Below are 72,089 nucleotides of genomic sequence, written 5' to 3'. Positions count from 1 at the left end.
TTTGCTCATACATTTAAAAAACCCCAAAAAGTTAAAAAAAAAAAAAAAAAGTAATGGAAACATTTCAGAAAATATTCAGCCTATATAACAACAATTTGCTGTGAGAAGAATTTGCTGTGAGAAGATGATTGCATGTTATCTTCCAGAAAATGAGGGAATAATAACATAGTCAGGTCAGAATTTCAGTTCTTAGCTGTGCAGAGTATCATCAAGAAGGTAAGAAGTGGCTTTTATTCCTGTTCTACTCATTTTCTGTAATTCTGTAATTTTACATAGCTCTGGGAATTTATATTTCCAATGAGAAGTCTGTCCAATGTGGAGTATTGGGCTGGTTGGAGATTTGTCTCCAAATAATACTGGGAGAGAGGGAAGTCCTCCCATATTACCCTCTTGTTTAGTTTCATGTGGAGGAAAAAAAAAAAAGTTATAAAAAGTTAAAATAATTGGTTAAACAGGGGATTGATTTTTCTGTAGATATAGAGCTGTTGAGCCCTGGGCTCAATCAAACTAATCTATTCTGTTCCTTTAACTCTTCCTCTGGGCAGTCCCAGGTGATGTGAGAAATGCTGAAGATGAATAGTTACCGTGTAAGCATTCTGAGAAGTTTCTTCCTTATTTCAAACAACTAATTGTTACTATCTTTGTAGGGGGGATGCATATCTTATAAAAGAGATATTTAGATAATGAAATATAACTGCTTCGTGAGAGAGTCACAGGGAAGGAAAAGCAGAAAGGATCTTCTGCAAGAAGACATCTTCCATTCCAGGAAGAGTCTCAGATAAACACTTTAAAAAAAACCTTACTATATTTCATCTTGAAAGTGTTTTCAATATATCATGCCTCCAGCAACTCCTTTTTTTTTTTTTTTTTAAAACTGTTTCTATATCTCCATAGCTGGATGTATTCTTTGAAATTCCAGCCTAAATTTAGTTGGAGCCATACTTCATAATTCTGTCTCATCAAACATCTTTTGCAAGCCCAAACCAAGCCCTCTCTTGTAAAAAGACCTTCCCATTCCCTGGATAATTATAAATATAATTTTTCCCTATAGCTCCCGTTTAAGTGCATCTTTCCTGGCATGAGTGACCAAACTAGTACGTAATATTCTAGAGGTCACGATGCCAGGATCTTGTAAATAACTTGGATGAAACATCCAAAGTTCATACTTTTCTTCTCTCTGTATCACTCTCTTCTTCCTCCTTCCTTCTGCACTACTACCAATTGATTCCTTCAAACTAGAAGAAATTCTTATCAGTCTTAGTGCAAAGACTTCACACAACTAAATCTCATCCTTATTTCTTTTTATTACTTTTACAACCGTTGAATTCTTCTTGTAATCCAGTTGCTGACACCCCAGTGTAAGAGCAGCCATCTATGGGGATCTTAGTCAAGCATCAAATGAATCACACAGTACGTACTTGTATGTGTGCTGAAGTCATGACATGTTTTCTGTGGCGTACTAAAGGCTTTAGTCCTGGCCACGGTGTACTACTAAATCCCAGGTGCTAAGAGTTATACTGGCATAATTTTAACCAAAATGTTGAGTTAAAGTCTGGGTACGTCAGAAGGAACAAGCATTGACTAAAAAGCTTGACTGCAGATGCAGCTTAATCATCTCAGCATAATCCTTCCGGTACTGTTCAGCTTTGTCTGACGTAATGGATATTATAGTGATTTTTAACAAGAAGGTCTATGTATTTAATGTGTATTAACATGTATTAAAGATACTGATAACTGCCAGTCAGTAAGTTTAACATGTCTCAAGGACACTTTGATAAATCAGAGTTGCCACTCTTCCTGTTCTACCCTTTACTCAGCCTAACTGTACAGTAAACGTGATGAAGCCTTAGTGGTCGTTTTATACTTTCCCAGTACTGTGCATGTAATTCTCATTTCTCTGCATTCCATAGTGCATTTTTTCCTTTTAAAATTCTATTTTTCTCTTCAAGATACACTTGTTCAGCCTTTCTGATCTAGGAAAAAGATAAAAATAGCCCAGTTACATGAAAAAGTTAAGCTATGTGCCAGAAGGGGTTGTGCTTGAAAGAAGAACCAACAATTTCCTAGTGTCCTACTTTAAAACTGATTTCCTTTAAAAACATAATAGTATCTTAACTGAATTGCATTTTTTTCCTCTTTTAGCTAATAGCAGAAGTGTTTTATAGTGCAGCTGCTTAAGCACTTTTGTCCAAAATACTCTATCTTTAATACTTACAAAATAACAAATCGCAGCTGAAGGAAAAGAAGAGTTAGAATAGAAATGCAGAAATGACTGGCAGCTACTTTAAAGGTTGTATTTGAACATCATACAACTTCAGTATTCCAAAAGTCTTACTCATTTCTTAGCAGCTACAAGCAAACAAATCAAATTTTGCTTTCATTTACAGCAGAGTAACAAGCACTCTAAATCATGTCTCTTTCCTGAGCCGTTTCCAAGGATGGGCTTGCATTGGAATTCAGATCAAAACTTAGAACAATGATTTTGGTATGTGGACGAAGGGAAGAAAAGACTGTGTGTTTAAGACTGGCAACAGGTTGCTGAAAAGTACAGTGTGATCTTGAATACTTACAATCTTCGTTTGAAACCCAAACATTAAGTCGTTTAACCTTTTTCATGCTGTAAACTGAGGATAACATCGCTATTACTTCACAGCAGGATTTGAAAGCTTGTTTCTTAACGTAAAGGGTTTTAGCATTCTTACAAGAAAAAAGCTCGTCTGTAAAGTACACAATACCGAATTTAAAAGGGACATTTATGGCTCGTAATCTAAACTACTGTTTAATGCAATGAAGAAGTGAATTCACAGATTTTTGGCTAGTTGATCTTGCATTGAACTCACTACTAAAACAGTTACATATACACATATTAATCATATATAAGAAGTATTTATATACACAACTCTGTATATACACTACATAGATATTTATCATTATGCAATGGTGTATGCTGATACCTGTGCTCATGCAATCTATATACCGTTGATTTGATAGATATGTTTTGCGCTATATTGAATGCAAAATAAATTTCCTTTATGTGACATTCACGCTCATCAAATTGCCTGGGCATTTTTTTTAGTCTGGCTAGACATGTCTTACTCTTTATAAAAAACTATGACTGCTCCATTTTGGGTAAGTGTCATTTGATTTGCCAGAATGAAGGGTGCCTTCCCTTCTCCTTTAAAGATTTACGCTGAAAATTCTGTAGCCATGGACATGCTGATTTATCATCACTGTGCTATGAAGTAACTATGCTTTCATTTTTGATGGCTACTACTCTACTTATTGATAACCTGTTTTAGGTAATAACAATGCTAACATGATCTCTGGCAAATTTCAGTTGCCAGATGTCACTGGCACAAATATTAGTTCCAATTCAAGGATTAATGCTTTTTTTCCCTTTTTTCTTTTTCTTCCCTCTCTCTTTGCTCATGCTCCCCTTCCTTTTTTGTTCTTTATTATCGCTATGAAAGCCTCTAAGAAAAGCTGATTGCTCAGCATCCATGATTTAAGCTTCAAATATTTGATTTTAATTCTATCTCTGTGTAAGAGGTTTGTTAAGATTCATGGTTTTGCAATCAGGCAGAAATCAGGGTTGTGAGCTTTCTGGAACAGTGAAAGTAAATATGTGCAGTTGATATAAGCAAAAGTGGATCATATCTGCCCATCACATGGCAGTAGCTAATTCTGTACATCTACAGAATCAAAAGATAATTTTATAAAGAAAACATATCCCAAGTTTGTCCTTTTTTCTCAGTTGGTCAAAAGATTTGTTTGCATATCTTAAAAATAAGGAGTAACTGTTGTGTTTTTTCTAGTATGAGAACTGCCTTTTTTTTGTGAGACAAAAACATAACTTATTTGTGATAATTTTTTTCTATAAACTTTCAGGTATGCAACTTTACCATGGATGTATCTTGTATCCAGATTCTTCTCAAGTTCAGATGTAGCTTTTATTTCTTACATCTCCTTAAATTTTGTGTTTGGCCTGTGTACCATGCTGGTGACTCTCTTACCTCGTTTGTTAGCTATAGTCTCCAAAGTGCAGGTCAGTACAAAACCTTTGCTTTGCTTTACTCATAAATGAGATTTATGCACACACATTCATGCATGTATATGTTTGTGTGTGCGTATATATATAAAAATACATATATATGCATGTTTATACATATGTACAGACAAGATTTTTTTCCAGCAGAAGAACTTATATGTTTTAAACATTCATGATTTTTCTGTCCTGGTGTATACTGTATTGCTTGTTACTGTCTTGAATTTTAACTTGTTTATAACAAAAACAAAACAAAATTTGGGCTGTCATAATGGAAAAACAACGTTAATTGAAACCTTGACATTTTCCAGACCATTAAGTTGTAATTGGCACATAATGGGAGCTGTTCTGGTCCATTGAATAGATTATAGGTGTTGTAAAATGTGTTTGAATAATATTGACATAAGAGATAAGCCACTTATTCCTAGGACCTGTAATGCACTGTATGAATAGTAATATGCATTCTCACTTCATGTATGTCATTTTCATTAGTCATAATGGTAATTAAGCAATATGATGGAGGGTAGATCCAGAAAGTGTATGAATATCTATGCACAAACGAGGTCAAAAACTTCATGTTTGAAGTCGAATCTGGATTACATGTCATTCAACTTTGGAGGCAGATTTGGTGTTGACTTCAGTTCAAGTTGGTGACTTAGAATTAATAACATTCAAATATTAAAATTTTAAGAAAATTGAATGATCACAGAATCACAGAATAAAGAATGGCCACATGTGTTTTATTACTGTCTGTGAACGTCAACTAAAATTTGAGTCTCATGGTCCTAGGCACTCTAAAATACAGTAAGAGATGACCCCTGCCCCAAAATAGTTCCCAATATGCTCTTCTGAAATCAGTTCACCTTGAGTGATATTTGAATTCTGTATCCAGCTTTGTAAGCGTGCTTAATATGCTGTTGGAGAAAACTAATTTTTTTTACCTTTTTTTTTCCTCCCCCCTCTCCCTGTTGCTGAATATTAATACAGAGTTTTCAGAATATCTACAATATCCTCAAATGGGTGTTCATCATATTCCCACAATTCTGCTTAGGCCAGGGTTTAATAGAACTTTCCTACAATCAGATCAAATTTGACCTGACCAGCAACTTTGGAGTAGATTCATATGTGAGCCCCTTTGAGATGAATTTCCTGGGCTGGATTTTTGTGGAAATGGCCCTGCAGGGGACATTACTTCTTCTTTTACGGCTTTCTCTTCATCGGGATCTCCTCTGGAAACCAAGGTGTGTTACCATTTGTACTCTGCCATAGTGAACACTGAATTAATTTTTAAAGAAAGCAAACAGTGACTTCGCTTGAACACCTGAAGATAAATACATCAGATAACATGGTGTGGTGGTTTAACCCCAGCCAGCAACTAAGCCCCACGCAGCCTCTCACTCACTCCCCCTCAATGGGATGGGGGAGAGAATCAGAAGAGTAAAGGTGAGAAAACTCATGGTTTGAGATAAGGACAGTTTAACAGGTAAAGCAAAAGCCACGCACACAAGCAAAGCAAAACAAGGAATCCATTCACCACTCCCCATGGACAGGCAGGAGTTCAGCCATCTCCAGGGAAGCTGGGCTCCGTCACATGTAACGGTTTCTTGTGAAGGCAGATGCCATCACTCTGAATGCGTACCCCCCTCACTTCCTTCTTCGCTCCAACTTTATACAGTGAGCATGACATCATATGGTATGGAATATCACCTTGGCCAGCCTGGGTCAGCTGTCCCGGCTGTGTCCCCCCGCAGCTCCCCGGGCACCCCCAGCCTGCTCGCTGGCCAGCCAGCACGAGAAGCTGGACAGTCCCTGACTGCTTAGTGACAACTCAAAACATCAGTGTGTTATCAATGTTTTCTCATCCCAAATCCAAAACACAGCCTCACACGAGCTTCTGTGAAGAAAATTAACTCTATCCCAGCTGAAACCAGGACACATGGTGTACCTGAATTAGTGGAAACTGCAGAAAAAATACAAGTAGTTGCTGTTTCGCTTGGATTCTGCTGAAATTTGATCACCAGGCTCTAAGGGATTGCAACCAGTGAAATAAAACAGAGCTATCCAGAGTCCAATTTGCCATGTGTCATTTGTTACCATCTTCTGCTTTAGGGGTCAGTGTTCAAATAACAGCATGGTCAGCCCTTCAGAAGATGTTGATGTAGAAATGGAGCGACAGCGACTCTTTGGTGGAAGAACTGGTAATGATGTCCTCCTTCTGTATAACCTCAGGAAGTGTTATGGAGGTTTCAGTAAGAAGAACACAGCTGTAGAAAACATAAGCTTGGGAATACCAAGGGGAGAGGTAAAGAGGTCCTTTTTTCCTTTCAGAAAATAACATTTCATTCTGGGCTGTTGTTCAGACATATTCAGATGTCTACAATCAAAGATCTGTAGATTGCAGCAGAACAAATATCAATTGTAGTAATTTCTCAAAATCAATAACTGGATAATAGCAGTTCAGTGTCTGAAGAGAAAGCAAAGCCCTAGCTCAATTGTAAGCTGTGGACTGAATCCTGAATTTGTCACAAAGGCAAACTTACAGTTCCCATGCTGAAATCATCACAGTATATTTTAATATAGCACATAATATATATTATTTTAATAAACTCAAATTTAGCACTGAATATGGTAATTCTAAAGATTTCAGAACAACATTTATCTGTTTGGGCTTTCTCCCATGTGTTGATGTTTTTGCAAGTTGCAGATATTAATTTCAAAATTACTCATAAGGAAAAGACTTTTTTCGGTTGCTAATAGCAAATAGGAAGATATGAGAAACTAGTGCATGGCAGTGCATGTCCAGTGACATCCTGCCAGTTATAGATCAATTGTTGAGTAACTGGGGGTAACCAACAGGATATTATTGCCGATTAAAGCCTATTATCAATAAGAAAGTTCATGAAACAAGTATTTTAAGAGTAGACTTAATATGAATCCTGTCCTAGTTTAAACATATATTCATTGCAGCCAGGGGCCTGAAATAAGTGTTCAGTCAGTGTGTGTCTTGGCTGTTGGGTGTTCATTTACTTGTGCAGGGCGAAGCAGCTCATGAGGAACTGAGAAGTGTTGACTCTATAGACCGGTAATCAGGGCTCTCAACTAGGACTTGAGATCCTTGGGTTCAAATACAGCAGTTACTAATAATATGGATAAATAATGCATTTAGTTACTGGGCAGCGTTTTAAGTGGAGGGCTAGAGTCCTAAATAAGTAAGTTTTAAGAATTAAGGGGTAATAAAAATATTATTTATATGGTTTATTTGAAAATTTATTTTCCACAGGAAAGAGAATTTGCGCATACAGTATATCCATATACAATATCTTACAGACATGTGACAGAAAATATGAAAAGGGGAGAAACTGTTGCAGAATTAATTACTTGTTTCTTTCAGCATAGCAGATTGATTGCTTTTGCTCCTTTTTTTTGTAATCTCTGTTAGTGTTTCGGACTCCTGGGAACAAATGGAGCTGGGAAAAGCACAACATTTAAGATGCTGACTGGAGATATCATCCCATCTGCAGGACGTGCTGTTATCAGGACTCCTACAGGGTAAATAACACAGGTTTTGATCAGAATAGTACTAATTGATAATGCCAATGATCAAAGACGCAGCACATCTTCAGTCCTTTATGCTGTACTCTAAGAACCTGTTTTGTTCCCTTTAAAATGTCTATTGCTTTATTGGTGTTAAGTCTCTGCAGGAAAGCATTTTAGCATTATTTATTTCTATTTGACAGCTCTGCTAATTGAGAATAAACTTGTCTGGTAGCAAAAGAGTAGGCTCTAGGAAGCCTTAACATACATCCTTTTAAAAGTGTAACAAAAATATTAACATACAGTATGTCCAGATGCATGGACGTATATACCCCATACTAGTGCTGCACTGGAAGGTTTTCAGGCTTAGGTTGATGAGCAGTGCTTCAAGTGGATAATTTTAAAATGTTTTCTGACATTTGTGTCCTCAGAGTCATTAATTAATTACTTGATCAATTTGTATGTAACCCCTAACCCTAATCCCTATCCTAATTAATGTAATTAGGATAAGGAGGTAGCGTTGGTGATATTCATGCTAACTTTGATGGAGTGATGAGTGGATAATGGAATTTTTGGGTTAGTTGTAACCAACATTTAACACTTTTCCCAGGAAAAATTGGAGGGGAAGTAAAGTTATTTCTCAATCAGGCCAAAGTAAAATGGATATGTGTATATATAAATGTATTCTGGACTAGTTAATAATTTTAAAACTTCTCTGTTCCTAAATGATGCCTATTTCAAATTATATGTGTTTTGGAGAAGGACAGATGAAGGTTTTAATTCAGAAAATTTTTAAAAGAAGCATTTTGAATTTCCAAAATGCCATGTTACATTTCTTTGTTTTAGAAATTAAATGTTTTTATATGTGTCTATTTATGCACTTCTTTACAAGTATATAGTGGTCAGCAGATTTAACTTCAAATGTAAGTAGTTTCAATCATTGCAAATTCAGTTTTCTGGAAAGTTAACACTTCTTTTGAAATGGACACTGTCATCGCTACCAAACATGTTTTTATTTGTGTGCTTTGCTTGATTTTTTCATTATCTTTCATAACAACTTTTTTTCCAAGATACTCAGTGTAAAAATAATTTGATAACAAAGAACTGCTAAAATGACCATCAAATAATTGTTAATCAAGAAGAAGGAATGACTAAAGAGATTTTGGAAAAATTATTCTTAAGAGAATAAGAAGTGATATGAGTGAGGCTTTACAATGGTTATAGAGACTTTTAGATGGATGTTTTAATTTATAATTTCCTAGAACGGAAGACAAAAATTCTCAGACATTAAGCAACAATAACAAGAGTAATTTAAAGTGAGGTAAAAATTAACATTTGGTGTTCTTTGGAACTAGCAGAATGCTTTGTGCCAGGTTATCATGGAGGTCAGACGTTTAGCATGAGTCTGAAGATGATTTGAGATTTACAAAAATAAAATATCGTGTAATAATTTTTGATAAGATATTGACCTCAAGACACTATTTAATATCCCAGGTTTTGTTTAGATTATGAGGGGTATTTTTCTACAGGTTTTAATGGGACTTGCCTTTGGTCCCACTATGCATTCATGGATTGTATATGGCTTTCCCTGTACAATGGTGTAGTGGGCATGGTGGTGTTGGGTTGATGGTTGGACTTGATGATCTTAAAGGTCTTTTCCAACCTTAATGATTCTGTGATTCTGTAATGAGGTACCCAATCTGTATTTGGGCAAATGGTTTGATCTGGTGTGACAATTCCAAAATTTTAATATCCACTTGAAAACAAATATAAAGTTGTAAGAATATATTTTGTCACCATGTGCATTAGCACTTACACTATGTTTATTGAATACATGGCTTATTTTATCAGAATCCTTAAAGATAACTTTTCAAAAAATCACAAAACAATTTAACAATGCCTGTCTTCACTTTACTATATGTGTTGTTATGTACCTGTGGCTAAACAGATAAAAATTCTTCTGAGGTCAACATTAGTATGCTGCTGGCATTTAACAATAGGTTAAACACTCTCCCTGCACATCGTGTGTGCTCCTTTCATTTCCCCCACTGTGTTTTATAAATCCAACATGGAAGCATGCTTTAAGATACAATGTTATTTACCATATACTAAAATACAGGTAATGAAATTTGACACATTTAGGAGGCTCGAGAGGAAGCCTTAGAAATTTGCATCTAAATGTTGAAAATATCCTTGGCAACGTTAATTACCACCCTGTATCGCAGTTGTGTCAATACAGGTTATCGATTTTTATGTCTTTGAAGTGGCTGAAGTGAGTGTAAACCCCATACTCCCAAGTTTTCAAAACGTATCACTAACTTGAGAAGGCAGCCTCAAGCAAAAGCCTAACACAGTAGCTAAATTTGGGGAAACAAACAACTTCGAGACTGGGAGAAGAGGTTTACACCATTCCTGATTTTGTTCTTTGCTTCATATTTTGGCAACTCCTGTTAAGCAGATCGTGGCGCGCTGTGTTGCTGTAGTACTGAAAATCACCAGGGGGAAAATTCGTTGACTCTTCTATAGATAAGGTTATAACCTCAACAGGTCTGGAGAACCCTTCCTCAACAGTTGAAGAACAAATGAAGTTAATCATCCCACAGACTTTCAGGTAGATTGATTTGTGTTTACACCTGAGATAAATGGAGGAAAGGTGATACCAAAGTAAGAAGTCTTCTCCTTTTTTTACTCCAGTAGTGTGCTCAAAAGCCTGGTATTCCTGACACAGAGGAAGGAAGGAGAGTCACCTGAAGAAAGCAGTTGCTGGTCAGCAGATCTAGACTTCTTTGTTTAAAATCTATGTCATGAAGCAGCTTTCATAGAGACATTACCTCTGATAGCAATCTCTGATGAATAATTTGGGGAGCAGCTTAGATGTAAATCCCATCTCTGCTGTGTTTGACTCAAAAGAACACAACTTTTTTCCTCTGTGACTCTGAAAGGACAGGATACTATAATCTAATGGATCCTTCATGATACATTCTTCATGATCAAATAATGAAAGAAGTATGCAAAATTATTATTATAAATATCAGAGAACCTAAATGATGTAACTCTATGCAGAAAATCCTTCATTCGTAACAGTTGCTTGAAAGTTCCTGTTCGTTTTTGGGTTTTTTTTTAAAAAGCCCAAACACAAAAAATCCTCAAACAAAACCATATGTGCATTTTCTTGATTGCTATTTTAATATTTTCACTGAAATTAAAATGGAGTCAGAAGTGTCTCTTTGAGGCAGGTGCACTGAAAACAGCCTTGAATTTTACAGGACAGCTTTTGCACCTTTGGACAACACGGGGGACTAGAAATGGAAGGTGACCTGTTTTAAAAGTGCATGTTGGATTGCAACAAAGTAGAATTTTGGGAAGTTCAACCTGAAATGTCTTAGAGAGGTGCATGGGATTATATAGAAAGAGCTTCACACATTGATAATCAAGTTGTATCCAGGGAACTCCTGCTAGATTCTCAAAGAAAATAAGAAATATGTACTTCTGAGTGGCAGCTGTCTTTTTAACAGGGCAGAAGAACAGATTCACAACATCTTCAAGTACTTCTAAAAGATTTGTTGGCCTGTAGATTGTTTGTTTGTTGAATGTTTAATACCGCAAAAAAGGAGCTTATTCCTAGGGAATGGCAGAGAAAATTGTGTCTGTTTTCATAACAAAAGCTTAGTAAAATGCATAAAAGCTAGATGCTATGTAACAGTTTTCAATATCACTGAGATTCATAAGACGGGGTGTTATTAAGCAGGAATGTTTATGAAATACTAGAGCCAACTTCATTTCTTCTGCAAATCGGGGTTTCCTGGCATTCTTCTTGATGGGGGCATTCTTTTGGGGAAAGGAAGGCTTCTGATCTGTTTTTAATAAGTTTTTCTCTTTTTGATCAGATACAAATTAAATAGATATTTTTAAATGCAGTATGTGTCTAAACTTTGTATCTTACCGTTTACGTGGCAAATGCACATTTATAGTATGCAAGCTGAGCAGTCTACCAAAATTCAGTTTTTTAAAATTTTCATATCCTTCTGCAGAAAAAGTTTTTAGGCAACTTCTAATCTTTGCAATCCCTTTCTGGTTGCAATTGTGATGTGATAAAGGTAGTCCAGAACAAGAAATAATAGGAATTTATCACCAACCTCAGACAATTTTGTGAAGATAATAGCAAAACACCATTTACAGGGGATTTTTGCCTTTTTTATTGCTTGTGTACCTCACAAACATTGCCATTATCAGTGATGTACCTGTCCAAATGAAACATAAAAATAATCATCATGTAGAGAGTGTGTCTCCATATTAGGGAAATTTGCAACCCCCGTATTAAAGAGTACCAAAGGAAGAAGTAGCATTGAAACAGTTACTTTGGAAGATGAAGAACTAAAATACGGATATGCCAGTACCAGCAGTCCCTCTCATAAAGGGCAGAAATATTAAAAGCAAAAAGGAAAATTACTAGAAAAGAAAATATGTTAATATAATTTACTTACCTGTAGTTGTAAAGCATGGTGCTATAGGACACTGGGAGACAGTCTGGCTTTTGAACAACATCCATACAAAGGAGTTATCAAGCTTAAATATATGTAATAGTTTTACTGCATGGTCTGCTTAACATTTAGAAATCTTTTTCTTGTGTTCTCTGTAGCACAGCTGTTCATCTCTAAGAGTACAAATGTACTTAAATTAGCTTATGCTTAGCTCTACTGCCATAACGAGATGGCCACCAGTGTACGAGCTGTCTAAATGAAAGCTAGCGTATAAAACTGTAAACATTTTTATAGTTACGTTTTCTGTCAAATAGCTTGAAGTAAGGTCTGTATTAAATATATACTAAGAAAAGCTGACACTTAACAAAGTGATAAAACAAAGGAGAGCAAAATGAGTCCTCATAGTCTTTGAATCTCTGCTGGACTGATGTATCAGCAGATCATTGTACATCTGTTCTTTTTTTTTTTTTTTTTTGAGTGTACATTGGCCATTCTTTGTTTTCTTCCCCTTTCCATACTTATGTCTAAAACGTCTTCAGTGACTGTTATAAAGCCTCCCTCAGCTGAGGAGGGCTAAACACAGCTTGGAAGAGAAAGTGTCAAAATCTTTTTAGTGTCATGTCAAGATCAATGTAAAATAATTAATAATGCGACTAGTGGTTTGTTTGCCTTTTTAGCACTCTCTGTTTTGCAGCCTTTGCCGTTGTAGTCTGCTGAATAGAGTTGAATTTAAGTTCATACTTAGAGAAAAATCTCACTTGTAGTGGGGTGCGAGAGGAAGAAATAGAGAAGCCGGGTGTCATCTTGTTCCTAAATTGCCCCACAGAGGCCTGAAGCATTTGGCAGTCTTCCTCATGTAATTAAGTTCTCTCTCATGAATTTCCATCTTCCGTTTGCACAGAGAGATCCTCCATGACAGCAGCTCCCCATCCTATTTGAATCATGTCACTTGTCTCAGCTGTTGGATTACAAAGTCATAGGACCAAAGAGCTGCTCACCAAAGAAGGGAAAACAAAATATTACTTTATAGCTAGAACTTGGACTCTTTTGATAGCTATGATATTCAGCTTGATAAATAATTAAAAATGTAATTCAAATAGCTTCAGTTGAAAGGCAGAATAAATTTACATCAATACAATGGGTGAGATAGCTGTTGTTACACTGTATATCAGTATAATTAGTTTAATTATAACTAAACTATAGTTACATTAATTATATTTTAACCTTGATTTTTTTATAATGTTAATTGAGCATTAGTATGCACTGAATTAAATGTGCAGTTAAGAGTACAATGGAATGTCTAACTACTTTTGCAATGTGTAAATTTATATTTCATTTTGACTAATTAATGGAATTTATCTCTCTATAGAAGCCATCGTAAGTACCATATCACTGCCTTTACTTTAACCGCATTCAAAAACTGCAGAAAAAGCATACAAAAGCGAAGCAAGGTGTACAGTGGAGTCAAAAGTGAAACAGTTTTCTCAAAAACTGCCATAAGACTGATATCAAAGGTGTTAAGTTGTCTCTGGAACTTGAAACTGAGGTATACCTTTGAATATCAGCACACAGCTACCTATAAACTGTGTTGCTGGTAACCACTGTAACAAATATGAACCAAATCTAGTCTTTGCAATAACCAGCCTAGCCTTTCGGGAACTGCAAGTCCAGTTCAGGCAGCAGGAGGCAACAGGTTTTGTCCAAGATGATTCTTGCTTGTTCCAGTGTTTTGGTTTCTTTTCAGTGCCAGCAAAGGCTTTCTGGAGTGCCCCATGCCACCCCAATGTAACCTTCAGGGCTGGAATCAGATTTCAGGGGGTTCTTTCAATGCACGAAAGAAATGGATTGATGTAAAAGGCCTTAAAATTATCAGTGGAGGAAAAACTCTGAAGCAAAAATTTTATTCACTCAAAGTTTAGTTTATTAACCCCAGTATCTTGCAAAGTTTCTTTCATTGATAATACAAAACTCTAAGATGAGCATTCCAAGCTTATGGAAGACTCCTTGAGTCCTGGATTTTTTTTTCAGAATGATTTGCACCAAAAATATCATAATTCTCACTGTATAAATGGAGACCAAAGCAATTGGAAAGGGATGGAATACAATATCTTCCATGTTTCAAGTGCTAGACTGTGCTATTTTTCTTGAGGATGCCATACATTCTGCTGACCTTTTCCGAAAGTGTAGTAGAAATGTAATTTTGCAACTTTAAATTTGATTTAACGCTGTCGTGGTTTAACCCCAGCCGGCAACTAAGCCACATGCAGCCGCACGCTCACTCCCTCATGGTGGGACGGGGGATTATATATATATATAATAAATATAAATAGTAAGTGGAAGTGTTGACTAAGCATAACAATATAGTCTAAAAATGAAGTCTCCACTGCGAAGACTTGTGTTCCATGTTAGTTCTATGTCTGAACTTGAACAGGATATGTAAGCAAAGTTTCTAACAGAGGTTACAATTACTCAGTGGTTTTTTAATGATGAAGTCCTGCATTAGTGTAAAAGTCTGGTTTCCTGTCTATAGTTTTTAGATATCACACTGGAATTCATTGTTCTATTGTACTACGGACAAAAAGGCTAGGAGGGGTTGGAATTTATACTTTTATGTTCTTTCTCTCTTTATTTATAAAATGAGCTCATTTTTTCCTACCTGTGTGTCCTGTTGTTTATATGAATGACCTAATGAGAAACGCTAGCATGCTGATAATAAAAGGGCAGAAAACGAACATCTGTTTTTCTATAGCTTGAGAAAAAAAAATCAGCATTTTGCTGCGTGCTAATCTGTATTTCAGAAAATATTAAGAAATGAATTTCCAATTTGATTCTGATAACATCATATATGAAGACGTTTGTTAAGGAAGAGGAAGATTATAATTAGTTTAATGAATGGCATCAGAATAAAAAAAAAGGGAAAACATTTACAGTATATAATTTAGTGAAAAGGTTTTCTGGTATCATGCCATCACTACTTGAAATATTCATTTCATTTCGACCCATGAGAATGAAATCTGAGAGATTAACTGAATTTCAAGGAAAATCAATTTCCAGAGATGAGGGCAGTTTTCTGTTGTAAGATATGTACTATAATTAAAAATTACGCTTTCTTTTTCTTTCATCTATTCTTTCAATATTTAGAAAAATCTTAGGACCTGGCTAAACAAAACTGAAGGATGATATTCAGCTTTTTGATTTGTAAATCTACTCCGTGATATTGCTGAGGGAAGAATAGTCGTTGTACTATAATACCAAAAAAGTCTCAATAAAAGACCATAATCCTTATATAGCTTTTTTTTTTCCTTCTGGTCAGATTGTTTTCTTCTTCAACAGATACAGAGATGGAAAAAAATTAGGTCCATGAGTCCTTCAGTGAATACATTAGAATTCCTTTATTAACGGGAACTCTTTAAGTGTTCAAGGTCAGCACTAATGGATAAAGTTACAAGATAAGAACCAAAATGACTAAGAATATTAAATGATTTATTCTCACTGTACTCTTCGTTTATGAAAACTAAATGTCAGTGCGTGGGATATTGTTCATCTAAGGCTGTGTGCTTAATGGGAGGCACAACATGAAAATCACATCTGTACAATTAGCACTGGGGACACTGATGTGTTTTTATTTCCCGATGCAAACTGAGTAACTATTGTCTTATATAGTTCTAGCTAAAGAACATTGTATGTCTGTTATTTTTTGCAGCTATGTATACTTATTTTTTCTTCTTCGTGGTATGGACCCATTCCAGGCTAAATGTATCTGTCCAGCTTCAGGGTTTGTGCTGAGTAAATGTCCCTGAAATTACCCCGAGTGTGATTTGTTTTCTTGTGGCTGAACGTGGCGTATTGCCAAAAGCCCAGTCTCTTGTTCCTCCAAAGACAGCAGCTGCACCGAAAGGGAACCTTGGTAGCGTGCCTGAATCCTAGTAAAACAAACCTCAGACACATCTCTCTGCGTTCAGCAGCATCTAGATAGGATTTCACTGTGGACAGTGTTTCACTATGTTAGAATTCATTAAATAAAGAATCAACTGCTTCTGACAGGTTATGCAAAAAGATCAGCATCAATCAATCCATATCTTATGGTAAAGAGGACCTTAAAAATGATTTAATTTGATTTAAGTATGGCTGGAAACTGAGCTGGTAAAATTTCTGTATATACTTCATTTAAAATAACCTATACGTGGATAAAAATTAGTGAGGAAGTACACTTCTGGTATCTTCTTTCTGTTATCATACCTTTTCTTTTTTGATAAGTCTTTGTCTACAGAGATGTCTACAGGCAGTTAACTTCTTTGGCACCATCCAAACCTGCAAAGATACTAAAATATTATATCTTGGCCATTGAGAGCAAAGTACCATTCTAATTAGTCCCCAGCAAGGTTTGTCATAATCATGATAATTTATCTTCTGATAGCATTAAAATATATTTTGATGCTGTAGTTCATTATGTAAAATGCAGAATTTGTGTTTTCTTTTTCTCCCCAGACTCCTAAATGCTGTTAACAGGAGATACATATTTATAATTTCACAAGTGCTGGTATTTGTAGATCCTGCATTTAATAAGTTTACTTTGTGTCTAAATGATTAATAATATATTTAGTTCTCTTAATTAGAAACATAGAAAGAAAAAACTAAGGGGAAAACCAATCTGTTACTCAGAATCTTTTAAAAACTTTCTTCTTTCAAAGCTCAGATTTTTTTATTATTAAGTATCTTAATTTTGACAGGTCTTTTCTGTACATGTAAATCAGCATCATTGAATGTTGAATTAGATGTTGGAATAAATAGGATAGATTTAGTGTCATTATGGGTAATGAGGCACCCTTGCAATCAAGCTTGCTTCTTAGCAATGAATGTAATTTCGACTAATGCTGAACATCTACAAAGTGATGGCCAAAGTCTCTTAAATCAGGATCCTTTTATATTTTTTTCCTCTATTGTCTTTTAACTTACTAAGCGTTACTATTCTGTTTTGTTTTACCCTTGCTGTTTAGCGAAAGCATGCATGCGTATGTGTGTGCACAGACATGCCAAGCATGCACAACAACATTTCCCTCTCTCATCTACTGCCCCTTTAATATTGAACGTGATACACCAGTATGGTTTTGAAATATGTCTCCTTTGGGTAGGGTCTACCAAAGAGAGGAGGGAGTTAAACCTGGGAAGAAGTAATTCGTATGGATCTGCCTTCCTCCTGTGTTGATCTGTTCACCTTGACACACACGCCTTTAGAATAGTGATGCAGGGGTGGCAATGCTGATCTGAACGGGACAAAAAGCACGCACTGTGTGTGGGTGGTACTGTGGTAAGACATCATCACGAAGAGATTCAAACTCATTTATCTATGGAGTTGAGGGTGTGTCTTGAAGACTCTGTTAGCCCAACAGTGAAACTTAGGGTTGTATTTTTTTTAAACAACGTTCAAGTCTTTTGCTTTTTCTTTGAACAGGTCTGAAATAGATATACAGTCTGCTAGCTCTGAAGGCATTCTCGTTGGCTATTGTCCACAGCAAGATGCCCTGGATGAACTTTTAACGGGTTGGGAGCATCTTTATTATTACTGCACACTGCGTGGGATTCCAAAACAGGATATCCATAAGGTAACTATCCAGAACAGATTTGCAGGGCAAGCTGAAGCCAGATTGGGCTGTGGAGTTTATAACACAGTTGTACTTTTTTTACATGAGAGAATATCTGATGTTTCATCTTAACAGCTTTAGTAATAAGTTTTTTTCATTACCAATACTTTATTTAAACAGTACGGATCTTCTATCTGTTATGCCAGTTCAAAACACAGTAACGTCCCTGAGGATGGTAAAATAACACTAATGAAAACAAAATCTTGGGCACAAAAACTCTAAAGGAAATGAAATTTATGAGTGGTTCAACACCTTCATTACCATACTTGGAGTACTGGGAAGGAACACTACAGGTTCTGAATCATGCACCTCTGAAAAACTCTTTTCTTCAGAGATGGGATTAAACTTTGAAGGAATTAAAAAGTGTTGAATGATTATATAAATAAACCAAACATCTGGGTGCTGAGATGGCAGCTGTCAGCACTCTGCTGGTAAATGTCTTAAACTTCACAAGATGGTGGCTGCATTCAAACCGGCCGCTGCGAGCAGTCCCTAAAATATTCCAGCTGCCACACTAGGTCTGGGGTTGTCCAAGGAGAAGAGGCCGAAGCCGTGTCAGAAAATGCTTTAAGAGCTTACTGCCATAGATGATGATAATATCTGGGAATGTCAATGAGAGGTTTTGAATTTACAGATACTGTTGTAGCTGTGCTGACCGGCAAATGGTGCTCGCTTTCTGTAACGAGGCAATCAGTCAGCCAATACCAGAAATCAAGTACCAAATGGATATAGTGTGAAAAGTTGGGTATTTTTCTGTCTGTGCAGATGGAAGTTTCTGATCAGACCTGCGCTTGGGCAACTCAGTCTCTTGTGCTTAATTGCGTCCCTATTAACATGAGAAAACTGGAGTGTGATACAAAATTAGTGTCTGTCATTCCTGATGTATAGGTTGGTCCCATGTAGTTACTATGGCTGTAGGTTTGTCCCCGTAACATCCAGAATGCTGTATGTTGTCTTCCTTTTCCTTGTTCCAGAAGCAAAACTACATGTAACTGAAATATCTTTTTTTTTTTCTACCTACCCAGCGTTTTCCTGGCTATTGCCTCAGGGTCCGCTAAGTGGTTTACAGTCAGTTCCTTGTCAGGATGTGAGAGGACTGCCTTCTGGTTCTCTGCAGCCTTTTTTCCCCAGCAGCTAGGCACTATTCCAGAAAAAGATACGATTCCTGCAGTGGGACATTGACTATTCAGAAATAACTGCCACTGTGCACCAATAGTAGCATTAGGACAGGCAACATTTTGAATTTTTCCTGTCTTAAGCTCATCATTTGCATGTTTCTGAATGAGAAACTGGGGGAAATAAAAGATTCTTATAAGTTTTTGTCCCTTCTCTTGGGCAGTATCCTGCCTGGCTAGACCTTTAAGTAACTGCTTTAACAGTACATTTCTTGTGGGCTGCTTAGAAATCATCATACGGTCTTTTATTTAGTTGTTTGCTCTTCATAACTCATGGGTGGTAGCGTTTGCTTCTGAGTACTAGCAGATAACTAGCTGAGTACTAGCAGAAAACTCGAATATGCTTCCCTTGATCTAAAGGAAATTTATTAAGGGATAATTGTTATTGCACTAAACCCCTCAACTATAATTTTCTGTTTTCTTCATGAACTGACAGCTCATCTCTAACATTTGGGCTAAAAGCCTATCATAACTAGCATCTATTATTGTGGGATTTCAAGAGACACAAAGGTGGCAACAGTCAGGCATCTCCTCTAGAGCTTTGTAGTCATTCAAAAGGGTGCTGTTAAATATCCATACATCTTACATGTGTTAATGAATGCTTTTGGTCTTAAGTGTAATTTAAAAAAGGAATAAAAATTTGATTGTTTAATTACGCAGCAGTGCTCTTAAAATGCTCTAGACATGGCTTTTAAGTTTTCTGTCTTATCATTTCCATAAGAAAAGACAATATATTCTTATAATGCATATGTCCAAATGGTACACCATGTACTATAACGAAGCAGTTTTTAAGACACTCCAAGAATGGAAATGCTAGAAGCACCTGAATGATGGAAATACATAGTTTTAATTAAATTTCATGGTACTTGCTTAACTCGCATAGTCTGAGTCATGCACATACAGTGTTATTCTCAGCAAGCTCACTCCAGAGTAGAGGGTAAGCATACTCCCCATTTGTGAATAGGCTGGAGCACATAAACCCGGGTGGGTTGTGATCCTCTGAGAGAGAAATGGAGTAGGAATGAGCCGGTGATGTATGCTAAGACAGACTTCCCCACAGTTAAAATAATTGCCTCGACCTTATTGGAAGGGTTGCTTTTATAACTGGCTTGAATTTGCCAAAAGGGACATCTTTGAGTGAGAGCTGAGTAGGGTTCCAGCGCTGTGCTGCTTTCTGCCTCCTGGAGTTGCAGACTCTTAGCTGTTGTTTTATTTTTAGTGCTCACAGGTTTGAGGAACAGCTGTTCAGGTGGCACTGGCAGACACCACCTTATTGGTAATACGTCCTCTGCAGACATCTGGAGACAGTAGCTTTGAGAAGTGTGAACTGATCCATGCACCACAATGGGCTGTTGATGCTTTAAATCTTACGCTCCGCGCAAGCCCTCTCATAGAGGGGAGCGTGTCTGTGTGTGCGTGTGCACACGAATCCTGCTGTCGCTGCTGGATTCTGACTCCTTCAGGTCATTTGGCAACTATTGTGGAGGGTGAGGAGCAGGATCAGGAGCTCTGTGGCAGCTTGAGAATGGAGAGAGATCTGCGGTGTGGTTAAGGACCCAGATTTTGTAAGTCAACTGTCCCTTGCGGCACTGAGTTTTTCTTGGGTGCTTGTGAAGTTTTCCAGATTGCAACGAGCAGGATGATACCAACAGGTTTCTATGCTGTGCCTTGCAGGGCGTCTCACATATGCATGCGCACGTGTAAACGAAGACCGCTGCAAATGCTGTCTCCTGTCTGTATTTGGTGAGGAGCCACAAGGGTAACCTGGCTTTGTGCACTTTCTTTGTAGATAATGTGAGAATAGTGCTCTCTCTGAAATATCTGGTATTCATAAAACCCATTTAAAATGCAGAAGTATTTATGAATAATTGGTGTGCCTAAGAGCTTCGACTTTATGTTCAGATCCAGCTATTCTCCGGGCAATTAGTACACAGCTACTCCAATGCCAGTTCTCAAAACCATTTGGGGAACAGTTTCTCAAATGGTGTGATAATCCACCTATGGGTCCTGCCTCAAGTGGATCAAAATCAATTCTGCATTATTTAGAGAGGAGTTATGTTACTGTGGTGCACTGGGAGAAGACAAATGTTAATCTTCTGATTATCCTGGACCTTAGATGATTTAGGTGTAGGCTTAGACTGCTCTTTATAGGCGGCCTTTTGTGCCTTAGTTTCACGTTTGTGATATAGAGACCATTCTTCCTTTCAGTTGTCCTGATTTTTTGTCTGCATAGATTGCAGAGCAGGCTTTGTTGCCATATGCTTGCGATCAAGGCATCAAAGGGCTCCTGCAAATAATATTTAGCTACTCTGGTTTACCTTCATCAAAAACTGAAATGCAGCTATCTCAGAGGAAAACAAATGTTTTTGTCAGCGGGCCCTTCCGACTGTGTGGCATTGCTGTCAAGTGTTGAACAGCTGCTGTGATTCAACTCAAGAAATGGACGGTGCCTGGAGAAAGTGTGCGTTTTAGTTGCCTATAAAGAAAATAAGGCCTGGGAATCCTTTGGAATAGCAACTGTATGGAAACATAAGCTGTTATTTTCTCATTCCTTCCCACCTGTGATATAGGGCTCCAAGTCTGCCCCTCAAGGTTTACCAGTAAGTGTTTATGCCAACGTGCACACACACATATATTCTAGAGAGTACATGGTTTTGATGTGAAAAGCAATACACGTTTGCTTTGTTTTTTAATAAATTGGCAAGCAGGCAGGTGACTTACAGGATGTGTTACTACTAAGGTTATCTATTGAAGCACTAACTTCAAGGATCAAATCCTTTGCTAGACAGATTCATCATCAGCAGGAGTTAAGTGCCTGATATAAAGTTGAGTGCACTTAATGTTCCAAAACAGTAATTAACTGAATGGGAAAGGAGGAGAAAAACGGGTCATTTGCTATCAATGTTAAGCTTCATGGAATATGAAGTTTTACTTTACTTCCCAAATCTGCTCTAAAAGTTTCTTTTTCCTGCAAAACTGGAAAAGTTAGAGTGGAGCTTTCAGGCTATTTAGACAGATACTAATTTAACACAGCATTTTTAATTCTTATTTTTAGTTCTTTAATATATCAAGTTTCAATATCTGAATATGTTCCAAAAGACAGCATACAGCGTGTTAAAAAATAGAAGATATTAACACATTAAATGACATCTGCCATTTGCATTAAAACTTGTGTTGCAAATCTCAGACAGGCTTCATCAGACCTTCAGAGGCAACTTCTTGGAATGACAGTGTGATTTCTCTTTATGTTAACTCTCCAGGAAAATTTTTGCACTGACTCTGGCATCTCATTGACTTCCTTACATGTTATATTCTATAGCTGCTGGAAACGGGAATTTGTAAATTCATTTATTCTTTGCGTGCTTGCTTTCTGGACCCCAAGCAGAATTAGCGTGTACAGTTTTATAAGATTCTGGGATAAAGAACTATTTACCCCTAGAAGTTCAACCATGAGTATATGCTTTCCTAATGTAAAAAATGTAACAATTCTGAGTTTACTCAGAATGAATACTGTTTGGTGTGGAACTGATGAATGATTGCTATTTAGGATGTTCAAACTACACCGCATTCACTCACTCAGAGCCTGACACGTTGAACAACTTTCGGAAGTGTGTAGTTATTTTTCAGATGACTCTAGAATTCATCCCATGCTTATTATCATTTGTACTAGGTATGATACACATTTTCAGTATTAGGTCAGGTTTGCTTTATGAAGGTTTGTTCCAAATAAAGTATCAAGAAGTTATATATTGTATTTATTTTGTCAGAAATTATGAAAAATTAATGCACTGATGTATACAGCCTTTCAAGTCAGGATAGACAGGCTATCACATTTCTAGTCTTCTAATTGATTGAGTCTTTGCTAACTCCAAGTTTTTCTTTCAGACATACTAACTGAAAACTCTCAGTACCACTTAATTTTTTCTTGAATATTAATGGTAATTTTCAGAGAGAGTGGAAAATCAACAGCGTTAGTTGTTACATAATTAGCATCACTTCCTGCTTTTCAGTGAGGTGGATGTGCCTCTTGGTTCCCTGGTGGATAGAGGACACCATGACTACTTTAACTTTTACTCCCACAAACATTAACATGTGTGCAAGTTACCTTACTGCCTCTTCTGGAATGAATGTCATCTTTAGGAAACGCACAAAGCATTGGAGGATCTGTTTTAGATTTTACAGATTGAAGGGCTTATTCCAATGCCTATTCCAAAGCTATAGGAACTACTCCAAAATAATTTGTGGAAAAAGAGCTGTTGCTAAAGTTGTTAGAATTGGCAAGGGAAAAGTAAATAGTTCTAAGGAATATGGAAAATAGGGAAATTGTTAACTGATAGATGTAAAGTCTGTTATAATAGGGATTTGGGGTGGGGGAGAAGGAAGGAAAGAGTTTATACCCATTACTGCAGTCATGACATCTTCATGGTTCAAGTGCACTCACAATATATATATTTGCATATAACTCTGTGTCTTTTAGTTTGGCCTCAGTGTTACCAACTTGCTAAATTAATTGATCCTCACTCTTCACTGTTGAAAGTAATTGAAGCCAGAAATAGAACATCATGATGAATATGACAAGGAGGGAGAGAAGGTGCTTGTGTATCTATCTCACATTCACTAAAGGAAGGAAATCATTAACATTGTAAATCTCTTGCATAATTGTGTGTATCTGTTTGAAGATTTGTCACATGTTCAATTCTGAATTTCATTTAAAGTAGTTTAAGAGGGATTTTAATTTTTACTTTATAGTATACTGTGATACAAACCACAAGATACCCCTTGTTATACAGATAAATGAGTTTATAATGGAGCTGTGCAGGCTTCTCCATGGTATACCTAATACATAATATTTCTAATTTAATTCAAATGACACTTTTGTTGTCGTTTAGGTCATATTGATGAAGCTGAGACTGTTATTACTGGAAATCTTACGATACACATTAAAGAAAAGGGAAAAAGGCTTGGAGTCATCTCTTGAAAGAAAAATGAGCTTTATAGTCTTGTGTTTGCTGAAGCATGCTCTGCTGTGCTCCTTTGACATGTAAGGGTTGAGGAGGATAGCAGGAGTAGGAGATTTTTTATGTGCAGCTGAGAAATCATTAGGAGTAAGAAAGCTGGCTAATACTTCTGCCTTTATGCTGTTGATGTGATTCAGCTCCAAATCTCATAGAGGACAGGGAGGTGATTTGAGACAGCCAGCATGGCTTCACCAAGAGCAAGTCCTGCCTGACCAACCTAGTGGCCTTCTATGATGGGGTGACTATATCGCAGCCCTGCCGAGAAGGACTTGGGGGTACTGGTGGATGAAAAGCTGGACATGAGTCAGCAGTGTGCACTTGAAGCCCAGAAGGCCAACTGTATCCTGGGCCGCATCAAAAGCGTGGCCAGCAGGTTGAAGGACTCGATTCTGCCCCTCTACCCTGCTCTGGTGGGACCCCAGCTGGAGTACTGCATCCAGCTCTGGAGCCCTCAGCCCATGGACCTGTTGGAGCGTGTCCAGAGAAGGGCCACCAAAATGATCAGAGGGCTGGAACACCTCTCCTGTGAGGACAGGCTGAGAGAGTTGGGGTTGTTCAGGCTGGAGAAGAGAAGGCTCTGGGGAGACCTTATGCAGCCTTCCAGTACTTAAAGGGGGCTTCTAAGAAAGATGGGGACAGACTTTTTAGCAGGGCCTGTTGCAACAGGACAAGGGGTAACGGTTTTAAACTGAATTAGGGTAGATTTAGACTACATCTGAGGAAGCAATTTTTCCCAATGAGGGTGGTGAAACCCTGGCACAGGTTGCCCAGAGAGGTGGTAGATGCCCCATCCCTGGAAACATTCCAGGTTGGGTTGGATGGGGCTCTGAGCAACCTGATCTAGTTGAAGGTGTCCCTGCTCATTGCAGGGGGGTTGGACTAGATGGCCTTTAAATGTCCATTCCAGCCCAGAGATTCTATGATTCTATGCTTCTATGATCTGTGCTAATTTGATACATTTTACACCAAAGAAGCATATCTAGATATCAAGCCAGACTGTTGCATGCACTGCAATGATCTGCAAGGTTTACCTTGGAAGCTCTACACTTTCAAAGCAGCAGCAAAGGGAGATCTATGAAATGATTCCTACCTCTCTTTTTATTTTAAGTAAACCTTGTCTTGCAAAATTCCCATAGCAGAGGACTTGCCAGAGTCTCTCTCCTTGCGCAAAACAGGAGATGGCATAGTCATGAGTATCTGTGCACTGAGTGCTTGAGTGCAAACCAGGTAGTTAGGAAGATTCTGTGTGGATTCTTTTTAATGTTGCTCCCTTCAAAGAGCATTATGTTCATACCTGACACATGATTGAGTCTCCTTGGGGGTTACAAACTACAATAAGACTTATCTTACTTGAATGTTTTTTTCTTCTCTCTCTGGCACTATTCTTTGGCTCTCTAAATTCTTCCCTGCGCAGCATTCATTGTCTCTTTCAAAGAATGTAATTTTGCTGACTTAGACTAAGAATCACAGAATCATTTAGGTTGGAAAAGACCTTTAAGATCATCAAGTCCAGATATTAACCTGGCACTGCCAAGTCCACCCCTAAACCATGTCCCTACGCATCACATCTACATAGCTTTTAAATACCTCCAGGGATGGTGACTCAACCACTTCTCTGGGCAGCCTGTTCCAGTGCCTGAAGGATAGATTTTACCACATTTCAGCTGTGATAGTCTCCTGTCTGTCTTATTGTTTAATAACTCTTGAAGCCTATTGTCGTTTGCAATATATGTTAATTTTGGTGTAAACAAGCAATCTCATATTTTTTCACTGTCTGGTCTTAATTTTTTATTGAGCTTTTCTGTGCTTTTTTCAAATCAATTCTCTGTATAGTGTTGGTGGATTTGTAGGAGAATAATCCTGCTGTTGTCACTAACATGCACGCATTCCCAGTGGTAGTAAAGTCAAGTCAGTTTAGTAGAGGGATAAGCTGTCTACCATATGCTTTAGAGGTGTTCACTTTACAGGCTGTCTCAGTGTATAAGATCTATGTGTGGAAGTAAAAAAACCCACAAAACCAACCAACCCAACCAACCCTCCTCAAAAGCTCAACTATTATATCCTAGAATAGAGCTTAGACCCTTGACCATTTCTAAAGCCACAGAATGTTTGAATTTGCACCACTTCTACTGATATAGAAATAGTGTCTAAATAAAAGTAAACCACCAAACGTGAACCACCACTCTGAAATACCAGAAGACTTGAACTTTTCAGTATAAAATTACCTGTGGATGGTTTAATCATTGTTAAGGGTTTCTTTAAAAACTTTCTGTGTTTGGTATAGCCAGAGCACTATTTATGAAATGTAGCTTTTGTCTGAGAACATGCTTTGCTTTCAGGTTATACATTAAGGTACACGAAACACAAGCGACTATTAGTATCAGTGCCAGGATCCACACTAGAATACTGCAGATTTTCACCACTGCAGCATTGTTCCTTCTTGCAGAGAACTTGCTCTCAGAGGTGTCTCTTACTTTTATATGTAGCACTGAAACATCTTGTTAAAAGGGTCATGAATATCTTGATCATTTCCTAAGAAGTTTGCATAAAACTGTCTTATAAAAAATATTATTATGCTTATGGAATTTTATTTGAAATGGATAGTGAATATTAATTCACAATATTGGGTTTTGATATATTTTTTTCTATTGGATTTTCTGAATTAATTGGAGACTGTCCATCTGATCTGACTAATCCGTCCAGTGCTTCCTTGCTTTTTGCTGAAAGTAGTGCAGAGAGAACGAGGAGAATGCACCGTACCGCTGGGGATGCTGTGGCAGTTGATCTCGGGCGACAGAGCACCATGCAACGACTTGTTTTACAGGAATCTCCCGGCTGTGGTACATCTAGGTTGAAGACATACTGGCTCTATTACAAATCTGAAATAGGTGTGCTGGCATTGCTAGTTCATATAGGTGGAGCAAGGCTCTTGCTACATTTAAAATTCTCTAGCACCAGTATTTGAGAGATCCTTGTGCATTAGGACTGCCTCTGACAGGTAAAGAAAGGCCACTGAGAGCAGCATGAACATTGCCTCCAGCTGTGCTCATGTGCCTGCCCAGCTTACTCAGATCACACATACTTATTTAAGTCATTACAACCAACCCAGCTAGGGTCAACTTACCCCTCTCAGTTATAAAAAGGCATATTAATTTAATCCTAAATTACCTTTTATATTTAAGAAATTCTAAATCCTCTACCTGTGGCTTGCTTTTCTGCCATTTCCATCTTTTTGTGGCTGATGTAGTATTTTGTCTCATGAATTTTCAGTTACTAAGATGTTTGATGAAATAAATACTGGAGAACAAGGTAAAATAAAGAACATTTTAGATTATTGACCCATCAACACCAAATGAATGCAAATGACTGTTACATGCAATGACAAATTTTCTATATAGGGAAATCCTTATCTTTTGTGGAGAAGTAAGGAGCAGATTTTTATATGTGTCTAGAATTAAAAAATAATAATGTGCAGGAAATGGAGGTAAATAAGGAAACATGTACATTTACTTAATATGCACGAACAGAATGTTCTTTCTATCTAAGCACAAACACTACCTAATTTGGCTCATCTTCACTGACCTTCAAATTTCTAAACTACAGGTTGCAGAGGACCTTGTTAACCGGTTACACCTCAATGCCCATGCTGACAACCTGGTGAGAACATACAGTGCTGGCACAAAGAGAAAGCTCTCTACTGCTGTGGCTTTAGTTGGTAAACCCCAAATACTTTTACTGGTGAGTAAAGGTAATACTGTGCCTATGATAAATGGATAACATTGAATTTTGCTGTCTTTTATGCCGCTCTAAAGAAAATCAGGTAGTTTCTTGGTCAATCAGGGAGTAATTGATACATGGATGTACAACTGTGCTCTTTGTTCTGCTGTATGAACAGTTATTTTATTCTCCAGTGCTCACAAAAATAGAAAGTGATGTTGTTTTTTCTTTTCTTTGTTTTTTTGAGGGTACTTGAGTGAAAGGAAAGAAAAGAGGGCCCTAAACACACACAAATGCAACTGTAGCATCCCATGGCCCAAATGGATATGTATTCTTTTTTTAAGATTTCCTTATGTAGAAGAAGAAAAAAAAAAGTAAAATATATTAATGTTTTAGCTAGTCTTTACTTTGTATATAACATGAGAAAAATATAGATGAATAATTCCACTGTCTTCCTTAAGAAAGATGATTCTTATTTTAATTAGTAATTTGGAGCTGATGTTATTAATTACTGACCCACTTTCTTCAGGATATTCATATTCCTTACCACATCAAAGTATTCAAAAAAACATGTGGACATGGCACTTCGGGACATGGTTTAGTGGGCATGGTGGTGTTGCATTTATGGTTGGACTTGATGATCTTAAAGGTCTTTTCCAACTTTAATGATTCTGTGATTCTGAGATCATGCTTCATAAATCTGGCTAGTTCTTCTATTTTTGTTGGATTCACAAGTCACGCAATCAAACTAATACTCATGAATGATATTAATTTGAATAGTTTTTCACATGTTGTTTTGGTGCTTGTATTCTTATGCTCATTTAGGCCTGAAACTGGCCTTTCCAGTTTAAACAATGCCTTTTGTATTGAAGATCAGGCAGTCACAAAGCTTTGGGAACTGCATCATTGCGACACCACATTCTCTTTCTTATCGTTGCCTATTGTTTTACTAGAGAAGACTGAACATTCCTTTCTTATGCTTTGGCTGGGAAGAGTTAAACCAGATCAACAGCGGAATAAAACTTTCAGAACTTACAGAAGGAGGGACCCTGCTTCCCAGAGTTGGGGGGAAACCAGTGCTTCCAGTAACAGATTGCAGGTTAAGTAGAACCAGATAAAACTGGTGTTCTCACAGGGTTCATGTTTCCTATGATCAGACACATTTTGCTGCTTCTAATTTCCTATCATTGCCTCACTTCTGAGCTGAATTATTTTATTTACATTTTATGCTTAAACTGACCCTGTTTCAGTTAGTAAAAGGAGGAGATAATCTTAAATCAGTGCTTTTTCCTGGTCTTAGAAAATGCTCCAACTGGTTTTTAATGTCTTTATGACAGCACACTGCTGCAAGTATGCATTTCAACCTACTTCTTGCTGCAGGGCACAGACTATTGCATATGTAATGACAAGAGGAAAGAAAAATATCTAAATATGTCAAATGCTTTAGAACATTTGGCTGGATTTAGAAAGCTAGCAGATTTGAAAGGAGTTATTCAGTGTTTTAACAGGGTTTTATTTCATCTGAAAGCGAAGACACCAACGTAAACCATTGAATCTGCTTCTACATTGCATCCCAGATCACAGCTATTAATTTAAGTAAAAGTGTGGTTTGCTTTATTTTTATTGCCTTTTATATTTTCTTTGTTAGTAATCCACAGATAATAGGAGACTGAACTGAATTCTTTTTCACCTCTGCCATTTGTAGCTAAGCACCAAAATCATCATCAAACTGGATGTTTTGTTTGCTTTGTTTCTTGAGAACTTTGCTTCCAGGTTTTATCTGGGATTCCTTCCTGTAAATACATTGGCCAAGGCCATACTACCCTAGTAGGTGCTGACGCCCCTCATGAAATTCCATAGTATAAAAAACGACTGGAAATTTCCTTCTTTGTTTCTCAGTGACAGAGACTGGCTTTTGACAATCAGATATTCCTTCTGATTCCATGAGTAGATGAAGTCAAAATTTGGTTTAGGGAGGACAGCAGGATTAGATAGAAAGGGAAAATGTAGTTTTTGTAGCTGCACTTCTTTCTCCGTGAAGGCCATCTGAGTGGGAAATGGGTTTGCCAGGGTTGGCATTGGGCAGCATTGACTGGGTTGTTGCTTAATCCTGTGGATTCTCTCCACTGTGGGTAAGAGTTCCTCTCAAAGGGACTCTGGGAGTACCTGCTGGAGGATGTCAAATCCGAACGTACAATCCACATGTGGCTATGGGATGGGCAGCGCAGGCAGCCAGGAGTTACAGGACTTCTCTACTTGTTTGTACTCATGGCAGATGTTCATGTAGGGGAGAAGCAGGCACCAAACCCTCCCAGAAAGTGAGGGAAAATGCCTGCAAGTCTCTCCTGTTAAAAAAAAGTATACATATGTATATCATTAAGCATATATATGTATACTTATAAAGAGCATTATATTATTATATAACATATAAGCATATTATTTTTATACATACAAATTTATTTAATAAAAAGTGCCTTCTATAAATTTAGAAATGAAACTATATGTGTTAAAGCAAAAAACTGATCAGGGTGTCTTTTAAGTGACCTCCTGAAAATGTAGCATTTTTAGAGAAAAATATATGATTTTAATGTGAGTTTTGTTAATTCTTCATGCTGGGCTAGAGCTTTGGTATGTTTTTCCCATACTGCTGTACCATCATTTTCATTTTTTCCTGTAGGATGAGCCCAGCTCTGGGATGGATCCCTGCTCTAAACGCTACCTTTGGAAAACAATCCTGAAGGAAGTTCAGGATGGCTGTGCAGCTGTGCTGACGTCCCACAGGTAAAAGCCTTATCCCAGCAGCTGGCATATTCCTGTTCTCTCTTCTCACCTCCTGTCAACTGAAAGCAGAAGAGCATATTCTGAAGGCATGCTCACCTTGGTGTTAAACATGGAATACGTCTTGGTATTTTATGGCAGTTCCTGCTCGTGAAAATTTAACTTGTGTAAATCTTAAATATATTCTATATTTAATTTTCAAGGATTAGAACGTGGCTCAAGGGGGCTGAAGGCACAGGAAACATGATGCTATGAATTCTTTTTTTTCTATGCTCTTTCTGTTCAGTGTTGCAGTACCTCTTCTTGCTTGAAACACCAGGTTATCCTTTTGTAGCTGCCCACTTTGTAAACCCTTAAAAAGGGAGGTGGGAGTGAGAAACTCTCTTGCGATTTTATTAAGGTTTCTGTTTTGCATCAGTGTATGAGAAGAGTATGCTGTGGCATCCCAAAGACAGGTGGCTCAGCTACCCTCTGTATGTACTACTGGAAATGGTACAACTGACCCTGTCCTCTTAGAAGAGTCTACCTACATTAAATATCTTGTCAGTTCTCTGACATGGTCATTGGTAGATCAGTTTAATGGAGGAAACATCAATATTCTTTTGTAACATTTATAGTAAAATGGAATAAGTTAAATGTTCCCTTAGGGAATATAGTATAGTACGTATGGTTATATATAGAATGGCTTTAAGTGAGGGAGAGATCGTGAAAACATGTCCAGAGAGGACAGAAGTCATTAATCAAAATGGCAATGTAACATTTTTGCCAAATGTGATTTGAAGCATACACTAATCAATAAAAAAACACAGCAAAACCTCCTTCAATATTTTCTAGATATTGTTAAACTTTTTCAGATGTTCTCAAAATTTATTTGTTGTCTCTGTACATGCGTGTGTAAAACATACTTTACACTATTGATGGAAAAATGCTCTCAAAAGTTTCTAGTATTCCATTTCTGGAAGCTGAATCTTGAAAATCACATACCTGTAGTTGATCCCCAAGTGCTCACCAGTTCACTCATTTAGGGAACACAAGTTACGCACTGTGAATTAAGTTGAGTGATTTTCAGGTAAGAGTGTGCTTTGACTTTTCAGTCCAGATTACGAATCCTTAGATGAGAACTGTGGTCTCATTCCTAATGTGCTGTAAGCAAACAAACAAAATCTATCAAATTGTTATTAATTACTCATTTAGCTCTACAAATGAATGACCTGAACCAGATACAAGCACAGTGACAGTGTACACATTTCATTTCTAATTAATAAGACGTTGTTGTGCCAGGGTGGAGGAAAGAGGAATTATTTTATACTATTTATACTATTTGCTGAAGGCCATTGGAGATTTGAGATCCTTTCAAAGGCTACTTGTATAAGTAAAGGAATTTTTCTTATGAACTGAATCTCCATGCATATCAGCACATAAGTGCATAAGGCACAGAGGTGGTTTCCTGTTTAAAAAATAGTTTTTGAGGTCTATTTTCTTAATTTTCAGAGACAATGCTTAACTTCTGTTTTGGGGGTGGGGGAGGATTGAGATTGTATTAACTGTCCATACAGGCCTAAATTCGTGTATTTTGCCACAGCTGGGGAGTGTTATGCCACAGTGAGAATTAGGAGCTACTGCACCCCAAAGAGGCTCATCTAACTTTCTCATGTTTGGGAAATGTTAACAAGCCCTCTCCCTATCTTTCAAATATAGTAGTTCTGCCATTCTCACCATATCCCTGTCCTATTTTAAGGAAAATGTTCCTAGGAGGGTACTTAATTGCCATGCTTGTTCAGTAAAAGCACTTTAATTTGGACTGGCACAGGACTGAGGCACACAAGACAACTCTTGTTTAACTATCTCAGAAGGTTTGGGGAGTGCACATGGCGAATTGCAGGAACATCAAACAACTTTGACTCCTCTTTGAGCTGATGGATATGCCCTACCTGAAGTCCTATGTCTAAAGTGATACTTTGGAATTACTACTTACACAATTCTGTATAATATGTACAATGGCAGCCCATCTGCCCTAAGATTGACAAGTCAAAGTTATTATTTATCATCTGAAGCAGTTGCATCTAACAGGATCCGGCTTTTCTTTTCAGCTGTGTTTCCATGTCCTAAATTCTGTTTGGATTGTAGTGTTTTGCATCATCTTCTACACTGCAATCAGACTAAGGGTAACTATTTTTTAAGAGTATGTACTATGAAAGAGACAAGCTGAGCAAACTTACTTAATTCTTCTCCCTCTCTCTTTTGGCTCAGAATGACCACAAACAGATATTACAGGGAATAACAGAGTTCATGGCTCTCACACTCAGTGGCATTTCTGAGACGGCCTATCAGGTATTTGCCTGTGGTAATAAAACCTTTTTATTATTGCCAGAATTGTCCAATTAGTTCTGGACTAAAAACATAAATTCCATTTTAGGGCTCTCTTCTAGCTGTCATGTGGTAATAACTTTTGGTATGTACTGACTAGGGTTACAATTTGAACTGTTGCCTTTAAAGTCAAAGGTTTTGTGTATCCATTTTTGCAACTGTCCAGATTCCTTCCTCTTTAATTAAAATTAGGTATAAATAATGTTCTCTGTTTTCACTATTATTCTTTTAATCTTCTTTTTTCCCACTTTGTTTTGTAGTATGGAAGAATGTGAAGCCCTCTGCACACGGCTTGCTATTATGGTCAGTGGAAGTTTCAAGTGTCTTGGTTCTCCCCAGCATATTAAAAACAGGTATTATATGTCAACATCAAATCTTCTGCAGCTACATTCAATCTAAGAGCTGGCTAGACACTTTAATAGTGCCAAGGCATAAATACTTATGACTGCTAAGCACATCTTTCTTTTCCTGCCATCACTACAGTGAAAAAAGAGCCAATTAGGATATCTTAGCAATCTAAATGGACATATGGTATTGCTAAAATGCTTTGTAGTCTGCACTGGTAATTGAGAGAGACGGATCTGTATCTAAAACAAAGCACTTCTGCACTCAACCTGAGAAATACGTTGTGAGAATTCAACATGTTGAGATGAAATATGCTTCGATTCCTTGTGAGGATTTCTTGTAACAGGAAAGAAGCACTTTTAACAGATCAGCAGCCAGTAAGAAAATGTATTTTGAACCATCTTTTCTTCCGACTGAATTCACTGGCAATTGCAGATATTTATGTTATGTTTTCTGTGTCCTTTTCCTAGTCTGCATGAGCCTCTCTTCTGTTTGAACTCTGCTCATGAGTTAATTTAATATCTGTTAATGAGGATGTTTATTTAGAGGACGGGCTCAAACCACCATAAAGAAAACAGGATCAGAAGCTGAGGGGAAAGTTGCTGCAACTTACAACTAGAGCATTTACATTCAGTAATAAGTAGAATTTTTATGACAACCACATAGTCAGCTGTGTAAAATGATACAGCTCATTTAAAAGTAGCAAAGCTACGCTGCTTTGTCCTAGCTCAGCATTTAGCACTTGTAAGTGCAGATATATTTGACAATGTAAACAAGCTCTACAGAAATGTTTTGAATTGCTGTCTGCCATGGTTATAGGGCAGAAGTTATTCTGTGTCTTGAGTAACTTCTGTCCTTGAGGGCACTTTTGGTTTTCTGTCCTTCCCTTTGGGTAGAACTGTAGGCTCTTGTTTCTCAGTTACGTTAACATGATGGGCTTGATTCCCATTTACTTTAATAAGCTCTCTCCTCACAAGATTTTCTTCAAGACAAACTTTCAGCTAGAAACCTTACAAACTGGATGGTGAAAAAAATTCAGGTCTGCATCTATATTTCTGTGTGATTTTTCTGTGTGATCATAACCTACCTTTCATGTTTGCACACCTTTCAGAGAGTAGTTGCTTCAATTTCTGGAGGCATGAGAAGCCAATTGCTCTTCAGCACTTTCTGCTTCTTTTGTATCTATCTCTTTGCCTTTGCCATCCTGTCTCTTATTCCCGAATTTCATAATGTAGAGTGACCAGTTGTCCCACTAGCTGGAGTACTTGAGCAGGAGTGCAGGCACCTTTTATTCCTTTTGTAGTAAGAGAGACAGATGACTGTAGAGGACAATGCAGACCTTGGAAAGGCGAAACAGCTTTGTGAAGATGTGTGTGTCCCCTATTAAGGAAAAATGGTATTACTTAGGCACTTCAGTTGAGTGCATAAAGTTAGGTGGGATAAACGTGGGTCTCCCCTTTTTGTGTTTCAGATCCTCTGGGTTGAATGCGTGTTTCTGTCTTAACTTGACCTTGAGAGGGCAAAATCAGACATTCCAAAAAGACTAGTTTCACCTTTATCTTCTCAATGACTTCTGTCATTCTTTTGCCACTTCTGATGTTTCCTTTAGCAGCACGTTTTCATCTACCTTCTTAGGAAGCAAGACATCATAAGTATACTCATGAGTATGCACCATATTCATATAAATATCACAGAATCACTACAGTTGGAAAGGACCTTCAAGATCATCAGTGCCACCATGTTCCCTAAACCATGTCCTGAAGCACCACATCCACATGGTTTTTGAACACTTCCAGAGATGGCGACTCCACCACCTCCCTCGGCAGCCATTCCAATGTTTGACCTCTCTCTCAGCAAAGACATTTTTCCTAATATCCAATCTAAACCTCCCCTGGTGCAACCTGAAGCCATTTCCTCTTGTCCTATCACTAGGACCTAGTTATTTGGGAGGAGAAACCAACACCCACCTCGCCACAACCCCCTTTCAGATAGTTGTAGAGAGCGATGAGGTCTCCTCTCAGCCTCCTCTTCTCCAGACTAAACAACCCCAGTTCCCTCAGCCGCTCCTCATAAGTCTTGTTCTCCAGACTCCTCACCAGCTTTGTTGCCCTTCTCTGGACATGTTCGAGCAACTCAACGTCCTTCTTGTAGTGAGGGGCCCAAAACTGAACACAGGATTTGAGCTGCGGCCTCACCAGTGCTGAGTACAGAGGCACGATCAATTCCCTACTCCTGCTGGCTACACTATTTCTGATACAGGCCAGGACACTGTTGACCTTCTTGGCCACCTGGGCACACTGCTGGCTCATGTTCAGCCGGCTGTCAACCAGCACCACCAGGTCCCTTTCCGCCAGGCAGCTCTCCAGCCACTCCTCCCCAAGCCTGTAGCGTTGCATGGGGTTGTTGCGACCAAAGTGCAGGACCCGGCACTTGGCCTTATTAAACCTCATACAGTTGACCTCTGCCCATCGATCCAGCCTGTCCAGATCCCTCTGCAGAGCCTTCTTGCCCTCCAACAGATGAACATGCTCACCGAACTTGGTGTCATCTGCAAACTTACTGAGGGAACACTCGATCCCCTCATCCAGATCATCAATAAAGATACTGAACAGGACCAGTCCCAGAACCAAGCCCTGGGGAACACCACTTGTGACTGGTCGCCAGCTGGATTTAATGCCATTCACCACAACTCTGTGGGCTCGGCCATCCAGCCAGTTCTTTACCCAGCAAAGAGTAAACCCATCCAAGCCACGAGCCGCCAGTTTCTCCAGGAAAATGCTGTGGGAGACGCTGTCAAAGGCTTTACTAAACTCCATGCAGACAACATCCACAGCCTTTCCCTCATCCACTAGGCAGGTCACCTGGTCATAGAAGGAGATCAGGTTGGTCAAGCAGGACCTGCCTTTCATGAACCCATGCTGGCTGGGCCTGATCCCTTGGTTGTCCTGCACATGCCCTGTGAGCACCCTCAAGATGAGTTGCTCCATGATCTTCCCCGGTACAGAGGTCAGGCTGACAGGCCTGTAGTTCCCGGGATCCTCCTTCTGGCCTTTCTTGTAGATGGGTGTCACGTTGGCAAGCCTCCAGTCTTCTGGGACCTCCCCTGTTAACCAGGACTGCTGATAAATGATGGAGAGTGGCTTGGCAAGCTCCTCCACCAGCTCCCTCAGTACTCTCGGGTGGATAATAATAGGATAGTAATTGCTTTATTTGCTGCACTGTTTCTGTAGAGATACGTCTTTCAGATCACAGTAAGAAAATCCATGCTGAAGAATGAACTCTATGACATGATGGAAGTATCTTCAAATTAATTCTGAAGATATCAAGACATTCATAGATCAGCCATTCAATAATGGAAGCTGTATGAGCACCTCTTTTAAATTCTCCAAAGCAAGGTCATGATAAGAATGTCTGACAGTCATATTCATAGCAATTATTTCTTTAAAATGAATGTAACTGTAAAAAAAGCACACCTTCCCTACGTTAAGAATAGTTCATACTATCAGCAGGTTTATATTTCTTGTATTGCCATAACAGTTCTTTAATGTATGTCAGTGGCATTCATGTGGGACAATATGTGCACTGGATGCCAGTATTGCTGACACTTTCCACAGAAACTGTGTAGCTGAAGCTGTACTAAGATTTTTCATTTAAGGCAGGACTAAAATCCCTTTAAATCCTAGTTTATTGATTGATTTAGTCTGGAAATTTTCCACACTTATTGTTCAGGAACCTATTGCATTTTTCTAAAACTAGAACCTTTTATTAGGAAAAAATAGTCACTAGTTTTGTTAAAGGGTTTAATTAAAAACATGTAGTTGTCTGAATTTGCTCTGACTGCCTAATTAATTTTCTTGGCTTCTGGGACCAAAGCCACTGTAAAGAGCACAGTCTTAAAACCTCATATACACACAGCTGTTGAAGCTTTTTTTTTTTTAATTAAGCATACAGACTTTCTTTGGAAAACTTTTGCTAAGTGCTGGGGAGAAGCCAAAGACTCTCCCTGTACTCCTATTGTTTTGTTGCTTACTCTAGCTTCCAAACTTCCATCCAATACTTGCCAATACAGTGCTCCATCATAAACCCTAGGATATCACACACCTAATAAATAAAGTAATTGTTAGGAGATTAAGCAACCCAGTACCTCTGTGTAATTCATATTCTAAACTTACTTGAAGACAATTTCCAGACATGCTACCATGTACCTCTTGAAGGACTTCCACAGCTACATAAGATGAGAAAGGAAAAGAGAAGCAGGATTCTTTTCTTTATTACCCCAAAGAAAGCCTTTGAAATAATTAAGCTTTAAATTATTTTAGTCTTTTAATTTTCTTACTTTCCACTCCACCTGTGAACATCCTGAAAAACTTCCAGGACTTGAAAGAGTATTGAGTTACTTCTTCCTTTCCACTTCCCTTTCTCTATGATTTAAGAGCCCTATCATTCTCACTGCTATATAGTGAAAAACATTGTTCCTTCTAAAGTGATAGACCATAAGGATTTCTAAATATACTAGGAAACACCTATCAGCAGAAGAACACTTTGCTTAACAGGCATCTCCACTGCTATAGTCACTAGGCAGTTCTATATTTCAGTGTTTTCCTGCAATTAGCACTGTCTCGTGTATTTGTCCCTGGTACCATATGACAGTAAAACACTCACCACCTTACATTTTGTTTAACAAAACTGTTCCATGAAGCAATGTAAGTGAAGGAAAGCATAAGCGAAACTGATTTTGCTGCATCTGATTTAATCTAAATTACTTGTGCCATAAAAATTATTTTTGATGGTGTTTTTGTGTGCTGTATGTGTGAATGAATTACGCTCGTAATATACATATTTGTATTAACAGGCAAGAATGGTACTAAAATAAATTAATGGGGACCATAGTTGTAGATTACTGTAGTTTTTCTGCCAGATTTTGCAGCTCTTTTTTTATTTGCTTTTCTTTATAAGCAGCTCTTGATACCCTTTAGTCTGTCTTCAATTTGTTTCTACAAATCAAATTGAACAAATATTTAAAAATCAAGTACAAGTGACCTGATCGAGCTTTGAAGATTGGAAGAAGGAAAGAAAACTCGACACTATGAACACTTAAACCAAAGAAACATACAGCTTTTATGTGTGATAGAATGAGTCCTGTATTGTAAGAAATAACAGTAGGAGCACATTTTGATATTACATGTGATTACATTAGCATGTCTCAATAATTTTTTTTCCTCTTTTAAATTAGCTACATCCACTAAAATGACATTTTTTTTTTCCTCTTCCCGGCAATTCTGTCTGTTTTGATGGAAATCCTCAGAATTGTTTTATTTGCTTTTCCTTTAGTACCATTCCAGCTCATAAAGTCTAAATTGTGATCACCTTTTTGATGGATGCATGGTGAAGGCTTAATGGGTCTTCCTTGGGGCCCTGTTAAATTTCTTTCTTTGCTGTGTTGGGGAAGTTTCAAGGATTCAGCTTTCTCTCTCACTACACTTTTCAGTCCTTGGCAGATGTGAAAGACCAGAATCTTGGACTGAATACAGCTTTGTCAGATGGTGGTACAAAATTCTGCTATGAAGGATATGGGTGAGCTCCAGGAAGATGCTAATGTGAAACATAAAAGCTTCATAGGGATATAAAAAGTGACACTGATTCTAATGTGTGAGACTTGATTCATTTTTCCAGCTCTTGTGTGAGCCTGTTACAAAATGCTCATCCAAAAATGTCTTCTTGCTACAAATGTAGATATTTGGGTTTCTGCTCCCAACTGTTGAGCCCTGACTGTATTTATCTATGTTTAAGTCAATTTAAAGTACCTTCAAATGTTTCTCAGTAGTATAATAAGTGTTGGACTTCTTTAGAAAGGCCTTTTGGTGCAGGTGGCAAATTTCTGATTAATGCCAAGAAAGGTGTTAGCTGGAAAGAACAAACTGAAGGGCTATTTCCAAAAAGTTAGCATCTTAGTTCTAGATGTAGTTTGTATGAAATAGATGTGTTAGCAGTTGTGCCCATTAAAATCTAATTTCAGATAACTCCTGCCAACTGATTCAATTGCTCTAAATTGTGAATGGATTGCATTTAAATGCTCTCTCCAGTATTCTCCATTATACTTAATTTTTTTTAAAAATTCACAGAAGCATTTCCATGTTAGATACAGCTGGCCAGTCCTCTGGGAACAATGTTTTGAATACTATCTTTCATTCTAGGGCCATCTGGACAGATTTCTCATAGCTGAAAAAGCCATATCAATTTTTCAATGTGCTGGACACACATCAAGTCTTTGCTATATTTTATCAGCAAGCCATCTGATTAAGTTACCCAACAATTAATCCATTTGTTATAGCAGAATTAGAATGGAAAATGCGTTGGCAAGCTATTTACACTCTACCTTTTTTTAAAAGGTTAATTGAGAATATTTTATCGCTTTTCTCAAACTCACACATGTAGATTTCTTAATGAGATCTTTAAATTTAATCTTTTCTTTTCCATTTAATATTTCAGCCTCCGGTGGAAACAGTGTTACCATACTAACAGATATACTAGCAGTAAGTTTCTTAGATGCCATAAAATATAGAGGCAAATATAATTTTTATTCCTTTTGTCTAGAAAACAAATTCCTTTTGTACATGAAAAATTTATTAAGGCAGTGGATGTGTGTTCACGTAATATAGCTATTAATTTACCTTCCCAAAGGGAAGCTTGAAGAAAAGAGTTTTTCTAACTTTAAAAACACACAGAGTTCAGAAATAAGCAACACTTTTGCACTCTCATAAAACTTTTTGCAGCATTAATTCAGCCCTACTCTGTGTGTGCATTACAATGCATTTTTTTGCCATTTTATACTATGTTTTCCATAGGACACTGCGTTATATCGGTGTACCTGTTCACTGAGCAGCAGCTAATTAAGATTTCATATTCTCCTCTTTCCCTGTTATGTGATCTGTGTACTGTTTTTACTAGGCTTTTTCAAACCTGTCTCTAAATACAGTATTATCAGCATTCATTGGAGCAGGGCTTCATAAATATCAACATCTATGTTTTCCATAATAATTCCAGGAGACTGGATTTGAAATAGTTACTCCCATTTTATAGAGGAGTAGACTGTAGCGTGATGCTAAAGTTAAAAGGGTTTGTGTGGTCACTCTGAACTTAGTATTTTCAGTTCGTTTAAAATTGCCTTCAAAGTACCACGCCTGTTAACTTCAGCTGTAGCTGTGGGTGTTTCTGAAAGTACCATGAATTCCTTCTGTAAACTGGAGCCCAAGTCTCAGGGTGGGGCCTTAACACGATAGCAAAGCAGTAGTGAAAAATGTGGCCACACGGATCACACAGCTGTCCTGGGGCGGAAGGGTAGGATTCGGTTCCCCAGGGTCGTACCAGGACCATGAAGCACTTTCTTTCCTTTTTTCAACAGTCTGATATCTTATTTGCAAGATTTTCTAGATGTTGCAGTAAATAAAGCCACTGAGCAGTGCCTCCAGTATATCTTGTAAAGCATTCATGATAGGGATTTCATGAAGAAGTGCTATGTGGTGATGTAATTAAAGCTTATTACACAATGCAAATATATCAATGGTTTAAATTTTAATTTCACAGCTGACCTCCATTCTAGCACTTTTCAACTTGAGATTTGACCTTGAAGTGTTGATAAGGTCCTTTTAATAGACATTTTAGTGTCTAATATCTTGATTTTTTTTTTTTTTAACTCACTTAAAAATACAGTATGCCAGAAAACAGTGATAGCAACGCAATGATAATGTTACTTCCTCCTGCTTTTTTCACTGCTGAGGTCCAGAAGGTACTTTGAGGAAACAGTTTTGGTTCTTTCTGGGCTGCGCCATGAGTCTTGCACAGAATTACAGTGCTGCTGCTCCTATTTCTCTGGGAATGTAAAATATAAATAATACAAGAGTAACGGATCTCTGATACTTGCCTGTATGTGCAGACATCCAGGCTTGTGTACAGACGGATTTTGTGTGTGCACATGTATAAACAATTAAAAAGGTTTTTTCCAAAGTTTTATCACATATTTGGAAATCACACCTAGGCACTTAAATGCCTACATTCAGAGAACAAGGCAAAGTTTTAGCCTGCATTGCTCATTGCCCGATTAACCTGAGGCTGTCAGTGTTATGGCAATGATATTATCAAATACAGAAATTAACTTTCGATGGCTCGATATGGAAGTCTGTATTGTCTCTGAACAAATAATGCATGTACATTATACTTGAACAAGTGTTACTCGTTGTTTTAATAACTGTTTTCATGTTTCTATTGTTATCCTGGGAAAATCATAATCGATTAAAAATTATAAAATAAAACCTATGAATAGTATATGGAAGGCAGATTTTATAATTATTTATTATGTCTGTTTGCATCTAATGAAGTTTGTGTGTTCAGCAACACTGAGGTTGTTCTGAATAATTGCAGAAGGAATTCACATTTTGCAAGTGATAGAATATTTGCATTTGATTTTGACTTTTTTTAAAAAACAAAGCAACTATTTCAAATTTAATAACCTTCATTCGTTCCTGAATATTGTCCTTACCTGCCACTTAATATGAAATAATTATTTTTTTGTGTAATTTAAAATTATCTTAAACTGTGACGTAATTGTTTTAATAATTTTATTTCAATTTTTGTTTCTTCTTTCAGTGTATTTCAAAGTGGTTTGTTTTCAGTGTTTTTCAAAGCCTATTCTCTTTGTTAATTGTACTTGTGTTTAAGGTTGTAAAGGGAATGACCTGAATCTGTATCTCATGTTTCAGCATTCATACTGGAATAACCAAGTTAGCTTGTCTAGATGAGGCCTATTCACTCAGGGAAAGTAGAACCGTGTCTGTCTGCAAATGAACGTAAACCATTCTGTAAAGCAGAGGGGCAAACAACACAGTACCAAATTACTCCCCCTCTTTAATTTATGGCATATATTCTAAAAGATGCAGTTCCTTGCAGACATAAGTACCAACGTTCTCTTTATTATTTTTTATTTTGTTATCCAATAATGTCATTTTGAAGTAATCTTTTGATCCATCAGACTAGTGCATACATAAAGTATGCACATTATATTTCCAGCAGTAAAATTTCTGGTAGCTCTAATTTTTTGATGTGTATATATAGCACAATATTCTCCAGGAAATGTAATCTTTGATTAGTGGAAAAAAAGCATATGGATGATTAGATGCTTTTTTTGTTCATCAAGGTTTAGGAAATGGGGCCATGTTCTTGATTTCCTGAGGTTACATTTAGCAATTTTGACTGGGGGAGAGAAGAGATGGTAAATGGGCTTTGGAAAGAATGTGATTCAATGTATTGTTCTTTCTGGACCCTGCTCTAAGTTAACACAGTTGTTTGTAGGTTTGGTTTTGTTCATTTGCGGACAAGCAAACTCCTAAGGGTTTTAAATGAAAATAATTTTTTTTTTTTTTAAAGTACATAAAAGTCTGCTGATAATGGACTTTCTTTTTCACCCTTCACTAAAAACAGGATTTCATGGGTCAAGCTTCAAAAAACACTCAGTTAGTACCTCTAGGGACCTGTTGTGACCAGCCAAGCGTAAGCTCCACTGTGTGTCCACAAGCCATTGTGTTTCAGCAACTTCTCTTCTGGTCCCCATTCGAATCTCTGAACCGGGACCTCTGAGTAATGGGCAGAAGGGAATACTGAGAAGTTAGTATTACTTGATCTGCCCCAAGTGGCAACTCCTCTGCTTGGTATTTATGAGAATTTTCAGCCTTTGTGCAACTAAATCCACTTCTACTACCATTGCAACTCTAGAAAGACCACCAGAAAAGCAGCCAGCGCACTTCCTCTTCGGTACAGATCTGGCTACACTTTATTCCAGTGTGTGTAGACTGCAGCTTGTGTAGACACATATCTGAAGTAGTTTTATATTATCTATCTTTGTACTGCTGTCAGTGTGGCTGTGGAACTGTATCATAGGCTGCAAAACCCTTCTGCGAAGTGAGGAACCATTTGGGTGATTAGCCCAGGCAGACCTACTCTTTGTGATATTTATGCTGAAACAACCGTGAGGTCAGATCAGAGACCTGCCTAGAACAGTATCCTCTCTCTGCAGCCAGGAGGGAAAAGTACAGGAGCAAAATAAGCACATGAAGGTACTTTTCCACATTATTCAACCACCCTTCTGCAATTTGTTCCTTAGAGGCTTCCTAAGACAGAGGTGGTCTTACTGGATTCCCCCCACCCACGTGAATTTCTCTAAGCTCTTATTCACCTCATGTTAAGTTCTGGCATCCAACGCATCCTGTGTGAATGAGTTGTACAGTTTTCTTACGTGCTGTAAGGAAAATTACTTCCTCTTACTGATTTTTCATTGCCTTCCCTAGAATTTAATTTGATGCCCCCTGTTCTTGCATGAGAAACATAGGGGAGCGAAGAATCATTCCTGAGTTACGTTCCTTAGGCCAGTCATGATTCTGGGCTCTGTAAAAACACCTTTTTGCCACCCCGTCATGATTTTTTGATGCTGAAAATTTTCAGCCTATTTAGTAATGCCTGATACGGAAATTGTTCCATCCTTGTTGCCATTTTATGTTCCTTTTGTTCCCTTGTTCTTTGAGCTGCTCAGCTAGCTTGAGGACCTATGTAATCAAAGGTGTTTTAAGAGCTCTTGGATGCATTTTGTAGTCCTTGTTAAGCTCCTGCTTCTGCAGCTGAAGCTGTTGTTAATACTCAAGTTAATTAGTTTACAATCAGTCTGTGAATTTGTATTTTATTTTCAGTCTCATGGTGGCATTTTATTAAGTAAAGCACTCAATAAGTAATACTCTCAGAACTGCTAACAAGGTGAAAGTCAAGCATGGACGACCAGTTTGACTTAGGGAGAAGAGGAAGGATAGAAAGGAAAAATTTTTTTTTTTGTCATAATATGTGTTTTTCTCTGTGTGTGTATACACAAATAAAAATGCAGGTGTTGTTAAAGTAATGTGGTAGAAATTAGCAGTGGAAAATGTCTTTGTTGAACAGCTTTGAAGAGATGGTGATTCTTTTGCAGCAGATGGCTGCGGAACAGGTGTGCTGGCTCAGCTTATGCCATTTTAATGATAATGTTTCCCTCCTCAGGTCTTGAACTATCAGGTGCTAACGGTTTGATCCTAACAGTCCTAATCAAACCAGATTGTGCTTTTCTCTGTAATTTCACTTTGGGTTCCTGAATTAATTATATTGTCTGAATCAGAGAGGAAAACAGTGGAAAAAAAAATGGTCAACTCGATTTCCATTGCCTCGGTTCACTACTGAAGGCAGCTTGCTGATTATAGCAAGGGGAAATGTTTATTGCTGATCAGTTTATCCTATATGGGGAGCTCTTGTACTAAAATAAATTATAAAATCAAGGTATAGAAACATCATAATTTGACTAGCCAAAAGAAAAAAATCTTTTAAAGTTTTTTATTCGTACCATGCTGGTGTTTATGCCTTTCACAATTCAGAATTAAACCAAAGTCTCACAGACTTCTCTGTCTTTGCTAATCAGAATTTTGATTCATTTTCTTTGTAAACTCCATTGCATACAACAATTTCATTTTATGAGGCTGTTGAACATCTATGGAGCATTTTTCAAAGTGTAATTCAATGGTGGTTGTGTAGAGATGCCAGAAAACTGATCAGAATCAATGATCTTTTATAAAACGTTGCCTCAGGTTGGCTGTCAACTAAATTGAACACCCTTGTTAACTATATCCATCTTTGTAACTTCTTTTTTTATTGTCATAAGTATTTTTTCAGGGATGGTGCTATGCATTTAAAACATTTAATTAGAGATCTATTATGTGTTAGTAAATCATTGCAAAGCAAATCAGCCAGCCACTGCTTTGGACTCCATCTTATTCTGCATCTCTTTGGTGTAGAAGCATTGTTCATCTGTCAGGTCACACTGCCCAGTGAATATTTGGTACCCTGAAGCTTGGTTCCAACAGGATTAAATTCTTATAACATCCTTCAGGAACCAGCAAACAGGACACTCTATCAGGAATGTTTCTTCTTGCTCTATTTCAAGCAGTTCATTGCATTTGACTGCAATAAACCAAAACCCCAAACCAGAGACCAAAAAACAGGACAATAATGTATTTGTAATGGAGTTTTATACCAGCAGAGGTTCTGATCCAACACAAAATAAAATTCAAAGCCCTTACATTGCTATGCATGTATTATAGATGAGGAACATGTGGTGCTTCATGTGAAGTATTTTGCTGGGAGTCGCTCAGACAGTGGTTAAAATGGACATATGTCTCAGAATAGTCCTGTCTGGTTTTTATTACATTTTGACTGATATTCTGTAGACATTTTTGTCTACACTGGGAAAGGGCAGCATCACAGAGTGTGCTGTGAAGTAATGCTGGAGTGAAGGGTGTGGGAGTGGTGGTCAGTGGGAAGATGAAGTGGCAAGTTTCTGGGGGGACATGGGCAGTGCAGCCCGAGCTCCCTGTCCCGCTACCAGCTCAGCCTTTCCATTGCTGACCAGCAACAGGGAGCAGCAGCAGCAGAGGAAAGCTCTTCCGACTTGGCTCCTGCTGCTCTTTTTCCCTAGCAGTTAACCAAGAAGGTGAACCCAAAGGGAGGACGGGTAGCTGCAAAGGAGGGCTGGGAGGGGAGGGATGCAGCAGCAGCTCCATGTCACCCCATCTCTGCTGAGCGCTGCCCTTGCACGTTGCTCTGGGAGCTGCTGCAGCATAACTTCCATTGCCTACGCAGTGTGCGTAAGAATATGGTTGCCATTTCCATGTTTATGGGTTTATTGCAACTTCCCCAACTAAATATTAGCAGTGAGTAAGTCTAATAAAAAATAATGTGTTGGTTAGATTGCCTGTAGTTAACTTTTATCACACATACGTTGAGAAAGAGAAGTTAATTTCCTAAATTATTCTGAGACAGATTGTGTAGCCATAGAGCTTAAGAAAATTAATTTTGCCATCTCCCTAAATACCCCTATACTTGCCTTTCCGTATCTGTAAAACACAGTTGTATTCACATTGCTGAAATATGCATATGAATGTGCACCTTTGTTAAAAGATTTGAAAAACAGTGCTAGAAGTCCATTTTTCTCATTAGAAAAGTTAAAGGATTTTTTTTTCTTCTCTATTTGTGATTGGTAATCTTCATAGCTTTCTGCTAACCATTCAAAGCAATATAACAATTAAAGCATAGTTGAATTAACATAAATTCAGGTACATTGAATAGTGAAACATCCTGTAGTAATTAAAATGTAGGCATAACACATGGGGTTTTTGTTTCTATTTGTTATCATTAATTTAACAACTTTCTCATTGAAACTCTATTGTTCAGTAGTATAATACTAAAATCACAGTGATAATACAGTAGGCATACATGACGCTATTTGACATAATCACAGGAAAATCAATTGAACCAAATGTTCTTCCTGTCTTCATAGTGCAGACGAATGGATTTATTTTTCTGTGTATCATCCTCAGGTTTGGAGATGGCTATTCTGTCAAAGTTTGGCTTAGTAAAGAAATAAGCTATCGAAGAATGATTTTGGACTGTCTACAACTGCATTTTCCTGGAACACAGTTTAAGGTACAGCTAAAACTCCTCATCGTAGTATTTGTACTATGGCAGGATTAAGTATGGTCTTGTAAGAACAATATATACATATTTGGATATATCAATCTTTTTGGAAAAAGTATGTATGAGAATCCCTTTTATTTTCCTATTAAGAAATTCCTAAAAATCTGAATTGTGATATTGATTAAATCAACTCCAAACAGTCATTTAGGCAATGTAAAGAAACAAGCCCTTTCTCTGAGTGAAAATTTCCTTTTGCTTTTATTATTGATGAAGTTGAACTCATGTTTGTGTTCACCTGAAATAGGAGCACACTGTAGTTACTGAGAGTATTTGCTTTGATAGATTCCTGATAAGGTCCAGAGATCATAAGTCTCAGTCTTTACTGAGATTCTTTTATTTGACTTGAAGCCCTACAAAAGACCTGTAGTAATTATATTAAAAAAAAAAAACCTCTCAAAGGCCTTTAATTATTTTGTGTGTTCGGTTGTTTGTTTTTTTTTTTTACTTTATCCATGTTCAGGAAAAGAATAATGTAAAATTATGACTACCTTAGATATGAAACTCTTTGTGTATATGTTTATACATGTGTGTGTTCATTCTTTCAGCCTTTTCCCAGACTGCACTGTAACATCACCAGTCTGTTGGATTAAACTAAATTTATATATCATCTATGAGATTAACAAAGTGTCACCTCAGAACGTGCACAAAATTTGTGCTCTACATATAAACATTTCTTTGTGCTACCAGTGTAGACAAAATATATTCCTGCTTAAAAGCTCATATTTTCTATGTTAATCTGCCATGAGTGCCTATTTAAGCTAGACTGGTTATAAGCAAGTAATGTGCATTCACTTTTATCTGTTTTTATAATTTTTGCTTGTTTCAAGGGACAACATCTTAATCTGCTCGAGTACCACGTACCACGAAGTCAGGGATGCTTAGCAGAGCTCTTCAGAGTCCTAGAGAATCACAAAACTTTTCTCCAAATCAGACACTACTCCATTAGCCAAACCACGTTAGAGCAGGTATTTTTTTCTTTTTCTTTTTTTTTTTTAACCTTTTTTTTGGTCTAAAGATGCTGTGTATTGTAATTATTGATGTAGTAGAATTCTATAGCATTTGCTGGATTACCCAAAAAGTATGCGATAAACCAGCAGTTCTGAGCCATCTCAGATCTACACAATAATTTCACGAACCCTACTGCTTGTACACCGGGGGTGAGCACAGTAAAAGTGTCGCAGTAAGCCACAGGTTTGTACTGTGCGCAAGCGTAATCGGTGTTTAGATGCATCTAGAGCTGTGCGAGATGAGGACGTGGGACTGTGAACTGCCACCTCCACAGTCCAAAAGTTGGGATCATCCCAGTGTCCTGCAAAAGGCTGAACCAGTGTCAGGAAATTATAGTAAACCTTAGACTTACAGGGCATTTTCTTTTGAGAGTTTTCTTTTGCAGTGTGTATCGTGCTGCACATTAGAGAACGGTGGAAACGCACAAGCAGATAGAAGAGATCTCACTACTAAAGGCTGTGAAATCCTATTTGGGCAAAAGAAAGAAGAGACAAGGATGGGACTGCTGGGTGGTTGTGATGTGTTACAGCATCTTCATATGCAACTTCTTGTTATGTATTCTACAAACTGAGAGAGTTGTATCTAGTCAAAGTATTAATTTTCTATGACAAATGGTGTGAACTTATCCCATGTGCAAATCATTAATGAAGTAGTCTGATCTGTACTGATCTATTAACTGCTTGTAAATGACCTATTCACTGAATGGCTGAATATATGGTAATTTCAGCCTCTTGATTGTTCAGACATTGTTCACCCAAGCTTACTTCCTCTTCATTATTCACGGTGATTCATCACCTCAGTCACTTACCATTGTTTCCTCTCCCTGACTAACTGAGAGTCAGTTTTAAACGGGAAAATATTTCTCCTGAATAACAAACAACCTTATAATGAATCCTAAGTTTGTTTGCATATGAATACGATCATTTGAACCAAGAATAGCCATCTTTCCCTCTACATTCCTTGCTGTCAAATAGTTGTGTGATTAAAAAGCAAACATAGCTTTCTGTAGTAAGATTTGTTTAAAAAAAAAAATCAAGGAGGCACATGTTGAAGCATCACTCTGCAATGTTCAGAAGTATACTTTCACCTTAAAATATCTGGACCCTTCTCTGTGATGGTTATCGATAGAAAGAGTAGGCTCAAGTTCCTTAGGTGTGTCATTTCAGAGCAAATTAAAACAATTGCTTCCCACTAAGTTGTGCAGCAGTAAAATATAATTTTCATACATTAGCTAGTAACTCATTTTACCATTATTTTTATAGTTCATCAGCCACTGTGTTAGCTGGAGAGGTGAAGAGGAGATTATTTCTAGAGTTTACAAAACATACCTCTAGAGGGGTTCCCTCAACATAAACTATTCATTTTGTGCTACAAAAGCTTAAGAAAGAAACTGAAAAATATCATCAGCTATGTCTCCAAAGTTTTAGTTCAAGTACTGTTATTTTTGAAATCCCTACTTTTTTTCATGTCTTACAGGTATTCATTAATTTTGCTAGACAACAACAAGGATTCTCACATTCTTCACAAGAATCTCCTGTTGTTCATCGTGACCACCTGTCAGTCTAGCCTCAGAATAGGATACAGCTTCAGCAACATATATGTGTGTGTATGTTGGTGTATGTATTTTACATGCAATAAATTTTCAGCTGTTAACAATTTGTGTATGAGAAACAAATAGTAGAAACAAAGGTGAGTTTGCATTTGTAGGCCAGAAGGAATGCTACCAGTTCTCAGTAAAACAACAAACTGGTTACACGCAGACCAAAAATCTGCCAAAATGTAATGCTTTTTAATTAACAGGAATTCTATAATATAAATGGCCTATCTGATTCAGCTTTGTGTTAAAAAAAAGAAAAAGAAAAAGGAAAAAAATCTGATCTGAAATGTCAGCGTGTATATTAGATTTTTTTTTTTTTGTGGTGACTCTAGATTCATTTGACTACAGTAATCTCTTGCATGCACACTTAATATCTAATTTTTACATGACAAGGCAAGAAAAACCCATTGAATTGTAGCAATAGCTAGGTTATCACCCAGTATTTTTATTTTTAATAGTACAATTTGAGAGCCTTTTGACTTCCATATTAATACAGTTCTGTGTTGTGACAAGCTAAATTAGCCTTTTTATTGTATAAAGCATGCACTATATTCCATAAGGTTTTATGTTAAAGAGGTTATTCGTGTATTAGTCTGCCTCCCAGTTATCTTAAGTAAATTTAACAAGGTTTCATAAATCATACTTGACAATGAGTTTTCCCTTATGCCTGCAGGTTGCTGCTGGAGGAATTCTCAAGTATCTTTTTAATGACCTATTTCCTTTTTCTCGTCTTTTTGTTTTTTCCCACAAAGAATGTCAAAATGCTGTTTAATGGGCATGTTAAAAGAAAATATGATAAGCATTCAGACTTTTATCAAAAAACTTCTCAATAAAGGTATATTATGATGCTAGATATTTCAGACAAGGCCATGCCACATTCTTCAGCTTATACGTGCGTAAAAGAAGTGAACATTTAATGAATATAAACTCCTTATGTATTGTGGTGGGAGAAAAAAATTCTGAAAAAAATTAGAAGTAAATTGCCGTCTCTTGCAAAACAAGTCTTTGGGGCTCCTGTGAAAAGTAGCTGATGCCGCTTTTATTTGACTATGTTGTCTGATAGTTGAAATTGTAGAACCAGGGATTTAGAAGTGAAATGCTGTAACGTAATTCTGGGGTGAGCAGGGGAGGGGGAAGCGTACTTTGAGATGGAAGAATTTGATTTTAAATGGACAATTATGCAGTGCTGTTGCTCTAATTCCCTGCTGTACAATGATGAAATATTAAAAAATATATATTTGTGTTTTAGGCATTGCAAGCTGACTCAGAAGACTGTTTATTGAGGCTTGATTTGTTGGTGTGTTTTTGGCCTACTATGTTTTAAAGTCAGAATTCAGATTACCTATTTCGATAAAGGTGAAATGAAATCATGGATAAATAAAAAAAAGAGTGAAGATTTGCAGACTTGGTCTGCATGTACATATGGGTCAGAGTGAGTGAGCTTATGAAACTGCTTTATCATTAGAATGGCTGGGTATGTACAGTTTGCTGCGTAATATCAGAGCTCTGCTGTGCTCCTCAAGATCCAAAGCACTGAAGAGCCATTAAATCCCAACAGTCACCATCCTGGCAGAAAGGTCATGGCACAATGGGATGGCTGTGTTTGAGGTGAAACCAGTTATCTTTAATTTCTGCACGAGCCTGGGAGTAGAAAGTTTCTAAGATCCCCAATCAGAACAAAAAAAGGTCAATCTTACAAAACAGAGTGTGAAAGTAGTGGAGGTGAAAGAAAAAGAAGTCAGATGCAGGAAATTTAGGCAGAAACAGAAGTATGCTATCACACAAGTGTCCTGCTTAATTTCATGACCTTAGGGTGGCAGAAACTGAATGTACAGGGCACAGCCAAGCATCTTTGAGTCATAGTCTGAAACGACTCAACAGGGGAACATTTCTGGAGCTCTTGCTTAGATGAAAAAAATAGGAGGGAATCTATGGGAAGAACATGTGCACAGGGCTTTTTTTTTTTTCTTTTAGTATGTCTACATCTGTAAATTGCTGTCATTATCATTGATTTGCTTTGGTTTTGGTTTTATAAACTAATATATCTCTTTCAATTATCACAAGTCCTTAAGAAAAGAAAAAAAAAATGACGTGTAGGAAATTTAGAAATTTAGAAGATGACTTTGGGAAAAGACATGGTGCCAGTTCTTGGGGTGTAAAGCAGTTGAATCAAAAGGTTCCATTTGTATGAAAATGCGACAAGAGTGCCTATGCCTGCTTAGGAAGTGTACCAGGGAGTTGAATTAATAAAACAGTCCTGCAGCTTGCTTAGACCAAGGGAAGCATAAAAATGTACAAGACTCACTGTGGTGAGACTGAAAAATGGTAGCCTAGCTGAATGCTTCAATAGGGGAGCTTTTTCAAGGTTTGGCTGTGTAGCACTAATTAAATGTCATTTTTTCTGATTAAAATGTGAAAGATTATATTAGTTTAATAGATGAATACAGTAAATAAGGTTTATTTCAGATTGATGGTTGAGTAAATTCAGTTAACAGTGTTTTTCTTTTTTTAAATTGCTTCATATGCATCTCAGGAGACCCAATTTAATTCAGGCAAGTAGCAAACAATGTCTGTCTACCAATCCTTATGGCTGAAGAAGGTCAAAATCTAATTGAGTTCCAGTGTACTGGGTTCTGTCTCAGAGGATATTTTCCCTCTCCTTGACTTGTTGCATTCCTGAAGTACATAGGTTGCAAGAAACATATTTTTAAGATTTTTCAGGGTTTTTATTTAATTAAAAAAATAAATAAATTCCTAAACTAGGAGTCCAGACAGAAAAAGTCATTTATATGTTAATGATGAAAGAATCCTTGAATTCATAAGTTGTGCAGAAATATCTCTTCTTCTACCACCTCTGGATTTTGAATCAAAGACAGCTGAGTATTTTAAACAACAACTACCCTTGCAAGATTTTTGTTAGGAAAGCTTCATGTTATTTCAGCTGGAAATTTCTCTGACGATGAAAGTGTACCCTTTACCCTAAGAATTAAGCTCAAAGTTAGAAAATCGACTGAATATCTGAAATGCTCAACACTGAAACTGGGGAGATGATTTTCATACTTTTAAGGGACTATTCCATTGCCTAATTCAAAAGAATGGTTTCTGCCAACCATAAAGCAAACTGTTTCAGGCCCTAATTTAATTTTCATACAATTATAAAATAAGATGGGCAAAAACAAACTGTAGGTCTCAACCTTAAATCAAAATACCAGAAATTCAGTGGAGGTGGAGGGCTGGTGGTAGTAGTGAACAGGATGGTGAAACTCATGAGTTGTCATTTTGAAACTGGCTACATATTTAATATCTGTATAGATTTTTGTCATGAAAGGAAAGAATTTATTTCTCTAGTTTGATTCTGTCATGAGCAAAGATGATAAATTTCACCCAGGGTAGTGGAAGATGTGTAATGTGATTTCTTGCAGAGAAATTGGTTGCCTTTTGAGCTTGTTTGTCCTTGTGAAATTCTAATCACTGAAATATCATAAATTAGGGAATTGAATCTGACTCTTGCTGGAACTCCTCAACTCCTAGATCAGTCTAAACCCAATTTAGGTAAGAATATTGCTTTCCTGGTCTTTTTGTAGTAAATAGTAAAACTGACACTTTCTTTAATTCAGTTTAATATGAATTAATCTTTTTATGTCAGCACTTTGAATTTTTCTTTCTAAAGAATAGGGAGATCAAAGCTTGATGCTTTAAGTGATTGAGAGTTGACTAGGTCAGACAGCTTTCCTGAGGCCTACAATAACTAAAATGAAAATGCTTCCTCAGTTGAGTGTTAGATACTTATATTTCAAATAAAATTGTTGCTGCAAGCGTAGTGAAGGTGGGCAGCAAGTATGAAGCAGAAATCACAGCTCTCTTATTCTTGCACAGAAAGCAACAGTCTGCTACTATCAACAAGCAAGGTACTGCTGAATGTTTTAACAGGTGAATTCTCCATGCTCAATAGTGATACAGATTACTGAAAGAAATCAAAACATTTTTCTTCGTATTAATTTTTTGTATCACCGTGAATATTGTTCCAGCAGTGCCCTCTTGCCTACTGCTACTTGGAAAATCATGGGGCAAATTCTGGCTCTTTTCACAACAGCTGTGTCAAATCCATAATGAGAGACATGTGCACTGTAGAAGTTTATGCATGTCTTTAGCTTAGGCAAATCAAATCACAGAGGTTCATATCTGCTTTCCCATGAAGTATAAATGGAGAAAAAGGAAATATAAGCAATATAAGCAAATGATTGAGTCAATAAGTGAGATTTCCACATGCAACTAATTTATTCAAGCTATAGGACACCATACATGCATAATTTTGCTGCCTGTTAGGCTGCTGGTGCATACCATGGGCAATTTAAAGAAGTGCCTTGGGATTCAGCAGACTATGAGGTCCCCAGAAGGAAAAGAATGTGCTGTGGTATAGGGTAAGATCAAACGGGAGTCCTTCCACCCTCATATTAGAGGCAGGAAATACTAGTTTATAATTAAATGTAATGCATATAATTCAAGAGAAGTGTCAGAAATACTTTTCCCTTTAATTTGTGTTGAAATAGAGAAATTGCAAACTTTATTCCATATAACATTTTGACACCACTCTTAATTCCTGACCCTCATACCTTGTTATATGCAATAAACAGACCCTCCCAAAAACCTCAGACTTAAATCTGTTGGAACTTGATTCAACTTCAACAAAATGTGAAAGTTTGTGGGTTTTTATTCTTTAATTTTATTCAGAGCTGTTTCTTAACACTTTAATAATTATAGCTGAGAACTTGAGTGAATGAGTGTGTGACATTTATTCTGAATCAAATGGAATATGCACGTAATGATCTAGCTGAGGAGTTGTAGTCATCTAGTACTTTGTAGCTAATGATAATTGTTTAGTAAGAACCTGAAATTGTTTTCTTAGAAGTCTGTTATTATGAATAATTCTATTAGCAATGTATGAATCCAAAATAGGTTGAATCTAGATAAGAGAGTATTCTCACTATATGAAAGGTAAGAATGTAGGTCATGCATAACATTTTGAAGTTGTTTTGCTGGGTTTTTTTCCTCTCCCAAAGTTAACTAAGTGGTTAGAAGTGATACTTGTCAGTGACCAACTAGTCATTGAAAATGTTTATTGATGGCCCAGAGCTGAGACTGTTTACATGCTGGTTATTAAGACAACCCTATGCTCCAATTTTAGTAGTCTCTTTTTTGCTAACTGCGTGTTTTAGTCTTAAATTCATCTTCTAATGAAGTTGTGGCTGCAGATAAGAAGACAGAGAGGTGACTTTTGGCCTTAAGAGGATGAAGAAATGTAATCCAGTGTTTGGGAAAGAACTGACTATGCAGCTGTTATTAAAACCTGACTAGAGGCTACAGTTTTATTATACAAAAAGGTGTCATGGAAAGGAATAAAGGGCAAAAGACCAGCGACATTCAATTTCTCCAAACACTAACAAGCCCTCAGTTATTCATTTGCAATTACAGTTCACTGATTTAGCTACATGAAAACAATAAAACATGGGTTCTCTCAGGCATATTCTCAACAAGGGTGTTAGAAAAGAAAGGTTAGAGAGGGCAAGGAATGAGAGTACCATGGATTTGAACTTGTTCAGTAATTTTTTTCAGCTTGGATTTTTCCCATCCTCTGCGTACTTTCTCTGTTCTTTGACTTCTGTGCCTCACACCTTCATGTGAGAGTAAGGAAGAGCACTGAGCATCTGCTATGTGTTTGAACTCAGGGACAGAGTCTGACAGCAGATATCTAACGTTACTCTGTGCCTGAAGGGTGTGCGTCTCTAGAAAGTGGAAAGAGCCCTCTTTTTAACCACTTCAAGACATGGACTATGGAAAGGATTGGAAAGCTTCTTGCTGTGACCCTTGCTCCCTTATAAATACCAGCGACTGCATATATATAGATGTAGCAGAGAAACTGCCACAAGTTTTTCAGGAAGGATGAGATTTTTTTCTGCACCAAGGTTGCATTTGCTAGGACTTTGCTCAAGATTATTCTTCTTTTAATAGGCGTTTATCAACCAATATTTTCAGAGTTTGGCTTTTACCCCACTGCTCTCAAGCTGCAGCTCACTTCATGGTTTTTTGGTACTATGTGTAACACAAGTCTTTAAATACACCACAGCTGAAATAGCCTCAGCATCTGAGGGAACCTTGATAGCAGCTTTGCCTTTTGCTCACTATACTGGTTGCCAGATCTTGGATGTGAAAAGCTTCCCCTAAGTTTTCTTTGTAGGGAATTCTGAAGAGCCGGGACTTTTTCTGTGGATCATTACTCTCACTTTTGCTAAATCATTAGAGCATTTTCTCTAAATAAATTTCTTACTCTCGGAGAGCTCGAAGACATTGGCAATGTCTTTCATCTATTCTGCTCAGTACCAGATCTCACACTTGCTCTTAGTTACCGTCTTCCATCAGAGGATGCATCAGTAGGTGTCAGGTGAAAAACACCTTGCTCAGGAAGACCTGAAAGAAAACACTGATGCTTCTGCACTATTTCCCAAAAATGTCTGTGGAGGTCCATTTATTAGACAATGTTTCCTGGTAGCTGTGTTCACAAGAGCAATGTTTACAAACAGTAAATAAAATTCCCAGAAAGCAAATATTGGGTCTATTTGAGCCAACATTCAAGATTCAAGGGTGAGAGTCAGAGTTGCTTTTGCTCTACCACTCTCATGTACGTTGCCTCTGTGCCTGATCAGATTTAAGTGCTAGGGTTTGAACATGCTTATTCAATAATTGCAGAAAGTTATGGAGGGCTTTTGGCAACTAATTTTCATTGATAGCTCTACAAATGAGAGTTTTAGTTGATTTCACAGGCTAGCCTTTCTTCATGTGACTTTGGAAGTGGTGAAAAATGTACATGTCCCACATCCTTATTGACACAATCGAGAGTCCAAATAGTAAAAGTCTCTCAAAAGTTATGAACAGGTTTTAGAGCTTTTTCAGCGGGTCTGAGCAGAGTTGGGAAATCTGCTATAGGATTAATTTCTTTGTTCAAGGTTTGAATCTTCTGAGACCAGAATAGGTGGAGCTGCCATTACCCGTCTGACTGGTGTCCTCAGGTCAGTCCTTTCCTTCTGAACAGAACGGGAAACGTAGAAATGTACAAAATGCTGCAGGTGACTCCAGTTGCTGCCGTTTCTGCCTCTGTTGCTAAGCAGCATATAAAATAGTTATGACTCTGATTTAGATCACACTAATATACAGTGACATCAAAGCAAATAGTATGTGTGCATGTAGCCCTTTGGCTTTAATGAAGCCCAGAGGGGGTGTAGCAGTCCACGTCTTTTAATTATATTATGAAGGCAAAGCCTGATGGCAAGAGCCATCTCAAAAGGACAATACCTGCCAGAAGAGCCACTCTGCTAGGTGTTAAACAGATAGAGAGATGTCTGAAAACAACGGCAGCATACCAGCGAGCATGAAGAAAGCGAGGGCCTGTTCCTTCACGCAGTTTCTTCCAGCAGAAAACATTTATGTTAGCTAGCAACGTTTCAAAGACCGTCCTGTGGCTGTTCAGGATGTAACAGTGCTTTTTCTCTCTTACTATTTGGTTTGAGGAAAGGAACAGTCCTTACGTGGACTTTCCATATATTGTAGTCTTTTTCAGGGTCATCTGGTCTGCAATTATTGAAATTTATCTACTGAAAAGCATTGTCAGTTATCTTTTACAAAGAATAACAACAACTCTTTGATGAGAAACCAGTAAAATGCAAGCCATTCTTCTGGGGTTTTTTTTGTTTGCTATTCCCACTCCCTTTTTTTTTTCTTTTTTTCTTTTTTTTTTGAGGGGGAATGTGTGTGTTTTGTGTAGGGTTTTTTGGACTTGTTTTTTTTTTTCCACGTGGGAAAGTAAAAGATTAGGAGCAGAAGTAGATAAAGAAAATATTTTTGGCTGTGAAGTTTTTCAAACAAAATAGATCTTTTAAAACAATGTTAAGCCTTTACATTTTTTTTTCTCAAATAGACCATATGAAAATTGGTCCAAGAATTAATCCCCTAGGTGCCATTGAAAATTCTATGCCTTTTATCCTGCAAATTTGACCAAATAACCATAAATATATTTTAAGAATAGATACTCCATGAATGTTGGAGTTCATTTACTTATCTGTGTAGAGATTTTATGTTTTTACCTTGTAAGTGCAGATAAAGTATTTACTAAATTTAAATGAAACTTTATGTTCTGCAAATATATTGTATTCCATTTTCTTGCCAAAACACAACCAAACAAAATATATGAAATGTTACGCAGTACGTAAAAGGAAATATATTTTAGTCAGATATGAATACCAGATTAGAAGAATCTTTAATTCAGTTTTATCTTGCTTTGATCTGAAACCAAACTATGCGCAGCCAGAAACATTAAAGACTGGAGGAAACAAGGATGACTCATTTTCTTGATTCACATTGAATTGATTTTCTAAAGAAGGGAATATGACCCTGTTTGTCAAGACAGCATTATGTGGACCCTTTAAAATATTTTGAGTTGATTTCTCAAAAGGTACCTCTGTGTATCAGAAGGGTATATCGCTGTATCAGTGATTCAGCACCTGACACAAAGCTAAAACTTTCTCTGGTATTCATTGTTATCTTGTAGTTTTTCTTTCTGCATAGCAGTTGGCTTAAGTCTGCCTCCAAGACTTAGGCACATATCATGGTGAAGGAAATAATAGAATTTAAATTGAAGTATGCAAGTGAAAATTGTTGCCCTCTTGATGTATCATTGAGGAATATGACATTTGATTAGATATGAGAACTTGAAATAATGTTTATATATTAAGACCACCATTGTCTATGGCAAGCTCAATACAGTAATTTGTAGTATGTAGAAAAAAGAAGAAAAGATTTTATTTTATATCTTTCTGATTCAAGATGTTCCTTTGTGTAGCAACAAGAGCTTTTAAAAATATCTGAAAACTATGAGAAACAAGGGCTCTCTAATTTAGACAGTGGTAGGAGGATTGTGCTGATGCAGCAGAAGAGGATTTGGTCCCTTTATATTTTATTGCCATGGGGATGTTTCCAGCTTACCACTGGCAGAAGTCAGACTGGAAAAAACCACAGGTGCTAGTTGTCTAGGCTCTGCCCATGTTTTGATCACAGAATAATGTCTTCCAGAGTAGATTCTGCAGATGCTTATACTGTAAGTACTTCTACTCATCAGGAAGTTGATTAACACCGTCGTGTCTTGCTAGCTTGGCATTTCAGGCTTTAACTTGTTCCACCGAGGTGCCTGAGAGCAGCACTGTTTTGGGTAGATTGGAGTTACAGCCAGCCATTGTGTCACGCTGTGTTCATGGTTTAGATCTGACTTCTGAAACTTTTCTTTTTAAAAATAAAGACGAACCTTTAAAGTGTAGTAGCAGTGGTGGTCGAGGAATGATACGAATTTGCTGCTTGCTGTCCTGTGTAAGTGTAGCAGTACTGCTTCTCATATACAATCAAGTAGTTCAGGCATTCATTATTCAGGAATACCATCACCTATAGCAGGCTATAAGTGTCAATGGTGACAGCTAGTGGGGGTTCGCTTTTCCGTGAAGCGTAGAAACTTGCTTTCTTGAAGCTGATAGTCACTAGCTTTATGTATTTCACCATGATGCAGACAAATAACTATGACATGCAGACACATTTTTTTCTTTGGCTATAGGAAAGTTTAATTGATGATCACAACTTCGGTTTATGACACCAATGTCTGATTAAAATGTGTGCTTAAAAGCAGCTGTAGTAATGCATATATTTGTACTTCATTTCTCAAGTCCAAATATTGCTTTGCCTGCAAAAGATAAGACATACTAATTTGAGCAATGTAAAGGACCTCACAGCAATTTGGGTTACTTAGCAGAATGCCAGCTGAATGTTTACGTTTCAAATTTTTGCCATAATAAAGTCAGTCTTGGTCCTTTCCTATCAAGTCACTTTGGCTGGATGTGATGGGAAAGGAAATAATGAGAAAAAAAATCTGGTTAGAGCTAGGTAAAACTGTGCATGATTTCTCGGAACACTAGAGGGAGCAAGAAGGTAAAGTTCTTGAAAAAGCATCTGCTTCCTTGGAGGTTGAATCCTTAGAGTAAGTTCACCATAACAGGCAGATAATTAAAGCAGAGGCTATTACACCATTAAAAAAAACCACAACCAAAACCTCAAACCAAAATCAAAGTGAACTCTTACATGTTTGTTTCTTTGTTTATTTGTGGGGGTTGGTGTTTCCCCCCTGCCAATCCTACCAACATTCTCCCCCCCCCCCTTTATTTCTTGTTTTGAGGGGATACTTTTGTTTTTCATTTCTCTGAATGCTAAGTGCGTGTTCATCTAGGCTAATGCTAATGGACTGACTGTGATGGAAACAAAGTCCTTGTTTCTCCTCATCAGAGACCCCTTTAGGCAAATGTTAACCTGCCAAGAGCATGTGCATTCCAAGGAGGATTTGCAAATGAACTAGTTGTTTCTCATGAACAATATTTCCTGACCTAAATCTTTTTGTGCTAAGGAAAAAAAAAAAGAAATGGTATGTACTAAGAGTCTATTACAGATGAGAGAATATTTTCTCTAGTGTTCCCCTTGCCCACTCATATTAACGTTAACTATTTCTAGAATATGATAATAAATTCTGGTGAGTGCAGCATTTCATTGTGATTATTCACAGAACTGACCCTGTGCCTATCAGCAGATGTTTTACCTAAGTGGATTAGCCCACTTGCATGTTCTTCTAAATAACAATCTGTTGGTAGCCTTGGAAAGTCAAAGACATTTTGGGAAATATTCTCATCTCAATGCATTGGATATTAGTGGCTGACTTCTGCTGGGATTTGTGAACAAAATTGCCAGTCCAATGAACTGTAAATGCAACTCTATAATACTGAAAAGAACAATTTTTCATGTCGCACCATAAGCATCATGACAGTAAATAAAGTGCTCTCTGTCCTGTTTTCCTCTATATTTCCAGAAATCTTAAAGCACTGCTTTGGATAAATGAAGGGCAGGAAAAGTTTGGAGATGCAGTTGGTGCTTGGTCTAGGAAGTCTGCCATCAGAGGGATGGAACACGTCTCCTATGAGCACAGGCTGAGAGAGTTGGGTTTGCTCAGCCTGGAGAAGAGAAGGCTCTGGGGAGACCTTAGTGCAGCCTTCCAGTACTTAAAGGGGGCCCATAGGAAAGGTGGGGACAGACTTTTTAGCCTGTTGCAATAGGACAAGGGGTAACGGTTTTAAACAAAAAGACGGTGGATTTAGACTAGATAGAAGGAAGAAATTTTTCCCAATTAAGGTGGTGAAACCCTGGCACAGGTTGCCCAGAGAGGTGGTAGATGCCCCATCCCAGGAAACTTTCAAGGTCAGGCTGGATGGGGCTCTGAGTGACTTGCTCTAGTTGACCATGTCCCTGCTCGTCTTTGCAAGGGGATGGACTAGATGGCCTTTAAAAGGTCCTTTCCAACCCAAACTGTTCTATGTTTCTATGATTCTAATGTACAGTCTGAGGCAACTGTGAGGTTACACCCACACCTAAGGTCTGTAAAGGAGCTGGGGATAGGCAGGTGGCTGCAGTCCTTGCTAGAAGGTGCAAAGTGTGTGTAGCAGGTGGTAGCCAGTACAGAGAGTTGGACTTCTGTCTCTCACAGCTTGCTGAGAGGGCAACGTCTATATATACTTGTATACTGTATACTTTGTTGTATAAAACAAATCTTACCTTCCCTGCAGTTTTCCAGATTAAGTGATTGAAATAATTGGATAAGAAACCTTAGATGAAATAGGTCTCAATATTTCTAAATTATCCAGAGTAACAATGAAAGACTCCGTACTTGAATGTACTTACAGACTCTAATTCTCTTTTCAAAGCCAGGGAATATATTTTCTTTATGCATTTTCATTATAATTTTAATTAAATATTTTTTATAAGTGCAGGGGGTTTTCAATTATCTATTTCTCATAGAAGAAAAAAGAACCACATTTTACTTTCAGATATTCTGATTAAAAAAGAAAAATAAAAAAGTTTTCAAATATCCTGGTATGAACTCATAGCAGTTGCTAACTCTAGAGTAGTTCTACTTTTACATAATATTGAAAATTGGAAAGGTCTGAAAATAACAGTTGTGAGAGGGAAGAATTTCTGTTTATTGAAAGTCATGGAAATTGGGAAAGTTGGCATGATGACATGCCCTCAATTTATTGCTTCCCTACTTGTGATAAGGGGCCAAAGAAGCAATGAGGTGGATATATTGGGTAAATTACTTCTGGTTTTGTGTAATCTTTTTATATACTTACACTTACAGAGCAATGATTAAGTGAACGTGACTTTTTAAAAATGGCTAATGTTTTAGCTCATCTTATTGATATTCCAGATATGCTGCTGTTTTGATAATTATGTAAGTATTGTCAAAGACTTTCAGAAAGAGGAACTCAGCCTATTTTTTTCCTGGAAAAATTCAACCTGCACAGTTGTATAAAAGCTGCAGGTGTTTAGCACTTATTAAAATCAGGCAATTCATTTATGATCAAAAAAAAGTACATGCTCAGCCTTTTTATCTCTATAGAGTTCTGAACAAAGTTCTGTCATAGACTTCTGTCATAGCTTTCTGGAGTGAGCTATTATATAGAAGTATGATTTCTGTCAGTGTCCTTCTTTTGAGTTATTGCAAGAGAAAGGAATAGCTCTTCATTTCTTTTATATGTATATAGGTAGATATATAGGTTGGATTAGCTTAGTTCTGCTTGAATATTTGACATCAGAAGTGCTTCCTTCCTCTAACAGTTGTCTATGACAAGCTGGGAAATGGACAGCTTTTTACTTAAGGAAGACCCTCTCTGAAACAAGGTAAGTATTCTGTGTGCTCTCCTTTGATGTTTGAGGCAATAGTTGTGTATGTCTTTTACAAATATTACTTTCTTTTGCTGCCCTGCTTTGATATATTGAGTAAGTGAATGGAAGTGAGTGTGAGGATAACATGTTCAGCCCACAGCACCCTGGAGAGACAGCTCTGCTTCTCATCTGAAATGCAGAGCCCTTTCGTGTCGGCTCAGCTCATGGAAATAAAACGTGGTATTCGTATGTGCCGGTCCCAGGGTAATGTGTGCTGCAGTGTTTAAGCTGTTCACAAAGTGCCTTTTCCCTGTGCGATACCTAAAATCTAAAGCATGGAACTACCTTGGTTTTCAGATGCTGTGCCATCCATCACTGCAGGTTTGCACTATTTGTCATAGAAATAGTCAAGCTTTGGCTTTATTTGCCTCATACTTCAGGTGTCTCAGACTACGTTTCTAATACTAAGCTCTGCCAGCATGGCCAAGTTGAATGAGGATGCGAAGCCGCGACTGAGGTGTTCAAGGCCCCAAGTGCAGATGCACATACCCCAGAGAAAAGCAACTGCTACTGATGTAGCTTCTGCAAGGTGGGGGTGAGGTATTTCAGTTGAACAAAGAATAGCTTTGCCACCCTGGCTGGACGTCTGGGCAAGTCAGGTCTGGTTGCTATGTTTTTCCTATAGCTATGAATTCTTCTCAGCGGACAGGGATTTTGGTACATTAAACGTTTTGGTTTTTTTCTGTTGTGTAATATCCTATTCTTTACGTAGTGCTAGCAAAACAGCTCAAAATTGCTAGTAATGTATATTATATTTTGTATTTTCTCTCTCTCATGATGGTACACTATACAATGGGAGCATTGATAAACAGTCTGTAAACAGTATGTACCAATTACCTTGACAATAAAAAGCAACTAGCAATTTTTCCTGAAATGTTTTGGCATAAAAGAAGGCACAGTCTGGAGACGTGTTTCTGCTAAAGAAAAAGTTTCATTTATAGCAGAATCATTAGTATTTTTTTCCCCCACTTTTGTTAAAGGCAGTTGCCAATACCTTTGATCTGTTAATGTTCATCACAAAGTTCCTCAGCTTCATCAGGTTAGTATTACATAGCATTTAACCAACAGTGAAAGGCTTCAAAATTTGAGTTTTCCTTAATGATTGTGAATGAAAAAGACAACTCAGAGTGTCAGGGTTTTTTTTTACTAATCTCATGAATGATTTCAAAAGCCATTTTTCTTAATAAAGAAGAGATGCCTGGAACCATAAGTTTATAGTTGTTTGAAGGTAAAAGTTTGTCTTGCATTAGCAAGATTAGCAGATTAGCAGTCTGGCTATGTCTGAAAAAGAATGCCTTTTATAAATCTGCAGAGAGGAAGTGATATGGTATTGATGGTTGCAGATAGCTTAAAGTCACATCGGTGCTCTTCGACTATGACTTTCATTCCTATTTTTACCACAGTTTGTAGTGGACAGACCTCCATTAGGAAGTGAAACCATATAATCAGTTTTATTTCAGTAGTTTAATAAATAAAATTAGAGTTCCCTATGGCCCCTCCTGAATCCAATTACTCTAGTGAGAGTGGGAGTAGTTACACTGAAGGTGTGTGAATAACTAAAGGGGAACTGGTTTTGGACCCAGCACCCAGTGTATCAGGGGAGACCGGAAACCCTTGTCTTCCCTACTTGACTAGTGGCAATGCATATGCATCAACTAAAATTAAGTGTGGGATTTATAAAAGCTAAACTGAGCACTTTGAGTTTTGATGATCAAAATGCTTATCAAAATGCTTATAAGCCAATTTACTGCCTAGAGACCATGCTCAGAAAAGACTTTTCAGACAGACCAGAATGTTGAATTTGACAGTCCTTCCCTGATCGTGTTGACAAGGGTCATGTTCTGAAGACATTAAATATACCCCAGGATTTCAGTCAACCTTAAAAGGGGTAGAATGCCAGGGAGTATGCAGGTTAGAAGACCAGCTGACTAGGTCGTCTTCTGTAAGCTTTCTGTGGCTTACTGCTGTAGTTATGGATTTACATGGTTAATGTTTTTGGTGCATTTAGACACCAACAGGTATATGGTATGAAGAATTTAGGTCTACATAGAAGAGATGAAAATGAATTTGGTGTTAATTAATTTTGCTTGCCTATGTTTGGAGATTAAAAAAAAAAACCAACTAAAAAATTGCTTTTAAAAGATTTTCTCCATTAAGTTTGTAAAGATACATTGACCCTGCAGTTAATTAATTGGCAATACGTACTCCATCTAGACACGTACCTCTTTTCTCCAAATATATAGATATTCGCTTTTGAACTCAAAGTGTATGGTATGGATATCCCCCATTATTTTTTATTTTGCAACAGCTACTTGGCCTCTGTGAGTCTTTGGCATCTATTTAGCACTGATGTTGTATATATGTTGGAGGTTTTTTGCTACACCTATAAAATCTTTGTCAAGAATACGATAGTGAAAATAGTCAAAAAACAACTAAGTGAACAGTACTGGAACACATAACACAGAAAACACACTGATCTCAGAAATTATTAAATGAACAATTCTACTTTTAAAAGAGTATTTTTCTTGCTGTTATCATAAAAAAGGAAACCTTAGAAGTGCAATTTGACCTTTTATAAGAGGGTTTTATTGTTCATAGTTTCAAGACAGAATAATTGAAATACCAAGGGAGGAATTGAAGAAAGGTGTAGTGGGAGCATAAAAGAGCTTTCTGGAGTGAGCTATTATATAGAAGTATGATTTCAATTTAAAAAGTGATCTGTTTGTATAGTAAACGGAATATTGTGTTGCCTTATAGAAGTTTGTATATGGAAGTGGTTTGAGAAGGAAAAATAAGCTTTTGAAATACTAAAAATGAAACCATCTCAGCACATCAAAAGGAAAACACAGGTTGATACCAAAAAAGATCCAATAACAGGAAGATACATGAAAGACATAAAGTTGCTATGCCTGTCAAAGTGTTTTTTGTGTATCTTGCTTCTGTGATGGGACATGCTCATCAAGAAAAGAATAATTTTCTGTTCTCTCTGAAAAATACCAATTCTGACAGGCATGGAGTCACTCTCTCTTGTAATTTTCAAGAGGGTAATTGCTGTTCTGTATGAGCAAAGCATTTTAAAAGAGACAGCAATCAGGGCAATTCTATGAAGTCTGGTGGTGCATGAGTCCTTCCTAGATTAAGTTTGATAGCATTGGCTGGTTGTCCTCCAGTGTGTGAAGGTCCCTTTGCTTGGGACCTTCATTGGCTGCAGCACAGTCCAGCTCTGCCTGTATCTCCTACATTCAAAATGGTTTTATGATTACAAAGCCAAGCACTGAGGAATTAAAGGAGGGTTCCTTTGTGACAGAAATTTAGCAATGGCACATGTGAATCAGGCTAACAGAGATCAAACCTCAATAAGATAAGTTTTGGAAGCACTGTTTAGGTCTAATGCCTTAAAGCTCTTTTGCCTTGTAGTAGCTTTGTGTTTAATTGATTAGCCGCCTGTCCTAGGCAGGGATCTTGCAGAATAGTTACTAAGGGATTGTCTAATGAAGTATTTGGAAAGAATGTTCCTATCATAACAAGAGACTTATCTTGTGGTAAAATTACTGATTTGTGCATATTGGTAAGAGGACTCAATGTGTCAGCAAGAATGACAGCTGTTAAATTCTCTCTAATCTTCTGATTGTCAAGGGTGCATCCAGGTTTACTTTATTTTGACATGCAATTCCCTCGATCCCGCTTTGTCTATTCTTGTTTTTCTTCATTCTTATTACAGGATCTAATTTGGGTTGGAAAAGACCTCAGGACATTTCTAGCCCAATGTCCTGATCAAACTAGAGCCAGCTAGGTGAAACTTTTTTGGTCAGGATTTGAAAACCTCCAGGGATGTAGGTTGAACAGTTTTAATGTCTGAGTGTCCTCCTGGTGAAATAGCTTTTCCTTATATGCAGTCTGAACCTCTCTTATTTAAATTTATGCTTGAGGTGTGTCCTCCTTGCAGTATGCATCACCATGAAGAGCCTGTCTTTGTTTCCTGGTTGACCTCTCTGTAGATACTGGGCGACTGCTATGAGGGACCTGCTCTAACTAAAGCTATCTGTTCCCCATAATGGACAAGCCCTGGTTCCTCAGCCTCTCCTGAAAGGGCAAGTGCTCCAGCTCCTGACTATCCTGGTGGCTCTCCCCTGACCACGCTCTAGTTTATCAATACCTTTCTTGTACTGAGTGAGGACACCAAAACTGGATGCAGTATCTAGATGTGGACTAATGAGGGGTATAATCACAGAATCACTAAGGTTGGAAAGGACCTTCAAGATCATCAAGTCCAACCATCAATCCAGCGCCACCATGTTCCCTAAACCATGTTTTGAAGTGCCACATCCACACTTTTTTTGAACACTTCCAGAGATGGCGACTCAACCACCTCCCTCGGCAGCCTGTTCCAATGCCTGACCACCCTCTCGGTGAAGAAATTTTTCCTAATACCCAATCTAAACCTCCCTTGGTGCAATTTGAGGCCATAATCCCTTCCTGTGATCTCCTGGCTATGCTGCTCTTCATACAGCCCACAATGCTGTTGACCATCTTTACTGCCAGGGCATGCTTCTGGCTCACTTACAGCTTGCTGTCTACCATGACACCCAGGGTGTTTCCTGCTGAGTTTTTCCCCAGGAAGGGAGCAGGGGTTGTTCTTTCCCTGGTGTGGGGCTGGGCATTTGTCCCTGTTGAATTGCCTGGTGTTCCTGTTGGCCCATTTCTCCACCCTCTCTGGGTCCCTCTTAATGGCATCTCTGTCCTTGAACATTTTAGCTGGTCCCTCCAATTTGGTGTCATCTAGGAACCTGATGAGAGGGCACTCTGTTGCCTCCTCCAGGTCATTAAGAAAGATGTGAAACAGAACACGTCCCAGGATAAATTCTTATGATACTCCACTTGTTACTGGTCTTCAGGCAGCATATGATCCATTAACCATGGCCCTCCAAACCTGATCATCCAAACAGTTTTTTACCCATCTACTTGTTCACCCATCCAGACTATAAGATACTAACTTGGATAAAAGACTACTGCAGGAGAATATTGTTTGTGTTTAGTCTTACTAAAATCAAGGTAAATGACATGCCTTGTTCTTTCCTCCTCCACAACTCCAGTCATTTTATCATAGAAGGCAACCAGGCTGGTCAGGCATCATTTACACTTCGTAAATCCATGCGGACGTCTCTAAGACACCTTCTCATTTGTGGATACATAAATGTGTCCCTCCAATGAGAAAAGGGAAACTCGTCCTTTTGAAACTAAGGCTGGCTTTTCACAGAATCAGTGAAACTAGGTGGTATCTGTGTTCCTGAAACTGCACGTTTCAAGTCACTGGGAGTTTTAGCAGTTATTTCACTGGAAACAAGTCAGACCCATAAACTGGAAATGGGTTGGTTTGCTAATAAAAAACCTTTCTGAGTTAATCATAGTTTAAGAGTGAGGACAAGAGGGGTTTGGTTTTTTTTTTGGACAGAACCCATAGGCCAAACAATAATAAAGAATGATGTCTTGCCCCAGAAGCGGCTTCACCCAGCCACTCTTTGAATTGAAGTTCATATAAAGTGGAATGCATTAGTACCTAACCATAAAAAATACTACAGATATTTCTTTTATCATAGCTGTGCCTGTCTTAAGTGCACAATAGTTAAGGTTATAGCTGTGTCTTGAAAGTCAGTCTAGGAGGGTTCAAACTCAGTCGAACTCAATAGTTAGGAGATGGCTTAAGTGTCAAACCTGGCCTGCCCTTCAAGGTACCTTCAGCAGCAGTATTGAAAGTATCATATACCTTTAGTTTTTCTCTCTTTTTGTTTTATTGAAATTTGCAGTCCTTAAATAATTAATTTGAAACGGCATATCCTAATGTAAAAGAAAAAACTAGTGAGAAACACCAGCAAGGCAAATAACTGCTTTGTCTTATTGACTAATAAAGTAATCCTTCCTTTTTTTTGTGTATTTTCTTTTTTCCCCGTTGCCTACATTTGATTCTCACATGTTATTTCAGGTTAGATTTAAACTGTATGCTAACACAATTCCTAAAAAGCGGTGCTTTCTTCGCTACATAGTCAAGGAGTTTTGTGCAATCTTTAGTGGTCAGAAAATAACAACTGTATCCTATACATGCTGTCATGTTCCACAACTGGTACAGCTTTAAGTTACTTGACCAAAAGAATACTCATTGCCAAGAGTAGACACTGTGCTCCACATGATCACACACATCAGAGACGTCTGATATGGATTTCTGCCTGCCTCTTGAGTGCGTACTAATCCAGTGGTATTAAAGAATTTGACATCTTTCCTTACTCTGGCTCAGATTCATTTAATCTAATTTGACATACTTAGGTGAAAACTTGAGTTAGAAGCATGGTCACCTTAGAGTGGTTTGCAATCAGTACAAAGAGATAAACTAATCCCAGGAAAGATTCAGCCCATCTCTCTAACTGTCTGGTGCTAATATAGGGAGTTTTGGATAGTTAGGTTCCTATATAGGTGCCTCACTGAAGTAAACCTGTTTGTCCATGTTTTCGTTCAAACTTGTGCAAACTTTGTTGCACACAGGGAATTACAAATTATTTCAAACAGTTTCAGTCCTTTGAAAGATTTATGAATTTTTCCCCCTCTTTTAAGTTCTTGTAAGAATGAGGGGGGAAAAAAAGAAGAAAAGATATTTTCATGAGCAAAAAGTTAATTGGGCAGGTTTTAATTTTCTGTTGTTGTTTTTAGTGACATTCTAATTAGAAATCATTAAATGCTTAAAAATGTGCAAAACTAAGAGCTATCTCACAGCTACGGCCAGAAGGTGACATTAGGAGCCTTCAAGGTACCACTTCAGTACCCTAGACTCAGCACATCCCCTTGGCTTCCCATAGCTTTGCTTTGGGCTTTAGAACCAAGTGGAAACACAGGCAATAATTCAGGATAAGTGCAACAACCGTCTTTAAGGTATAGTTTGGTTCTGCAGACAACCAAACTTATTCGGAGACAGATGTTTTTTGGAGGTATACTCTTTCTAGTTATATGGCCATAGTAATGGAGGAACCAGTGATAGCTGGGAAGGAGTCAGCTGTTCCTTGTAATAGAGTACTGAGTACAGCTGGAGGGAAAAGCTTCAAGAGACAGACTTCACAAGAAGAAAAATCTCTTATAGCCTGCTCTGGACAAGGAAAAAAGAGAGGATTTATATGTGGAAGTTTTGTTCAGTGTATTTGGCTTAAAGGGTAAAGCTATCATTGAGAAGGCTTTAGGTGAGGTGCAAAATCTCTCTTGCACTGACAAACTGGTCTATGGCAGGCCCTTTCATCTTTTTGGTTGTATGTTGTCCTGGTTTCAGCCAGGATAGAGCTGGTTTTCTTCACAGAAGCTAGTGTGACACTGTGTTTTGGATTTGGGATGAGAAACTGTTGATAATGTGCTGATGTTTTGGGTTGTTGCTGAGCATCAAGGACAGTCCAGCTTCTCGTGCTGGCCTGCTAGCAAGGAGGTTGGGGGTGCACGGGGAGCTGGGAGGGGACACAGCCGGGACAGCTGACCCAGACTGGCCAAAGAGATACTCCCTACCATACGACATCATGCCCAGTACATAAACTGGAATTGGCCGGGGGGCGGAAATTGCTGCTCGGGAACGGGCTGTCGATCGCCGGGTGGTGAGCAATTGCTGTATTGGGCATCACTTGTTCTTGTACATTCCTTTGTTGGTATTATCATTGTTGTTTCCTTCTTTCTTTCTGTCCTATTAAACCGTGTTTATCTCAATCCATGAGGTTTTTTTCCTAATTCTCTCCCCACCCTACTGTGGGAGGGGGAGTGAATGAGCGGCTGCGTGGTGCTTAGTTGCCGGCTGGGGCTAAACCACGACATATGCTCAGTGCATGTGGTGGTGTATTCCCCCACCCTTGCTCCTGAAACTCTTGTCAAGCCTCAGCCTTGGTGCAGTGAGTTTGGTGGTTGAGTCCCTTGACCATACCAAGCACTCTTGCATAGGTAAGGTAGGGAATGGTACTGACCGTCCCAGGACTATCAGTTGTGGGAGTAACTAATTCTCCCCTGATAGCCCTGGAATATATTTTATCTAATCATGACACTGTGCCAACATCATGGGAATTTCAAGAATTATCAGCAATTGATTGTGACAAGGATGGAAATTTACTGATGTTTAAAGTCAATCATCTCCTGACCCTATAAACGGTGATTCTCAGTGAGACCTTTTGAGCTCTCCTGGATGGCAGTGGGCTGCTACCAACATCTCCCTCTGAGTGGGATGCCTCTCAGCAGCTCACAAACTCTTAATTTCAAGATAAGTTCAGCGGACCATCACCAAAGACTGACACAGACGTGGGCTGAAATCCCTGTTTGAGGCTCAACCCTTTGACTGTTGAGAAATGCAAAAGCATTTGATGTGAGTATTTCACAGAATTCTAGGGGAAACTTTTTAACAAGTACCTTTGTATATATATGTGTGTGTATATATATCTTCATATATCTCCTCTCATATACATATTCCTTTTATATATATGTTTTTATATATCTCTATGCCTATACCTACATCTGTGTGTGTATGTGTAACTAGAGAACTTAATAAAGTTCTTAAGTTGTTGTGCTGTTACGCTTTGTTAGCAAATTATGTAACTTATGATTTGCAATAATAATGTTAGTGAATTTTAAATTGCTGCTATTTTATATTAGATAGTTGCCATTCTAAAGTTATGAAAACCACAAAATCATATGTTAGATCATCACGCCAGGATTCCTGTACCTAATTCCCTTAGTCATAAGCTGTTGACCAAGTCTGGGACTAGTAGTGGATTCAGCTGCCCATAGACTACTCTGAATAGGAGTTTAGAAAGCAGGGGGTCAACTGTGAAGCTCGTGACTCAACAGGAGGGTATTCCTCATTTTCTTTCCTTAATCCATACAGGTCTACTCAGATGTAGGAATAAGGGAAGCAGGAGATCCGATGTAAAAGAGTATCCAGTCTTCAACTCATTATCACCCAGCATTCAGCTCTAATATCTTTGTGAGGTATAGAAACACGTTGTTCTCAGGGTACTGATGATAAGTACGTTAAAGTCAGGAGGTATTAGGCTTTTTATGCCAAATCCCACAGTGAATCTGCAGAAAAGCATGAAAAGAATCTGTGAGGTCAGCTGTGAGCCTTCACTGTAAGATGCTGCATCTCTCAGCATATCACAGAATCACTAAGGTTGGAAAGGACATTCAAGATCATCAAGTCCAACCATTAATCCAGCGTCACCATGTCCCCTAAACCATGTCCTGAAGCGCCACATCCATGTGTTTCTTGAACACTTCCAGAGATGGTGACTCCAGCACCTCCCTCGGCAGCCTGTTCCAATACTTGACCACTCTCTTGGTGAAGAAATTTTTCCTAATATCCAGTCTAAACCTCCCCTGGCGCAACCTGAGGCCATTTCCTCTCATCCTAACACTAGTTACTTGGGAGAAGAAACCAACACCCACGTCGCCACAACCCCTTTTCAGGTAGTTGTAGAGAGCGATAAGGTCTCCCCTCAGCCTCCTCTTCTCCAGACTAAACAACCCCAGTTCCCTCAGCCGCTCCTCATAAGGCTTGTTTGTTCTGGGATATAGTTACTTCATAGAAGGTAATGTGAGGCTATGTTTTGGATTTGGGATGAGAAAACATTGATAACATACTGATGTTTTCAGTTGTTGTTAAGAAGTCAAGGACTGTCCAACTTCTCATGCTGACCTGCCAGCGAGGTGCACAAGGGAGCTGGGAGGGGACACAACCAGGACAGCTGACCCAGGCTGACCAAAGGGATATTCCATACTATATGACTTCATGATTGGTATATAAAGCTGGAGAGAAGGAAGTGAGGGGGGTACACGTTCAGAGTGACAGCGTCTGTCTTCCCAAGAAACCATTACGTGTGATGCAGCCCTGCTTCCCTGGAGATGGCTGAACACCTGCCTGCCCATG

This window comes from Phaethon aethereus (assembly GCF_964289735.1).
Source record: "Phaethon aethereus genome assembly, chromosome: 2".
Lineage (NCBI taxonomy): Eukaryota > Metazoa > Chordata > Aves > Phaethontiformes > Phaethontidae > Phaethon > Phaethon aethereus.
This window is presented reverse-complemented; position numbering follows the sequence as displayed.